The sequence below is a fragment of the Camellia sinensis genome, chromosome 13 (genome assembly GCF_055761805.1).
Source record: "Camellia sinensis isolate YWXY chromosome 13, ASM5576180v1, whole genome shotgun sequence".
NCBI classification, from domain to species: Eukaryota; Viridiplantae; Streptophyta; class Magnoliopsida; order Ericales; family Theaceae; genus Camellia; species Camellia sinensis.
In genome coordinates this window covers 31,401,704-31,473,792 of record NC_138973.1, presented here as the reverse complement: position 1 = coordinate 31,473,792, position 72,089 = coordinate 31,401,704, and the positions used below count along the sequence as shown (strand labels likewise).

The following is a 72,089-nucleotide window of genomic DNA, read 5'->3' as shown; positions in this document are numbered from 1 at the left end:
CAGAAAACCGCGCAGATAGTGTCGAGCCTTCCGGTTAATACCTGTAAAAATGACAGTTTGGTAGTACTCGTAGAGGTCGACTTGCAGACACCAGCCTAGGAATTACCAGTGTCATTTTTACCGCCCCTATTGATTTAAATATTGAAAGTTTGAAATTGATGAGATTGTTAAATATTATTGAGAACACGGTGAATTTAAAGTTGTGCATTGAATATTATTGAGAACATGACGATTTTGAAATAGTGCATCAAAATAAAATTTTTCTTCATTATTGGCACTTGCATGGCATTACATATGCATTTTGAACGTTGATGGAATTGGCATAACTGTATATACTTTGTGAGGAATCCTTACTGGGCTTTATGCTCACCTCTATGGGAATTGGTGCAGGTAAAGATGTGGTGACCCCGCCAAGCTAAGGGCATGGAAATGTTTGAAGAAGAGTAGTTTAACTCTTATTTTGTTGTGATATTTTTGTAAGCCAAGGGCTAATGTGTTTGGGTCCGAGAGACCAACATGTGTAACCGGGCTATTGCCTTGGAACTTGTAAGCCCTTGAGGGCCTTATTCGTAGTGATTTAATGATGCCTTTTACATGCTATAGATTCATGTACTAGTGTATAAATAAAGGTATAACAGCATGTGAGAATACCTTGGTAAACATTTGGAATTTGGTAAATGAAATTGGTTAATATCTCATTTTTGAAGTGAGTTGATATAATAGTTATGTGGAATTTATTTTCGAGACGTGACAACTTGGTATCAGAGCTACTGGGTTTGAATACTTGGGGCTCACGGGGAGTGGTTATTGTACCACAATGGGTTCATTTCTGAAAAATCTACAAATTCCCTAGATATTGATTTGTGATTATGTATCAATTTTCAACAGTATATAATAATCTCAATCAAACAATCAAGACAAATCAACACAACGATTTTAACGTGGAAAAACCACAATTGGAGCACCTCCAATTGTGATAAAAAACCATGGGCAACAGCCACAAAACAATCCACTAAGAAGATATAAAGGAATTACACAGGTATACTCTCAATTACCTAGCGAATCCACGCCTGAATTGAACCAACCCCTATGTGTCTCTTCCAACCCCGTCTTCACCTCGGAATTGTCTTGACGTTGAGCCACTCCAGAATCCACCAAAGCATCAGGCTCAAATTCTTCAGAATCCACTGAAGAACAACTCTCTCTTTTGTATAGAATGAACAAACAATCCTTTGATGTATTCTCTTTAAACCATGAGTTGAATACTCAATGAAACATCAAAGAAAACTAGCAAAATAGCCCAAAATATAAACCCTAGAACCCAAGAAGAAGATCTGGAGGTGTAACCCTAGATTTGGAGCAACATACGAATTTATAGAATCTGAAATCGTGAGGTCCGCTCGAGCGTGGGAATAGAAGCTCGAGCGGGGACACTATATGCCGTGTTCCGCACTAGGGTGTACACTCGAGCAGGGAAATGGATGCTCGAGCGTGAAAACACGGATCATAGTATATTTGCAGACTCACCAAACTTCTGGAACTCTGCATTCTCTGCTCGAGCGGACAAGCAACTTTGAATGCACTTTTGCAAGGCTCGATTTGGTGAAGTGGCAATCTTGAAAGCATTAACATCACAAACTTCTCTGCAAGGCTCGATTCAGGTTGGATTCGCATCTAATAAACTCATAACCTCACTGAAATAAAAGTGCGAAAAAAAATACAACTAAAAGGAGTTTTGTCAAACGGGATTGCCAAGAATAAAAACCTAACAATCTCCCCCTTTGGCAATGCCGTGACAAAACACACCTAACAAATAAAATCCTAATTACCCCAGCCCATTACAGCCAACAAACACAAACTTCTTTCTCAAGGTTAAGATCTGCAAAACAGCTATTAGTGCCACAATCTCCAAAACAACTATTAGTCCCACAAGAGTATATGAAAAAGCAATAAACATATGGCTAGATTATCTTGAAGCATGAGATGGAAAACATGAATAGATGCGACTTGGAGTTTTTAAGAACATGTAGCATGAATAGATGAATACTAAGACACATGCACTCGATGAAACAATCTCCCCCTTTTTGTCACCAATTGACAAAGGAAGCTCAATCAACTAAAGCAAGATCAGAAACCACACAAGCAATGATATGATGATGTAAATATCAGGAGCATGCAAGAAGGAAATAATAAGCAAACAGTGCATAGCAATATGCAAAACAACTATAGCCAATCTCCCTTACCAAACAAAACAAAGTGTTCATTCTAACAAACTCTTGTAATGATAAACCAAACTCCCCCTCACTAAAAACAATGAACAAGAAGAAAACGACAAAAATAATATGGTGGAGCAAGCAGGGAATTTCATATTTGTACCTTGAAACACACAAGATTATCCAAGAAGCACAATTACTTGAAAACACAATGTGCACGGTCTGTAGGAGATTCCTCATAAAAGAAAGTGATGCATTATGTGAAAAGCATAAATCCCATGAAAAAAGTGTGTGTGTGACTCTTGGAGTTCGACAAACACTAGATTCAAATCCTAGTAGTGATATGAAAGTTGGACCTCCGACAAGAGAATCTAAGCACAACTAAGGAAAGTCAAACCACTAGGAATCAAGGGGTATTTGTTGAGTAAAAGCGGAGGCTCCCCCTCAATCAATGAATTTTTTTTTCTTTCTTTTTCACATTTTTTTCTTTTTCTTTCTTTTGTACATTTTTTCTTTCTTTTTCACACTCATTGGCGGCTGACACGCTCAAGAGTATGGAAACCGAACCAGAGAAGCATGGATATACTAAGGATAGCCTGGTTGGTGACTCTGAGGTAGCCTTTTCCTTATGGCTGGACTCCAAAGAACATAAGGGAAAGTCGTGGAGATGCAAAAAGATGGAAGGTGGTTAAGAGACTTAACATCACCCAAGATATGCCAATATTGGTCAATTCCTCTAGAAAAACAAAAGATACCATGACAGAAGTCCATAGAGAAAAAAGATCACTGAGGCGGAAGACTCCAATATTTGCTAATCCAAGAGTGTGTACAGAATGAGACATACTAATCAAAGAACACACACTCCGAAATGAGTAATGACCACAGAAAGCACACACATTAACATGTACTGGATATTCTCATCAATTCCAATATGCACCAAGGACCACTCAAAAATTTCAAGCTTGCAAAATCATACTAAGAAAATCTTTTTGGGATTTTTTTATATTTTATTTTTTTTCTTAACCAAAGCAAGACAAAAAACGAACAAGCACACTTTTTTTTTTCTCATTAAAAACAAACACACAGAAACCCAAAAGCTAAAACAAATAAACAAATTAACACAAGTCAAGTTTTCTCACCCAAACCGCTTTAGTATAAACAAAGTTGTGAGCATTGCGGTTCTTAGGTGGTGTCTTGACGTTGTGGTTCCCTTTGCTTTCAATGAGAACCCGTCTCGACTTGGTTTCTAACTTCCTATTTCTAGGTCTAGGCAAATACAAACTCGCTCCATGTTTGGTCTCAAGCACATCAAAATCACGAGGTCTATTATGACCCTTAACCTCCTTACGACCAATGAAGTGTCTTCTACCCCATGAGATGTTAGAATTTCTTCCATCTCTATGAGACACTCTCCTATGCAATTCATAACAATAAGGGCAAATATGACCATGCATACCACAATGATGACAAATAAAAACAGAGTGTACCTTCTTTTATTTGGCCTTACCAACTCTATGAAGTTTGAGAAGTCTATCCTCATGTTGAATTTTTTGTTCTCTTTTTCCTTGAGTTTTTGTATCATGAGATGTGGAAGCACTCTGTTTTTGCTCTTTCTTACCACCAAAGCCAATGCCACTCTTGTCAGAACAAATTTGTTGAGACCCAATGATATTGTCCAAAGTCTTTGATCCTCTGTTCCAAAGACCAATGGTAGCCATAGCACACTTGAGTTCTTCCTTTTTCTTGATCATTAGTTCTTCCAAAGCAACTTGAGACATTTCGAGATTTTCAATCTTTTCTTCATATGTTGCATAGATTTGCTATAGATCATTCCTCTCTGTCTCACAAGTCAAGAGTTTTGCACAAAGAGCATGTCGATCATTAGAAATCTTAAGGGCATCATTCCTTGCCTCGGAAATCTCTTTCTTTAATTTGATATTCTCACTTTCACATGCTTTGAGTTTCGTAGTGAGTTTGTAATTCAATTTGGATAAGTTAAGAGATTCCTTATACAACTTTTTATATGCTTACTGAAGTTCTTCATCTTCACTCCCTGAGGATTCATCATCAGTGGCATTCTCAATCGGGCTCTTCGGATACTCTAGTCGTCCATCAGTTTCAGAAGCTGCCATAAAGGCAAGGAATTGTGTGTCCCTCTTCGCCTTGATCTTCATTGTCACTTTCATCTTCATCAGATTCTGATTCATCATCCCAAGTGATAGCGAGGGCTTTCTTCTTCTTCAAACGAGTGGGGCATTCTGAAGCAAAGTGGCCAAATCCTTGGCATTCATAGCATTGGACTCTTTCAGAGTTCCCTTGTATCTTTTCTTTCTCCTTCTTGGCTATAGAATTAATTTTTGAGTTTATCTTTGCCTTTAGATTTATGAGTATGAGTAGATTCCAAATGATTAGGATTCTTTTACAAAAAAGACTTTTTAAATTGTTTAACAAAAGCAGCCGAAATCTTGGAATTTATCCCACAATCCTCATCAGAATCCTCTCCAACTCTACGAGCACTACTAAAAGCAATAGAATTTTTTGTTTCTTTTTGAAATTCCTACGTGCCTTATAAGTTTGGAGATTTCCAACCAAGTGATCCAGCTTGAGGTTGTCAACATCTTGAGCCTCCTCAATAACCGTAACTTTTGGTTGGAACCGATCGGGAAAGGATCTCAAAATGTTTCCCACAACTTTGGATTCTGGTATTTTTTCACCTAAATTGAAGCTGGAATTTACAATGTCACTCAACTTCGCATAAAATTCATCAAAGGTCTCACTATCTTTCATTGAAAGGTTTTCGAAACTAGATGTGAGCCTTTGAAGTTTTGAGTGTTTCACTAAAGGAGTGCCCTCATGAATAGTTTGTAAGATACCCCAAGCCTCTTTTGCGACTTCATAATTACAAATACGACTAAACTCTTCAGGTGTGACAGCGCAAAAGAGAGAATTGATAGCTTTACTATTCCAGCTACTATTTTGGTAATCAATTGTGTCCCACTTATCAATTGGTTTGGGGAAAGTTACTCCATCAACGGTAATCGTCAGTTCAGTCCACCCATACATGACAAATTGCCAAACTTTTTCATCAATAGATTTTAAAAACAATCTCATCCGAGCTTTCCAAAACGAATAATTGGATCCGTCAAGTAGGGGTGGTCGAACCATAGAATTTCCCTCACGAATTGAATCTATTATCACAAATCAAACAAGATCTCGTTCTAAATGATTATTTTTTAAAAAATAAAATAAAACGACCTGCTCTGATACCAATTGAAAAATCTAGAAATCCCCTAGATATTGATTTGTGATTATGTATCAATTTTCAGCAGTATATAACAATCCCAATCAAACAATCAAGACAAATCAACAAAACGATTTTAACGTGGAAAAACCATAATTGGAACACCTCCAATTGTGATAAAAAACCATGGGCAACAGCCACAAAACAATTCACTAAGAAGATATAAAGGAATTACACAGGTATACTCTCAATTACCTAGCGAATCCACGCCCGAATTGAACCAACCCCTATGTGTCTCTTCCAACCCTGTCTTCACCTCGGAATTGTCTTGACGTTGAGCCACTCCAGAATCCACCAAAGTTTCAGGCTCAAATTCTTCAGAATCCACCGAAGAACAACTCTCTCTTTTGTATATAATGAACAAACAATCCTTTGATGTATTCTCTTTAAACCATGAGTTGAATACTCAATGAAACATCAAAGAAAACTAGCAAAATAGCCCCAGATATAAACCCTAGAACCTAAGAAGAAGATCTGGAGGCGTAACCCTAGATTTGGAGCAACATGCGAATTTATGGAATTTGAAATCGTGAGGTCCGCTCAAGCATGGGAATGGACGCTCAAGCGGGGACACTATATGGCGTGTTCCACACTAGGGTGTATGCTCGAGCGAGGAAATGGATGCTCGAGCGTGAAAACACGGATCACAGTATATTTGCAGACTCACTGAACTTCTAGAACTCAGCATTCTCTGCTCGAGCGGGAGAATGGACGCTCAAGCGGGCAAGCAACTTTGAATGCACTTTTGCATTTTGCTTCGGGGGCGCTGCCCCTCGACCCCGTGAGCTGACCGGACAGCTCGACCCCCGTCAAAATCAGCGAAGTGGCAATCTTGAAAGCATTAACATCACAAACTTCTCTGCAAGGCTCAATTTGGGTTGGATTTGCATCTAATAAACTCATAGCCTCACTGAAATAAAAGTGCAAAAAAAAATACAACTGAAAGGAGTTTTGTCAAACGGGATTGCCAAGAATAAAAACCTAACAATTTCGCATGATTAGGAAATGTTTTGTCTATGTGATTATGTGATAGCATGCTTATGTGACCATGTGGGTATGAGATTGGACTTTTGGGATGTTATTTGCACCTATTAGATTCCTTGAGGTCTTATTAGAAGGGTACCTGATCAATACTCATTCTACTAAGAATTCTTGGTTTCTCATGGGATGAATCGCATCGCTAAAGGATAATTCATATGTGCTTATGTGACTACGTGCTTATATGGAGTGAACTGAATTGTTTGTGTGTTAGAATGTATATAATTGTTATAGTTTAACGTGTGAGGCAAGTTGCGAGCACATTTGGAATTATGTGCTAATTTATCTATCATGTTCCTAAATTAGGATGTCGGGAAGGGTTCAAAGTCGTGATGGTGAGAGTGTGTGCCTTGGGGAGGCCGTTGCGTTGTGCACTTAGTTGATTGTGTTTTTGAATTTTTTAGGATGTCTATATGAGGAGATAGAGGACGGTTGAGTGATAGGAGTGTCGGTAGGGGCATGGCGGTTCCCCTAGCACCTATCGTTACAGCATCGACTGCCGGCAAGGAAGTTGCACGCGAGGTTGCGAAAGCGGTATAGGAGGCTCTAGCTCGCAATGAGGGGGACAACGGGCGTACCCTCAAGCTTACTAAGGAGTTTCTTTGCTCCAATCCACCAGAGTTTTTGGGAGAGGCAATACCGCTGGAGGCGGAGAGTTGGTTGGAACAGATTACCAAGACTCTTGACATGCTCAGAGTCGAGGACGAGGGGTTGAGGGTTTCTTTGGCGACCTTCCAATTGAAGGAGGGATGCAAATTATTGGTGGAAGTATGTGAAGGATACTGTAGGTGCCACGTGGGTTGCATTTACCGAGGCCTTCTTGGCCAAGTATTTCCTTTCTTCTGCGCGGGAAAGTTAAGGGAACAGTTTGTTGAGTTGCGTCAGGATGTTACTCCTTTGGCTCAGTTTGAGATGAGGTTCACTAGTTTGCCGAGATTTGCTCCAAAATTGGTGGCAACAGAGGAGCGCCGTTGTTATGAGTTTAAGAGGTGGTTGCATGATGATATCTGGGAGAAGGTGGTTGAATCTATGTGGAAGAATTATTTTGATCTAGTTGAGGCGGTGGCCTATGTTGAGGCCGTGGTTGGCAGTGTTGGTCTATTTAGGGAGGAGGCCACTTCGGTAACTCCTACAATTCATAAGCATACTAGACTTAGCAAGAGGTGGAGGTGGGCGCATGCTCACTCCCAGAATCGGTCCTTGTTTTCATTAGGGATTTCAAGCTCATCCGTCAAGGGATCCAGTGAGGTTCAGGCTCCAAATCAAGTTCAGAGTTGGGAGACTGTTGTTTGTCTTGATTGTGGTCAGCAGGGCCATGCTAGACGTTTTTACCCTTTACGTGTAGATCATTCCAGTGTTTCAAAATCTAGTCAAACCTTGTCCCATTAGTCCAATCGGGGACGTTATCGGTATCAGACCCGAAAAGGCCAGGCTTCGAAAGCTTTGCAAGGGTCGACTTTTAAACCAACGCGGTAGTATCACCCTTGAGAGGGACTTTTGTTTTAGAGATCTATGTTATAAACTGTGAAACTTTTGTGATTGATCGGTATGTTATAGGATGCTAAGGTGCCGTAGTTATGTGTTGTGTAAACATTGTTGTTGGCTACCCTCACGTGTTGGGGCTTGCTAATGAAACCTAAACTCGTTGTTATGTATGTGTAAATGGAGTTGGTGATCCTAGTAATATTGTGTATCAACTGTTGAATTTTGTGATGGTCTTGTGATGGCCTTTGATTTTTGTTTAGTTTAGAAATTGTGGATGGGGATTGGGAAGTTTGCGGAATTTTTGTGACAAACGTAGTGTTAGGATGAGGGCCAAGATTTTAAAGGCTTTAATGTGTTAAGTTTGAGGAAGTGTGAGACCTTAGAGTCTTGTGAAGATTGGTGGAAGTGATGTGGGAATGTCTAGGGAGTGTGAGATTCGTATCTCGGGGGAGTAATGAATGGTTAGTGTTTTTAGGTAACGAGTGTACCGTTGGTAAGAATTGTCATAGGTCACCCGGATCGCATGATCGTCAGTGACCTACTCGGTCTTGTGTTGGGTATAAGAGTGTGTTGGCCATCTAGGCATGTGAATAGAGTTCCTTTGGGAATGGTATGTATGTGTTTGAAGACCGGGAGCAGAAACTCTCAGGCGATTAGTTAAGTTGGGTGGTATCAAGGTGGGTGACAAATAGTCACTTTAGAACAGTTTAGATGTGGGTTGTAAAGTTGAGCTTTTGGAAAATTAGTACAATTTGGCTATAAGGCGGTGTGGTGTCGTGGGTTGTGCCTTGGGCGTTGGGCCTTGCGTTTGTGTGTGGTTATCGGTGCATGTGTCTCTGTGTAAGTTTTTGAAGTAGTGCATCGAGGTAGAGTGTTAGCTTCTGGGTTGGGAATACTCATAGGCTTTTGGGTACCGTTGCTCTTTTTAGTTAATGTTTGTGTCGGTACGGAACTTTCGGAGTTTGGAAAGTTATGTGTGTTGCATCGTTTCATTTAACACCGTGATTACTTCTAATTGTTGTGGTATTGGAAGATGTGGTTGTCTCATTGTGAAAACACTGTAAGTGTGATGGGAGTGATTGGGTGATGGTGGGAATTCACCGGGTGTTGTTGAGCAGATAAATGGATAAGTGATTCATGGTTTTTGAAAACTTTCATGGCGCTTTTATTTCAACTAAGACCCTTGAGGAGGGATTTTAAGGCTTGTTTTGAAAAAAAAATATATATATATATACGAATAAGAAAAAGATTTTCAAGATGACAAGAACAATTCCTATTTTAACTAGTTTATGTGATCGTGTCTATATCTTGTGCGAATTATTACTTGTGTGGTAATAATAATGTTATTGGCTGAGTGGAATGGTATAATTGTTGTATTCTATTAATTAATATTGTGGAAATGCTACGTTATGTTGTTGCGGTTATGGCACCACCATGTGGGTGATGGGTGTTGCTGGTTAACGGCAGAGATCCGCCGGTTGTTACAGTGGAGTGGAAATTGAAATGATCAAATTTTGGATTTTTACTTGAAAAGAAGAAAATGCATTTTTGACTTGTGACCGGTGTGAGTTTAGAACACCTTTGAGAAGGTGTTTTGCATGTAAAGAGATGCCTTTTACCAATAATTGAGAAAAGATGAAAACCGTCTTTTGGAATTGAGTTGTTAATTAATGCACCTTATAGTTGTGATGGTGTAACCACTTTAATTGTATTTCTAAATCTCGAGTTTTGTTGTAACCTTTTCCTTAAATGAGGTAACCAAGGATCTTGTGGTGAAAATCTAGTTTCCATCTTGTTGGAGTGTTGTGCGTGAGGAGTGTTTGGGTTAGTGGTGGTGGATACCCGGGGTGTGCGTGTAGTTGTCGTGGTTGTTTGTTGTTCTTGTCTCATAGACCCAGTGAGTGGTGTGAATCGAGGGGAATTCTGTGACCCTTTCCTTGTGTTCTCGATTAATTCGGTATCCTTGGCATTCCTAGGGTCGGGGTAGTATTCCAAATTCGTTGTGGTCGGAAGTTGGTGTTGTGTTTCCTTGGTTGGTTGGGAGGTCTTCCTTGGCACCGCTTGAGGCCTTGTATGGCCAACCTTGTAGGTCACCAGTTTGTTGGGCCGAGGTAGGGGATGCACCATTGTTAGGTCCGGAGTTTGTTAGGGAGACAACCGAGAAAGTTGCTCTCATCCAAAAGAGGCTAGTTACGGCCCAAGGCCGACAGAAAAGTTACGCCGATAAGAGGAGGCGACCTTTGTCCTTTGAAGTAGGTGATCATGTGTTTCTTAAGATCACACCTAGGCAAGGTTTGATGAAGTTTGGCAAGAGTGGGAAGTTGTCTCCGGGGTTCATTAGGCCTTTCGAGATATTGGAAGGAATCGGGGAAGTGGCGTACCGGTTAGCTTTACCGCCACAACTTTCGGGGGCTCATAATGTGTTTCATGTGTCTATGCTTAGAAAGTACGAGCCCGACCCTTCTCACGTGTTACATTGGGTTGATTTGGAGGTAGATGAGGATACCTCCTACGAGGAACGACAGGTTCAAATCCTAGATACCTGAGAACAAATGCTACGGGGTAAGACTATACCCTTAGTGAAGGTGTTGTGGAGACACCATGGAGTGGAGGAAGTGACTTGGGAGAGGGAGGCGGAAGTCCGCTCCAGGTATCCAGGTTTATTTGTCAATGCTTAATTGTTTTGCTTTAATAGTAAGAGTCCCCGGTGTTGAAGGGAATAATGTTGAGAAAATTGATTACATGTTGTTGTATGTACTGTTGAATGGAGCACGATGTTATGGAAAGATGACGCTTTGTTATAAATGTCACATTCATTCCTAGCTTGGTGATTGTGTTTCGATATAATGATAGTGAGAATGTTGTTAGAATCATAGTAGTTGCTAGGACATCCAGTGTTGGTAAGTCTGTTTAAAATTCGGGGACAAAATTTCCTATGGTGGGGAGGTTGTGATGACCGGGACTTTTTTTCCTCTCTTTCTTTTCCTCCTTTTGGTTCGCTCTCTTTTGTTCTCGTTGGCTTGGCACCCTCAGAAATCATTTTCGAGTTAAGACTACTGTCCTTGCATGTGGATCGGCATTGAAGTTTCTTGTTCCGGAAGGTGCGGGGTCAGGTCCGAAGTGCCCGGGGGCGAAGCGGAGAAATTTATGGGCTGCTGGGCAGGGCTGCACGTGCGGGGGCCTAGGGCCGCACGTGCGGGAGGCCAAGCCGCATGTGCCTGAAGAGGGGATTTTGGGTGGCTTGCATTTTGCCTAAAAGGCACGTGTGGGAGGAGGTGCGGGAAGAGCCCCGCACGTGCGGGAAGAGCCCCGCACATGCGGGGATGAAGGCCGTACGTACGGGAGGGGGCTCCGCACGTGCGGGAATGGGTGCCGCACGTGCGGCGATCTGGGCAGATTCGGGGCTCTATTTTCTCTCCTCTTTTAGGGCTTATTCTATTTCATTCTTTTTACACTTCTCTCTCTCTAAAAACACATTTACTCTCCCTTCTCTCTAGAAACCCTCACCAAGGCTCTAAAACACTTTGATCTTTGTAAATCTTGGGTCTAAACCACCAACATTTCTTACCAATCTTGAAGATCCGAGTTGGGGTTCCTTTTGGGGTTGTGGAACATTAAAGAATCCTCCATTGAAGCTAGGGTTTCATCATCTCCTTTATCAAAACTGTAACGCCCTCAAAAAAATAACATTAAACCCAACAAATAAGACATGCATTGATATGTAAGAGTTCCACATTCTTCCATAATCAGAATTCCATTACATAAGTATTACATGTTAACAACAAAAGCAAATGCCCTAAGGGCTTACAGCTTTCCAAGTTAACACTTGGTTACAACAAAAGAGTACTAACTCATACACATTAAGCCCTTGGCCTGAATTTACATGCAATACATCAAAAAGTAAAACGACAAAAGTATGTCCGCCTCTAGCCTCCCAAGCTATGTCTTTGGAGGTGGCATGCTACCTGTACCTGAAAATGATATTCCCATAAAGGGTGAGCCACAGCCCAGTAGAAATATACTAAACCAACCATGAACAATGACTAAAAGATTAGCAATTGATAGATGGCCAACACTGATACATTCACATAAATCACATATTTATGTCATACGACTTATGAGTCCAAGTTACCTTTCATTTTCCCTTTTTCAACAGATAGGCATATAAACTCTATCCACATACTCAACAGATATGTATAACAACAATATCCACATTCACAGATAAGCATATAAGCTATATCCACATTCTACAACAGATATGTATAACCACAATATCCACAGATAAGCATATAAGCTATATCCACACTTCACAAAGATAAGCATATGAGCTCTATCTTCACTTCTCTAGACAAGCATATGAGCTGTATCTACGGAGTTCATCCCCTATCTTCTCCCAACACTATCCGGTTTAGAGGTACATCCCCCATCTTCCCCTAAACCGCGGAGTACATCCCCCATCTCCTCCTCTACACATAACGTATACAAACACATTGGTTCTATATACAATCACTCAATACATACAGTTAATGTATTTTATCAACCGTCAAATTCCATGACACTTTCCATTGATTAGTTTCCGTTTGCCTAATCATCATGCATTGTCTACAACAATCACGACTATCCTCCACCGATAGCCCAAAGCAGTTATTTCTATACAGAAAATAAATGCACAATGGATATACAATCAACATTTCATTTCCTCATTCCTCACAATTAATTATCCCAATTAATTAAGCAATGTAATTAGGTCAATTCCCATAATTAACATTTCAACCCTTAGGTCCCATTTTCATCAATGATTTAACATTTATTCCATTTCTCTATGCCAAACATGCATCTAGGTTTATTATAATTAAAACCCCAACTTTTGTAAAATAACACAAAAGCCCAAACTTTCACAAAATTTCCCAACCAACCCCCACATCTCAAAATACTAAAATTTAAAGACAAAATCCATAGAGAGGAGTAGGATATCCCTACCTCGAAGTTTAAGCCAAAAAGGAGATGAAGACTCGAAGATCAACGTGCTCCAAATCCAAACTTTTTCAGATTAGAACGAAGCTCTCAACGCCCTCTATCTTTTTAACAAAGGCTCTAGGCTAGATTCACACTCTAGGGAGATCAATTCTTAGAGAGAGTGTAAGTTTAGAGAGAGAGAGTCTCGGATCTAGGGTTTGAAAGAAAAAGAAAGTGAAAAAGTGATGTTCAAAATCGCTACTGCCCGCTGATATAAAACACGCTCGCTCGAGCGAAGCCTTTTTCGCTCGAGCGACCAGACACAGAAAACTCTCACTCGAGCCAAGAAGTTCTCGCTCAAGCCAAAAACTCAAAAGTACGCTCGAGTGAAAGAATGCTCGCTCGAGCCAACAACTCAAACCCTCAGGTCTGCAACCAGAAGCACGCTCGAGCGACAGACCTCTCGCTCGAGCGAAGAACAAACCAGACTGCTCGAGCCAAGAAAAGCTCGCTCGAGCCAAGAAATACAACTCTCAGGTCCAGAACCAGACGCCATCGCTCGCTCGAGCGAAGCCACTCTGGCTCGACCCACCAGACACGAACTCAACTCTCGCTCGAGCGACCAACTCCTAGCTCGAGCGAAGGTCCAAAAATCTGGGCAGCAACACTAGGCTCCCAAACACAACCAACCTGAAACAAACCTGCCCAACACATCCTATAACTCAATATACCAGTAAAGAGGATGCAAACAAGATAATAAACCACTACCAACATCCACGGACACATGTCCGGATCACTGTACAACAAGGGTAAACCTGGGATCGCTATAAAAACCTTGAGGTAGGGATTTCTTGAGTCATATACACAAGTTTTGCTATATTGTTGTTGATTTAAAAGTGTTCTTGAGTTTTGTGTTGATTTTGTTGTTTTTGACTCAGAATGTAGAGAGAGTTTTGAATAAGGTTTCATATCAAAATCTTTTACTACTTCTTGAGGGTTCCCCTCTACTCAACTCAAAGAAAACTTCTAGATGGAGCTTCTCTTAGAAAAATGATGAAGGTTTGTTTCCTATGAAAACCCTAGAAATTGGGGCTTTTGAAAAATAATGAATGTGCCTTTGAAATTGTTTATTTTCCTGTATCAAGAGAATGTATGAGAGTAAGTCTTACCAAATGTTTAACAAAATAGCAACTTCTTGATGTGTATATATATATATATAATGGAGGTCCCCTATTATAATCCTTTGATAAATGCATTTTTGTGTAGAGTGGTAGGATAGTGAGTTGTTGAGTGCCATAAGTGATGTAAAAATGCTCAACCGTAATGTACTGGGAAATGAAATGAAGGATGGTATGCTAGACATATTGAAAGTTTGGTGATGATGAATTATTGTTGAGGAATTGTTGTGGTGTGTCGAAGACACATGACTATTGTGCGAAATGAGAAATTTTAACTATGTGTTGGAGACGTATGGGTACCTTATGGAAGAACATGGTAAGGAGGAAATGAAAATGTGATGTTGAATATTGTTGTGGACATGTTTTTTAATATAAAGGAATGCTATGAATTAGTAGTTATTGCATCATATTCTCATTTGTTTTATTGTCATTATTGCACATCTTGACATGAGTTGGAAACGCATTTATTTTGAGAAAGATCATTGTAATGAGAACTAATGGAAATGTTGATGGGGTAAATACGGTGGTAAGTCCGGATAGGGGGTGTAGTTGAACTTGTTAAGTTGGCCTGAGTGTTCTTGGTGAAAGACCAGAAAACCGCGCGGATAGGTGTCAAGCCTTCCGGTTAATACCTATAAAAATGACAGTTTGGTAGTACTCGTAGAGGTCTACTTGCAGACACCAGCCTAGGAATTACCAGTGTCGTATTTACCGCTTCTGTTGATTTAAATATTGAAAGTTTGAAATTGATGAGATTGCTAAATATCATTGAGAACACGGTGAATTTAAAGTTGTGTATTGAATATTATTGAGAATATGATGATTTTAAAATAGTGCATCAAAATAAAATTTTCCTTCATTATTGGCACTTGCATGGCATTACATATGCATTTTTAACGTTGATGGAATTGGCATAACTGTATATACTTTGTGAGGAATCCCTACTGGGCTTTATGCTCACCCCTATGGGAATTGGTGCAGGTAAAGATGTGGTGACCCCGCCAAGCTAAGGGCGTGGAAATGTTTGAAGAAGAGTAGTTTAACTCTTATTTTGTTGTGATATTTTTGTAAGCCAAGGGCTAATGTGTTTGGGTCCGAGAGACCAATATGTGTAACCGGGCTATTGCCTTGGAACTTGTAAGCCCTTGAGGGCCTTATTCGTAGTGATTTAATGATGTCTTTTACATGCTATAGATTCATGTAATAGTGTGTAAATAAAGGTATAACGGCATGTGAGAATACTTTGGTAAACATTTGGAATTTGGTAAATGAAATTGGTTAATATCTCATTTTGGAAGTGAGTTGATATAATAGTTATGTGGGATTTATTTTCGGGGCGTGATAGGACATACTTGGGACACTAGGTTACTCTTCTTCTTCTTCTTCTTCTTCTTCTTCTTCTTCTTCTTCTTTTCCAGATTTATGTTGGATCTTCATTGATGTACATAATTCTAGTTTCATGACAAAATTGGTGTATGTTTGTTGACGGTGATGCTGAGATATAAAATAAAGGGGATTTGCCAATAGTGAAATTTTAATCTTAGTGGAAAATTCAGCAGTAAATTTGGTTTGATTTTTCTTTTGTTAAAATCTGCAAGTTCTTGCTTACTTAAGTATACTGACACATTTATCTTGTAGGGAAAAAGTGCAGATTCATTGTTTCAGTATCTTGGGGAGGATCCAGTTGGGAGCCCTTTTGAACAAGGTTTGGTTTTATTTTAGACATTTATGTACTTAATTTTCTATTGCTGTCAGGTAGGGAAGTTCACTACATTTCTTTTCTATTTGATCTGCCACATGGATTATGTTAGAGATGTATCTGTATGTAGGTTAGATCAAATGATGGAAGTGAAAATGCTAACATATTTCATTGCATAAGTCTAGCTAACTTGGTTAAGAGCCAAATTTCATTGAAATATTTCTAACAGTGTTACCAAAAAATGCTAATACCTTAGAGATTTAGGTTTTGGAACGTATGTTTTGAAACATGGTATATTTTCTTTCCGAAACGGTGAATCCAAAGTGATAACAATTTTTTTTTTAATATATTTCCTAAATAGTTTCCTTGGGAGGGAAAAAAATCTAATGTAGTGAGCTAAAATCCAAGGAGAGGAAAGTTTTGCCAGGAAAAACCATGAGTAGTTGGTTATAATGCTCATATAAATGTGTTATAACATGATTAATTTGAAGGAAAAAAAAGAAGAAGAAAGAATTCAATATAGAAACACCTTAAATTCTAATAAAGTATTTTATATAAGTCTCCATATCTTAGAGAACATGTGACATACATTGTTTCCGTTCCACGTACCAAAACAATCCACATTATAGGTAACTTAGATTTCTAAATATGAGTATCGTATGTGAATTTAATACAAAGAATTGGGTGTACACTATCATATTGTTGGTTACGACAATATCTTAAATTGTAATTTTGAGTGCATACAACTTGTGGACACAGAATAAGCAATGAGTTCTGAGACCATGATGGTTTTTTTGGATTATTTCGTCTAGTCATGATCCTTAAATTCTATGTTAACCATCATATACAAATAAACTTTACCTTGAGCATTAGACCAAAGTGGCCAAATGCAATTGCTTTATCTTAAACAATTAGAATCCTCGACCGAAAAAAAAAATAAAAAATAAAATAAAAAATAAAAAATAAAATAAAAATTGCATGAAAAATAACTAGGCATGTCAATGCGGCCATAGAACCTCCAGAAGAAAGAGCTATTTAATTTTTTTTGTTTGTTTGTCTTGTCTTGTCTTCTATTAAATGTTTAAGTTTCCCACTTAATTTAATTAAGTCAATAATAGTTAGAAAAATTTTTGTTAAATTTTTTGGTTTCTGCCCGTAGTTACACAAATCTTGGCTGTCTTTGTTAAGATGTTCAATAAAGCACATGATGAGAATGAGCAGTAGGCAGATGCTAAAAAGAAGAAATTAGAAAAGGAAGCCATGAAAGAGCTCGCAGCAGCCCAATCTGCGAATGATCGCTCAAAACCTAATTTCCGAATTCAAAAACATGCTCCTTGATCAGTTTGTACTAAAGCAGCAGGAAGCCTTACTGGCGGTGATGTGGAGGATAATATGTCAGTTGCATCTCCCTCGATATTCATAATCATGAATTGTGCCAGTTATTCCAAGTTACATGTGGTGCTGCTGCAGCTAACACTGCCTTCACTGCTGCTAGAATTTGTTTATGAAAATGAGTGTATCCTCCTATTTGTATATTTACATGGTTGGTCCATCAGCATTTTCAGGGCCAGTTAGCAGCTAGCTTCAAATATGCCTTCCCACCTCCATTTTATCAAGTTTTGTAGAACTATCTAATATGCAGAGGACACTCTAAATGTGATACAGAATGCCCAAATTATCTATATTCAAGTTTCAAAATATACATGACAACGTGGAAAAGAAATCTCTCTCTCTATATATATGTGTGTATGTATGTATATGTGTGTATACTAGAAATGTAACGCCCTCAAAATGAACCCATTATATGTATATCATCAACATGCATTACTTAAAGAAAACAATTTATTCATCAGAGTGTTACTAAATAAACATTACATGAACATCAAATTAAATGCCCTATGGGCTTACATCTTTCCAAGCCAACACTTGGATACAAAATAAGAGTTCTAACTCAAATGCAAACAAAGCCCTAGGCTTGATTATTTATCAAATAAAAACAAACAATTAAAAATAGTCTTCAAAATCCAAATCCTTCCAAGCTAAGTTCTGGGAGGTAGCTTATCACCTGGACCTGAAAATGATGTTCCCATAAAGGGTGAGCCACAGCCCAGTAGAAATATACTAAACCACATATAGGCAATGAATAAAGCAATAGCATTCAACAGATGGTTAACCAAGATAATCAATTACTTCATTTTACAGTCTCATGACACTATTGTCTAAGACATGTTTTACTTTCCAACTTTATCAACACGGCTCAGAACCTGGCCAAACTTACAACAGTGAATTATATATATCATATTCACATTCTTCCAATATCAACAATCAAATGAGACTCAAGCTCAAATCAAAACACTTCATACTTCTAGATTGATACACATTTTAGTGCTGTATCAATAAAACACTTCTATATAAATAAGCACACATAAAAGTGATGCTAATGGAGTCCATCCCCTATCTCCTCCCAAACAAAATCCGGTTTAGAGGTCCATCCCCTATCTTCCCCTAAACCGTGGAGTACATCCCCTATCTCCTCCCACACAAAACAATGTATGCAAATGCAATGCTCAATCAATACACGTATTTTCTGTATCAATGCAATAGTCAAAATTAATGACTTAACCAATGTGATTAGTTTCAGTTATTCCTAATCCACATGCAATGTCTACAACAATCACGACTATCCTCCACCGATAGCCCAAAACAGTTATTTCTAGACAGGAAATAAATATATCAACAATTCAATGGGCGAGTGATTTACATTATCCAATTACACCACTTAATCAATAAATTTCCCAATTTCATGAATTTAACCAAAATCCCCAATTCCCTTAAATTAATTATACAAATTAATTGATTTAAACAACTAGGGTTTTTCCCAAAATTATCAAAGTAAACCCAACTTATCAAAATACCAAAACTTAGAACAAAACTTATAAAATGGAGTAGGAAATCCCTACCTCGAAGAAAACAACCCAAATGGAGAAGACAGAGATGAACACCCAAATACCAATGCGCTCCAAATCGCCAAATGTTCAGATTAAATGAAAGCCCTCAACTCCCTCTATCTTTTTAATAAAGCAACTATGGTAGAAACACACTCTAAATAGATCAAACCTAAGAGAGAAGGTGAGTAGGGAGAGAGAGAAGTCGGACCTAGGGTTTGGAATCAAAAAGAAGATGAAAAAGACTGATCAAAACCCGCTGCTATGTATATAAACTGGACAGGCTCGCTCGAGCGAAGACTTGGTCGCTCGAGCGACCAGACACAAAAAATTACGCTCGAGCCAAGGAGGCCTTGCTCGAGCCAACAACCCAAAAGCTCGCTCGAGCGAAATAAATCTCGCTCGAGCGAGGAACTCAAACCCTCAGGTCTGTAACCAGACACACGCTCGAGCGAAGGAACTCCCGCTCGAGCGAAGAATGAACTAACTCGCTCGAGCGAAGAAAATCTCGCTCGAGCCAAAAACCTCTGCTCTCAGGTCTTACCACAAAATGCAATCCTCGCTCGATCGAAGAAACCCTGGCTCGAGCGACGAACCAAAACAAAGATCTCGCTCGAGCGAAGAACTTCTCGCTCGAGCGAAGGATCAAAATTCTGGGCAGCAACCCTTTGCTCCCAAGCCCAACCAACCTGCTACAAACTTGCCCATTGCATCCCCCAACTCAAAAATAGGAAAATAAAGGACGGTAACAATCTTAATACAATGGCAGGGGCTACGGAACCTAAGTCAGGATACAATAAACAAATGGAAAAGACCGGGGTCGCTATAAGAAAGGTGGCACTTTTGTGTGTGAGCTTCACTAAATTTTGTTGGAGAATTATTTTGAAAATTATGTGTGTTTTATTAAGTAGAAGAAATGTAAATAAGAAAAAATATTTTAGCCCCTTTAGTCTAGTGGACGGAAGTCATATTGTAACTTGATTTAAAACATAAGAGGTTGATTGTCTTTAAATAAAAGTGAAGGGATTAAAGTAAAATTGTTTATAAAACCAGATAAAACAATCCGAAATTGAGAGAATTTTAGACAGAGAGTGTAGATTTAAACTTGTTGTAGGATCACTCCATGAATACATTTTGGTCTTAGATTTTAAATTGTAGATAATTGTGTTTTGGGAATGTAGAGCTACTGTTTCATGAGAATGTAAGAGTGCTAAACGTAATTTAGACTACGCTAAGTGAGAATGTAAGAGTGCTAAATGTAATTTAGACTACACTGAATTCTAATGACTAGAATAAAATTTAGTCATTTGCAAATGTCACTTCAGTTGTATTTGAATATTGAATTTTTAACTTTTGTTTCTTTTACTTTTTCTTTTTTCCCAAATTTAAGATTAAAACAATACCATGCCCTAAGATTAAGAATTTTTTACAATCTAACTGACAAATTTGAATCATATTATACAATCAATTAATTAAACAACAAGCAGTACATAAAATTCATACAAACTTGTAACAAGCATACAAGATACAAACCTCGAATTGTCTTTTAAATGTAAACTAGAGAATTCCACATGCAGCTAAAATGATAGATGGATATTAAGTACGGATTTAAGATGGGCAATTAGTAATTGGCTGAATCAACATTTTGAATTTATTCCTCCCTTGTGATATTGAATTGCAAATGTAATTTTGCAAGTCCTCATCGCAAGCTATTAAAATCCAATCATTGTCCTCATCTTGATACTTGACACGATAAGTTCCACCCTGTAGGTTTAGCCTTTTTGCCACTTGTTGTTGAAACTCTACCATTCCTGATGACACATGGAGCTGAAATTTAATAAAATCTCCATATTTTGCCTTTACGGTCGCAATACTTGTGTCTTGCGCTGCTGTAAAATGTGGCTTTGTGTGAGAAGCAGTAGCCATGTCTTGCATATGAGGTGGATCAAAAATTGGAGGCTGACCAGATTCTAGGATTTGTTCCTGAACACCACCTTGGACAAGTTTATTGGAAAGCAATTGGTTATCCTTACTTCTCTTGCAAGGTGACCACCGGGTGATATTATATTCTCTGCAAGCACGCTTCACTATGGATCGGCTAACTGCAAACCGAAAAATCCAAATTCAAATAAGAACAATACAGTGTTTACCACTACCAAAAGTATATGACATTTCCCAAAGATGTAGATAGGAATGGTTTTTCCCAAGTATGTAAGCTTACCACCAAGGCTTTCTGCAACATCTTTAAGTTTCATTCCAAAATGTTGCTGGAGATCGTCCAAGCTAATTGGAATTCCAGCTTTTCTTTGTAGCCTCTAGGGCGAGTTAATTATAAGTTTTTGCTGTGAGGAAATAACAACAATGCTGTTTACTTGTGTGTTACTAACAACATTGTTTCCAATGTCTATAGCATCCACTTCTAGTAATTGTTGATTGAATAAATCTAGCCACACCATCTCTTCTCCATTCTCCATCCTATTTGGAGTTCTTACAGTTTGGGGTATTTGATTAGAATAAAGTTTATCATCCCCTGAAAAATCAAGAACTTCAATAGATAACCCTTCTCCTAGTTCTTCTCCAGAAGCAGCCTTAAAACTTTTACAATGCTGCTTCATTGTTGTCAATAACGGAACCAAAGCAATCCTCGGATCTCTACCTTCAGTGTAGTCTGGGGGCAATAAATATTATAGCATGTAAACATTGTCTTCAATATAACTACTCCACAAGCAAATTGCAAAAGAACCCGTAAATCCATACTTGCATGCAAAGTGTGCCAAAGGGTACTCAGTTATGCTAAATTGAGTAACATCTTTGCAAAAGACCAAATTTTGGGACAAAACTGCTCTCCCAACAACCCCTGCCCTTTTTGTAGGCAATGTTCAGCACATGAATCTAAAAAGTCAAGCTTCTATCTCCCTCCACAATAGGTTCTATCATTTGTGAACACAGCATTGTAAAGCCTACACAAGGCCCAAGTCTGAGCCAAAGGTAGACAATGAGTGCTACACACCACTTTCACCATCTTTTTGATTTCTTGAAGAGTTTCACCCTTGTCCTGATAATAGTTCACAAATACATATTTGTTAGCCCAGAATCCTTACAATATCTAATGAACAAAACAATACAAGATTGGTGTCACACCCCAATTTTAATTACTCGGAAACATTACCAAAGCCTTAAAATTAGGTCCATTTTTTTTTTTAAACATCCATTACCCTTGAGTAATAGAAATACAATGATACATGTTTTCTCTCTCTCAATGAACATTACAATGATAACAATACATGCCAATCTCCTACTGTGAAGCTACAAATGAATAAAATACAAATACATGATCCATCACATCTACAATGAAATTACATATAAAAGACACATGGACTTCTTAACTCTTCAATCAAAGAATCCAAACTTTCTTCCTGTAAAAAGGTAAAACAACAAGGGGTGAGCACCAATGCCCAGTAGGAATCTCGTAGTTCTAAATCAATAACTAACACACAGATAGAAATAATCATGCATGCAGGGTGATACCATATAGTAGGGTGACATTTCATAATTTCAAAATATCATAAGGTACCTTTTTCTCAAAAACTATTTAAACACTTTTAAGAAAAACCTTCAGCCATTAAAAATCATCCCTTAACTTTAGAAAACCATAGATCCTTGTGAGACAACCATATTTAAGAAACAACATCATTTAAAGGTTATTAACCAATTCCCAAAATATTTCTCATTTAATTTCCATTTTTAATGTTCCTCTTTTTCTTTCATTTTTCCTTTCTACTCATTATATTTATTTAGAACTCTATAACTTCAAGTTCAAGTTCCCTTTTTGATTCACTAACAATTCTCCTATACTCAATTCACACCGTTATTTACACTCAAATTTCATTTCAAGGTAACACAAGATCAACAAACCCCTTTCAATTCAGTCTCTTATTTATCAACAGAACAATACTCATAATTTACCTTTATTGTCACAACTAATTCATTAAGTTCATCATCACCAATCCATTATCCAATTACCACTTCAATTTCCATTCTCTCAATTAATTTCATATCAAATACCAGATCCAATCACAACTCATCTCCATGAGTCACATGCTTTACCGGTTACAAATCGGAAGGAATGCGGAACCTCACGCTTTTCCAGTCACAAGTCAGAAGGAATGCAGAACCTCACGCTTTACTGGCCACAAGCCGGAAGGAACGCGGAACCTCACGCTTTACCGGTCACCAGCTGGAAGGAACGCGGAACCTCAACATACCACACGCTTTACCGAGCGCTACTCCAGAAGGAAGACGGAACCTATCTCAAGCGCCACACTTTGCCGGCTCAAATACGGCGGGAAACGGACCCCAAGATAACATCACAATCCATCATTACAATTAGTGGACAATGCCAACACATCTTCCATTATTTCCGTAACACATTAATTCAATATACATCCACCATATATTAAAATTGCATTCACAAAACAAGTACAAATATGTTCCACGACCTTCTTCATTATCCATTAAATCATTCATTGTTTTGTCAGACAAAAATATAACAACACATCCATAGGGGCAAAGACTCATCTTTAAAGTGTTCACAATTCTTAGGTTCAAACTATTTTTTTACTTTTCCATATTATCATCAAGTCTTCAAATTCAATTTTTTAAACACATTGATTATCAATTACTACCCACGGTTATAAATTAAATCTCCAACATTTAATTTTCTTTGATACAACTCCTTCATAAGTAGAGTTATATTTCATCGTCATATTTCAACTCCTTCATATAACATCGTCATATTTCACAATCTCCCATTTATCATTATTCGCACTCATCTTAACCCAACATAGACTTAATTTCATAAATTTAATGTTGATTGAAGTATCCTCATTTTCCAAAATAAAACTTCATAACTAGAGTTAAATATAAAGTTGGACTTTTAGTTTTGAGGTATAAAATCACTTTCTAATTATACAATAAAATTCTTAAATCTTCACTTCATCATCTTATCACAAATTCCATATCATCTTTCAACTCCCCCCCGCGGGTACCAACACAACACCACCCAACACAACTCATCTCAAACTCAACATGACCCAACACAACACAACTCAAACTCAACACACCCAACACAACTCAACTCAATACAATTCAACATGATCCAAACACAATTCATCATAGTCCAACACAATTCGGTTCAACATTATTCAACGCAACTCAACACAATCAACACTATTCAACATAATTCAAGGGGAACTCTTAAACCTTTATTTCATCATTTCACCCCAAGGCTCATGTCATCCATATCATTAATAAATCATTTCCTCAATCTTCATTTCACATTATAGCACAATTTACAATATCCATAACAAAGATTCAATCGCTAATTTTTAACATAATTTTCAAACACCTCCAAAATCCAATTAAACTTGTATATATATTATTCGACCTACCAATTTCATGATTCTACTTTCAATTTGGGCAAAATCATTGTTTATCATCATGAATCAACTTAGGGTTTTCAAGAAAATCAAGAATTTCAAGAAAAATTCAAACTTCTTAAACCACTACTCTTTATTCCAATCTTCCCATTGATTAAACACCTAAGGTTCATAATCCACCTTATTAACCCAATAATTGAACCCCCAACACTTCAAACCCTAAACCCCCAAAAATCATGATGTACACTATATGCTCAAAAATGTGGGTTTTATATGTATATACTCAAAATACCACAAATCTATCTATTTATGGAAGTATTGAAGGAGAACTAGGACCCCTACCTCAAGAATCAAGCAAAGGAGCAAAGCTTTGATGAGATTCTTCCACAAATCCGAACTTCAATCGGTTGAAAAGTATGATCTTCAAGCCTTCTTCATTTCTTTGTAAGAGATCTTAGCCAATCTTTAGGGAAATGGAAGGTATTTGTGGTCAAAACCCTAGGGTTTTCGGGCCTAGGGTGAGAGGGATGAAGAAGGAAAAGGAAAATGCAAAGAATGAGCTAAAAATCACATTTTTAAGCTGCTGAATTCGCGCAGTCCGCTCGAGCGACTCTTTTACCGCTCGAGCGAACATGCTTCCAGCACAGATTCCAAAACTTCAAACGGGCATAACTCTCTCATCCGGACTCTGTTCTAGGTCGTTCTTGTGTCCAAATTGAAGCCTTAGAAATAAGCTTTCCAATGGTTCTAGCCTCACATCCAAATTCAAAGTGTGGAAAAACTGGTCAAAAATTCAAACTCAAATTTGGGGCTTTTTATCTAATCTTATCTAAATACCTTGTTAAGGCTTCAATCAAGGTTCCAAACATTACCCAAGGGTCCTCAATTATAATATTTAAAGTTCACTAGCCAACCCATCAATATCAAGAGTCCGACAACCATACAAGTTTTAAGGTAACGAGCACCACTATACATCAATCCAATGTGAATTAAAATCTGAGTCATTACAATTGGACATTTCAATTACAGTTTGTCACTTACTTTCCTATCATCCGAATGCATACATTTTGAAACTGTCAGACCATGATCCTGCAGGTCCCTGAAATGATATAATTGAAGAATGTTGATAGATTTAAACTAAAAGATATTTCCAAGAATCAAATATTATCACTTATAAGTAGTCTTTTATGACAATTGCCTTTTACATTATTAGCTAAAAATAATTAAAATGAATTATAAATTTATTTGGTACAACTTTTGATAATTTGTGAAAAAAATTTGAATCTGTTTGATTAAATAAATTGTCACATAACTTTTTTTCTAGTAATTAGGACAAAAGAAATGAGACTCTTTTTGCCAAACTTATTCAAGGTTCCCCCCCCCCCTTTCTTTCTTGGGGCCAAATAAACTGTATAAATCAAATAAGTTATAATTTAAAAGTATAACCAAACATTATTAGTCAAGCTTTTTTAAGTAAATAAGTTGATTTATAAATAATAATACGAACACATTGTCTACAGTAAATGAAAAAATCAGCACAGTTGAGGCTATTAAACCGACCAACTTAGGTTGCTCCAAGGTATTATATAATTGTCCAAAATCAGCTTCGTTGTTTTGGATAGGTGCACCTTACCCTGGCATGGAGTATTTCAATTGGTCCAACACTTTGAGTAGAAATCTTTATTGCCTAGTAAATGGGGCTACTATAAACAACTAGATAAATTCTACTCACCTCCCTTGAGAGGTGAAAAAATAAAATAGTAATTCTTATATTTTTGTTATAATTACATTAATTTTCCTTACATTAATGATAAGGTTAACTGAGCTAACAATAACACATATTTTTTGTTGGCCCTTGTGCATCATAATGAAATTATCAATTTTCTTCACGAGAGATCAATATAATTTACTCAAATGATTAATGTCAATGATATGATATCAGAATAAAAAGCTCACTACGTGCATAAGAATTGTTGTCAAACTCCATGTTAAATGGTTTACACAATGAAATTAATGAAAGGGTAAGATTAACAAACCATTAAAAAGATTGGCCAGCAAAATGGAACCAACTAGTAAAATAATTTGAGCTCCAGTAACTAAAGAAATAAGAAAAAGAAAAAAAAAAACCCATCATTGAAAATTAAAATTAACAATCATTGGATAGGCATAAAAAATAAATAAACAAATAAACAAAAGAAAAGAAGAGAACGTAAAAATGAGACTGATTATTCCAATTAGGGAGTTAGGGGACAAACCTCAATATACGTTTATAATGGCAAATCTCCAAATATCTGGTTGTTATTTCAGTTGTCGACACCATCTCAATTACACCAATACAGCACCGTGTAGAAGATTCAAACAATGGTACAGCCAGAGATGGCTTAATATTGAAACTGACAGCACGATCGTGTTGTGGATACTCATTGCAAGAGTAATACTGCACATTTGGAGTAGACTCCAGCTGTTGATGGCGGAACACACAGCCAAGGAGGCCAAGATGTTCCTCACTCACTCCATCCACATCAAATTCATAATCCAAAGACATCAACCTATACGAACAAAGTCCATCACGAATCTCGTTAAAACCAAAAGGTTGGTGTCGAGTTGTAAGAAAACGCTTGCCCTCAATTTCTATGACTTTCCAAAAGTGCAAAAGAAATTGGTAACTCCGCCAGAAAGTTAATATACGTTTACAGCAGGATTTTGTCTTCTCCATAAACTCTGGAATAGGAGGAGCAATCAAGGTTCCATTGATTATCTTTGTATGATTTTGCAAATTTCCAAGCCAAAAAAAGGAAAAAAAGAAAAAATACAAGTCAAAGTAAGAATAAGGTAAGCAACAAGAAAAGAAAGTGAGAATCTACTAAATCTAAACATATAAAAAATTTGTTAACATAGCTACTACCACTTAAGCACAGGTTAGAAAGGCTATATATTACCGTTTTGTTTTGTGTCACCTATTTGATATTTTCCCTATATTTTAACACTGACAACGGGAGTTGGGATTTTCTCAGAGATAAAACTAACCAAAATTAAATTAAATTTTTTAATAAAAAAAAAGAAAACGAAAATTAATAGTAAGTGTTTCAATAAGACACTAGTTAAATAAAGAATAACTGGAGTGAAAGCCAACCAGTAAGCAATATGAGATGAGAGACAAACTAACCGGATAAGGGAGGCAGAGGAGGATGTTCGCAACTCCAAAAAACCCAGCCGATGTCATAGTCTCCGCGCTGGTAGAGCAGCTGGTGGTTCTTCACATATGATTTGAAATTGTCAGGAAAATCACGAATCATATCATCATCCGTAAGATTTGCTGTCCGGAGGGAATGTTCATTCTCGACCATCGATTATCTACAGCGCTCTCTCTCTCTCTCTCTCTCTCTCTCTCTCTCTCTCTGTGTGTGCTGTGTACTTCCTAACACCAGCAGCAACAAAAGTGTTCCTTTTATATATGCCTAGTTGCCTCATTAAAATATATATATATATATAATATAATATAATAATAATAGTAGTAGTAAAATAATAAAATTAAAAGTGTAGGTGGAAGGAAACTGAACAGAAAAAAGTCAAGTGATAAAAAAGAAGAAAAAAAAAGCTACGTAAATAGAAAAAACAAATGAAAGGAAAATTATATTTGAGATGTATACCATGTGTACTTTTAATTATGATTTTTATATTTTTTTTTTGTTATAATTTATTATTTTATTAATTATGACATATTATGATTTTGATTGTGATATTATTTTTTGATTATGATTCTAAAATTATTTAGTTATATCTCATGTGATATTTAATTATAACTCAATTTTTTTTTAGTTATGATTCTCACGGTATTGAGTTATGTCATTTTTAATTTACAAATAACATAATTTACACATGATACCATAGCAATACCCCCTTTTTTTTATATAGTAAAGGTGTATATATCACAACCTTTCCCAAATTGGACATATTCTTTTTAAAATTACACAAACTAAATAGAGAGTAGTATTAGACAAACTAAGGTTAATTTGGGAATTAAACATTTTAATTAAAAATTTATTAAAAAAGTAAAAAAAAATTATATACAAAAATCAAAAATGCATTTCCATTCTTTGTACTTATTAAATTTTTTTGTAAAAAATTAAAAAATTATTCGCAGTCACTTTAAACTTTTTCAAGTCATGTTTTAGCAAAAAACAAGTCGCTAAAAAGACACTTTCTCAACAAATCTTAAAATTTTTTATTGCTGACACTTATCACATTATTAAAATAAGTTATGCTTGAGGTAGCTCAAGCTCTTCGCAGCTTTCGCTCATGGTTTTTTATTGCTCATGGTTTGGCTAGACTAGCTATTCTTTTCTCATCGCCATGAGTTTGGATAGAGGATATTCCTCCCTCTCTTCATCCGTTGGTGTTGCAAGATATTGCTGGAATTTTATAATTTGACTTTCAAGCTTTCTCCACACTACAACAAAATTGAATTTTTACAGCTTGCAATGCATGCCGTAAAAACTCTTTCACAGCATGCACACAAATGTCGTTACATGACATGCTGTGGAAAGTTCAGCGTCATTTACGACATGCAGGTAAAGTTGTAAAAAGTAATAAATTAAACATTAATGACATACTTGGTATGTCGTATATAATTTTTTACGACATTTTTTACATGCCATAAATCATTATATTTTTCATGGCATAATTATGCAGGCCGTAGAAGATTATTTTTAATATATTTATAACATACTTTGTATGCCGTATAGAATCTTTTACGACATTTTTTTGCATGCCATAAATCATTACACTTTCACAGCATAATTTTACATGCCGTAAAAAGTTTTTTTTAATATATTTATGGCATACTTTGTATGCCGTATATAATCTTTTACGACATTTTCTTACATGCCATAAATTATTACACTTTTCACGGCATAATTTTGCATGTCGTAGAAAGTTATTTTTAATATATATACACACACACAACAACATAACCTTGCCTAGTCGTATGCACATCCAAACAAAGATAGTAGCTTATAAAGTGCGGCAACTTGTGAACAAACCAAGCAGAAGCTTATAAACTTAAAGCCCTAAATCTCCAAGGCATTATCATTTTTTCGTAACACTGTTAGAAATATTTCAATAAATTTGGCTCTTAACCAAGTTAGCTAGACTCATGCAATGAAAAATGTAAGCATTTTCACTTCCATCATCTAATCTAACCTACATACAGAAACATCTCTAACATAATCCATGTGGCAGATCAAATAGAAAAGAAATGTAGTGAACTTCCCTACTTGACAGCAACAGAAAATTAAGTACATAAATGTGGAAAATAAAACCAAACCTTGCTCAAAAGGGCACCTAGCTAGATCCCCAAAATACTGAGACAGAGATCAGATTGTTTTCTTGTTCATTTGGATCATATTTTCTCAAAAGCAACCCTTTAAATAAGGAAATTTGAAAGAAACAAACACATAACCCTATTTATATGTGCCAAAGAAGTATAGAGATAGTATCAGAGAGGGAAAAGTACAGAGGACACAAGATCAAGTACAGCTAAAAGCTATAGCACAGTTCTCAATGCTCAAAAAGTAATAACAATAATAAGATCAGAAGAACAGTTGAAACTGCATTTGGCTCTAGATGGGGGCTGAACTTCCATATAGCTCTGCATTTTGACGATTTGTAATTCTTTTCCTCATATTTATTGTCATTTACTATTACCACTACTAGTTATGTTTATTTAATTTTCAATGAATAGAGTACTAAAATTGGTTAAAGGATTGTTCTACCAAACCATGCTATTTTAATAACAGATCTTTCAAACTCAAACTCAAGCAATTTGGAATTTGTTTTCCAAACTCAAAAGGCACACAGAAATCTTGGTGCATATTAGGTTAATGCTATCTGGCATTACATACCCCATCATATACATAGATGAAGCATGCTTTATGGCATGACATATCACATTAATTTCTGTACATAAAAAAGGTTCCCATCGTATACATTCTGCTCACTGAAAGTCTATTAATTGTTTTCACCCAAATCTCATCCTAGGCCTAGCCCATAGGAAAGACTTAACTTCTTTGATATTGAGTGATAAGTATGTAGGAGTTGAATTGGAGTGCAACTACTCTACATTTATAGTTCCCGGGTAGAACTTTGTACCCATTATCTTTGATCTTTGATCTTTGAAAATGGAACACATACAGTAAACATATTTTAACAAAGTCCTCCAGTGAGAACCCATCATAAGCATCAGCACTTCAAATATTGCATTATTATTACACATCAACATAGAACTCAAAAATGTTAATATTCATACATATATGTGTGTGTATAGGCACAAAAGAGGGGAACAAATGAGAATTAAGTTACCAACACTAAACAAATAGTCGATTTAATCAAACTTCTATAAAATCTCTAACTTCTATATAAACAAATAAATAATCACCTACAAAAATCAAGGAGGTCTCAAATGCATGCTATATGAAAGCAAGTAAAACCAGTTTGGGAACTTGAATAAACATTGAGCAATGGTGGTACAAATAAAAAGCTTGATGTTATAATTATCTCTCTCTGTAATTTGCTGCAGGAGCTACTAGTTTTGAGCTTGCATATCATCACATGCCTGACCAATAGTCTGAAGAGAGACAACTGATAATCTCAGGCCTTATTTAAAATTACATGAAGAGAAACAATACCAATAACCTTAGGCCTACTTCACAAACACATTGATGACAAAATGCTCTCCCGTGTAACAGAGCAGGAACCTAACCTCTAATTCAAATATGTAGGCTTCATTTTCCTCATGTTTGGATTTCAGGGTATCTGAAAGCCCAAACTTTTCCCTGAAATAGCATAGATAAAAAAATGTCTTCAAGTTTCTTATATATATATATATATATATATATATATCATGCTGGAGAGAACAAAACAAAACCAAAATAAAAATAAAGGATTGCAATCATGTGCAGCACCCATATAAAATGAACTAAACAATGCCAATGCTCAGCATCCATATGAACTTAAGTTAGTACCAAAAGGGTAATATAGATGAAACAATTGACATATCAAACTGTACCATAAAATAACTGAACATGAGAGATGGCCTCAACGCCAATTGATATTTTAACCTGCAATTCCAGAGTTTGCTCATCAAGAGAGGATTTCAAGGTCTGAACATGAGCCCACGCCTTGTATTCAGAATCCCTAGCTTCAATGACATCCCTACAGTTGCAAAATTGAAATATAAGCAACCTACGTACATGTATTGAATTCAGAAAACCAACATTGAAAACCTAAGCAAGAATACACCAGGTATGGTGGAGCTAGGATCCCACTTCACTTGTATTAACAACAACCAGCTTTCATAGATATATAAAACAAACAATCAATCAGGTAAAGAAAAGGAGATTTATTCAATCCCCCTATATTTATATCCTACATTCCCAAAAAAAATATTTAAAAAAATGCTCATAATTTGAAATGTTAAAATTCTGAGTTTTTTTTTTTTAAACACAAAAAATTAAATTGAGAAAAAGGAAAAAGGAAAAATGGCAGAGAGAAAAGAAAAGGATCAAAAGGCAACAGCACTTGTCTTTGTGACAGCATAACTTCTGCTTCTAGGATACACCAACAACTCCTTCCTAACATTAACACCGTTGTAATTATTATCCCCAAACTCACAAGCCCTCTCTTCATCAATCCTCTCCATCCCAACACTACAGCTCCTTGGCACCACTCCCGTCGTCGTGGACCGCCTCATCTATGTAATTATAAGATTTCATGTGCTCATAGAAAATTCTTACAAGCAAAGGGTGACATGAGCAGACTCTTTTTGGTTCATAATAATTTAATAAAATTGAGTAGGATTGGATTATTAGCTGCATAAAAAATTTATCACATGATGCATTGATGCTTGTTGAGACAGACTTGTTTGTGTTTGACCTTCTTATTAACTAATAGATAGCAATTATAAGAGTAACTAGTACTTCAAGCACACACTTCATCCCCTAATTTGCAAACTTATATTAATGAATTTTTTATAGTCAGTCCAATAATTTTCAAGAAATTACATTAATTTTCTTTACAATAAATCTGTGTACAATGATTCTTCACAACAAAGTCAAGACATATACAAGTCCCTACGGATTGATTCTATCCCATTCCCACCTAGTTCTTCAACATATTGTTTCCATCATCCTCACCATGAACTCTTCAACAACTTCTATCAAGTTCTGCAGATTTTCATCAGATAATTTTTCTGTGAACCTCTGCAAAATTCTTGGAATTTCAGGACTGTTAGGTTTTATTCTTGGCAATCCTGTTTAACAAAACTCCTTTCAGTTGTATTTATTTTCGCACTTTTTATTTCAGTGAGACTATGAGTGTTTAGATGCGAATCCAACCCGAATTGTGCTTTTCAGAGAAGTTTGTGATGCTAATGTTTTCAAGATTGCCACTTCGCTGATTATGACGGGGATCGAGCTGCCCGGTCAGCTCACGGGGGTCCAGGGGGCAGCGCCCCTTGGTGGGTTCGGGGCAGCGCCACGGCGGGGTCGAGGGGCAGCACCCCCAAAGCAAAATGCAAAAATGCATTCAAAATTTCCTGTCCGCTCGAGCGGACATACCAGCGCTAGAGCGAAGAATCCCTGGTTCTAGCAGTTTTGGTCGCCTGCAAAAGTACTGAGATGTGTGATTTCGTGCTCGAGCGGGTTCTCTAGCGATCGAGCGGACCTCTGTTATATCACGCGCATATTTTGCTGAAGATGCTCGAGCGGGCTGTTGGGCGCTCGAGCGGAGATCGCGGGACAGATTCTATAAATTCGCGTGTTGGGTCAGATTTTAGGATTACTACTCCAGATCTTCTTTTTGGGTTCTAGGGTTTATATCTGGGGATACTTTGTGAGTTTTCTTTGATGTTTTATTGAGTATTCAACTCATGGTTTAAAGAGAGTACATCAAAGGTTTTGTATGCTATACAAAAGAGAGAGTTGTTCTTCGGTGGATTCTGAAGAATTCGAGCCTGAAGCTTTGGTGGATTCCGAGGTGGCTCATCGTAAAGACAATTCCGAGGTGAAGACGGGTTGGAAGAGGCACATAGAAGTTGGTTCAATTAGGCGTGGATTCGCTAGGTAATTGAGAGTATACCTGTGTAATTCCTTTAAATCTTCTTAGTGGATTGCTTTGTGGCTGTTGCCCGTGGTTTTTTTATCACTGTTGGAGGTGTCCAATTGTGGTTTTTTCCACGTTAAATCGTTGTGTCTCTTTGTCTTGATTGTTTGATTGAGATTGTTATATTCTGCTTAAAATTGATACATAATCACAAATCAACATCTAGGGGATTTCTAGATTTTTCACTCTACTTAGCAGAATTTCAGGAATTTCATCAGATAATTAACTAACCAGACCGAAAGGCAAATCAAGAGGTTGCTGTGACTTGGACGCAATAGACAACACCAAATGGGTACACATAGAGAGAGAGCAACAAATTGAAGCTTTAAATTACAATCACATTGAAGTGAACGCCAAACAGAATTGATGAATATCATTTTCCTAATATCTAGTCACAAATAGTAATCCTCTACACACAAAATACTACTAATTGAGATTCCATCAAGAAGCATGAACATGAAATAGGAAAACTGGAGTGGAATTTAATTGAGATTCCATCAACAAATTATTATACAGGAAATTGCTCAAACAACGAAATTCTTAAATAAAATGCACTAGTTTTGTTATTTGACCAAACTCGACGGGAAGGAAGAGCTTAAGAGAGAGAGAGAGAGAGAGAGAATACGAAACTAAGAGAGAGAGAGAGAGAGAGACGGTAGTTCTCACCTTAGTAGACGATGGTGCTCGCTCCCATCGCCGATGCAGATGGTGGAGGCGGTGGAGCTTCAAAATCTCAAAATCAAAATTGCCAATCGCTCTGAGATTGGATCTGAGATGAATCACCAATCGCTCTGAGATTAGATCAAACGGGGCTGAAGAAGATTGATTCGATCGGTTGAGAGAGATTAGGGTTTAGAGAGGGTTGAGAGAGAGAGAGAGATAGAGACCCAGAGAGCGAGTGAGAGAGTAACGGGGCAATGGTTTTCAATTTAATTGAGTAAGTTTTTAAATATTTTAAATAATTTTTTGGGGGGGGGGATTTTTTTTAGGGTCCTTGATATTAAGATTTCATAGCATAAAGGACATTCAATATTTTCATAATGTCTAAGGTCCCTCAAATTGATCCAGAGAAATTTCCATCCAGAGAAATTTCAAACTAGAGAAATTTGAAATTTCCCTGGTTTGTTCAATTTTTTTGATTTTCTATGTTTTGAAATTTCTCTAGGGTTGAATTTTCTCTAATTTGCTCACAAATAACTCTGTGATTTGTTCACAATTTTCTCTGTGTATTTGACTAATATTCTCTTATTTACTCATAATTTTCTCTATGTTTTAACCAAACTAGAGAAAATTGTGTCTGTTACTTTTCTGTGTTAATTTTCTCTGTGTGATGGCCAGAGAAATTTGTTGATTTTCTCTGGCCAAATCACATTCTCCCACTATGATCAAATCACACATTCAATTTCAATCCACAATTTCAAGTAACCAAATCCATAATCTAAAAACTCAAAATGAATTCAAACCTTATCAAAATTTCTAACATCAAATGTCTTCAAACAAGACACCTTAAACTCCATCAACAAATCTCTCTCTATCAATACCAACTTCACCAATGCCTCTACTGCAGTCAACCCAGAGAAATTTCTCTGACTTCACAAATTTCTTTGTGTAATATGTAAGCCAACAATTCAATCTTTACTAACAAACCCACAAATTTCTCTGGTCCAAAACCAAAGAAATTCTCTCCAAACCAGACAGATCAGATAAATTCTCTGGATTGAAACCAAAGAAATTCCCTCTATTTGTAGCAGAGTTACATTTTTATGAACAAACCTTAGTGATTGTACATTGATCCAGGAAATTTCTTTGACTTCAAATAAACTAGCTTCACTTTGAGGATGATGATTCTATTGTCTACATCTGTCTTGAATGCAAGTTTTTGCTTATTTTGCCACCACCAACACACACTCACCCTGCTCCAATATTCATTTGGTCAGTTGTACGAGAATATTGGCAATTTAATATTCAGCGGTAAATTTAAGTGCCATGCGTGTCAAGTATATGCTTCAAGCTTTGCCTATGTATATACCAAGTGCGCAATCTTCTTTGACATTAGATGCCCAATTTCAAAACCCTTCCTCATCAGCTCTCAACTTCACCACAAGCACCCTCTTGCTTTCTTTACTGCTATCCGAATCTGAAGTAGCATTGATCGTCACGGAGCACCGGTGAGCACTGGTATAGTTTGAGGTCGACAGGGATGACCGCGACTGAGCTGAAATCGATGAAGCAATGCAAACTAAGAGGCACACGTGAGCTAAACCGCAGCACAACAACAGCTAGAGTAGGTCAATAGCGCAATGTACTGACGGACATGAGCGAATTGATGAGGTTAGAAGGATGCTCCGCTGAATTGTCACGACGTCGGCGAGTAGGTCGGCGAAGACGGTGCTGATTGGCGAGCTGGTATGGTGTCGGTGTGAGCCAACAACGACTTGGGTCGCGGTATCGGTGTGTTCGGAGTTGCTGCGATGGGCGGTGTGCAAACGATGGTGATCCTCAGCAGCGGTGGGAGATAGACGAAGCACTGGTTTGATGTAGGAGAGAGAGAGAGAGAGCAGAGAGAGACCAAACTTAGTTTTTGAAGCCCTTTCGTTTCTTCTTAAATTTCTCTGTGATATATGAGTTTGGGGTTGAAGAACCTTAGACATCATAAAATAACATTGTGGATCTCTTCCATTATTAAAAGTGGGAGAGGGACCTTAGACTAATTTTTCTTTTCCTTTTTTACTTTTTAAATTCAAATAATTTACACATACTTAAAAGAAAAATATTTTTTAATATTTTTAAAAAATCACTAAATTCAAAACAAAATATAAAATTTAATACATTTCATATATATTATATTTTTTTACAAATATTTTATTTTTTAGTTGTATTCAGATTAGGTACATCTAAAAAGTAAAAAATAAATAAATTATTAAAAGAAGGAAAAATATCAAATCAAGGTAATTTAAAAAAAATAATTGCAAATTAATAAGAAGCCATGTAAATATTAATTATTAAAATTGTAAACTTTTTTATGAATATGTAATTTTTTTTTCTCAAAATCCCATTGGGTGCAATTATCCCTTAAAAGAGACACTAAATTATAAAATAACGTATAAATTATTTTTTATGATGTCCTCAACTAGGAAAATGTAAGGTGAGAAGCTTGGTTTGAAATTGTTAGCTTTTTTAAATAAAAAAAAAATCGAATTGAATTTTTTTTTAATAAAGGTTTTCACGACATACTAATGCATGCCGTGTAAAGTTATAATATTTTGCCTGTTTTAGAGTACTTGCAACACTAGCATTATGGCTGGAAAACTTAACTTGACTTCCTTCAGATCTGAGGGAATGGGGTGAGAAGATGGAAGAGGTTGTGTCGACACAGGCAGAGTGGACGAATCCACTCAAAGAGTGAGAGAGACGAGCAATAAGTGAGAGAAACGTCAGATATCTACTGTGATGAGGCAGAAAGCGGTAGCGTTGCAAAAATGGCTGTCGGAGTCGGGTCCTCCGCCACAGAAAATGGCAATAAAGAGAGTAGAAGTAGGAGAGAGAGGGCTTGTTGTCCTAAAGAATATTAGGAAGGGAGAGAAGTTGCTCTTTGTACATCCCTCGCTATTTATCACCACCAATTCGATATGATTCAGATTTTTACTCTTCATTTTTGTTTGTGTTTGTATCACATGGAGTGTTAATTCTCATGCTATTGAGTTGATTTGAAATAAAGAACAGTGAATTTGTGAAGTCTAGTTTTAAAAATTAACAATTTTGTTCAAGTTGGAGTTTCAAAAATTAACAATTTTGTTCAAGTTCAGAGATTATGAGAGTGGTGATTGTTCACTCAAAGACTATGGGGTTTATGCAGATTATATGTGAATTTTCTCTAGATTTAGTCACTGTGTGAATTTTCTTTAGATTTTGGCCACTGTGTGAATTTTTACTAGTTGTTCACTGTGAATTTTTTTCTAGAAAAGAGAGAGGGTTTGGAGATGATGAGAGTGGTGATTAGTCACTCAAAGACTCTAGGGTTTATGCAGATTATATGTGAATTTTCTCTGGATTTAGTTACTGTGTAAATTTTCTCTGGATTTTAGTCACAGTGTGAATTTTCTCTAGATTTAGCCACTGCGTAAATTTTCTCTGGATTTTGGCCACTATGTGAATTTTCTCTAGTTGTTCACTGTAAATTTTTTCTGGAAAACTCAGGGATGTGTTGGTTCCTTTTTGATATTTGGTTGCTTTAGTTTCTCTATTAATTTGTTTACTTGCTCAAATATTGGAAGGGGGAAAAAAATGAAAAATGTGATTTTGAATGGATTTTCTCTGGTTTGATAATGATTGGGTATATATTGATCTTGAGGTTGTCACGACCCGCTCCCCGTACCCAAGGGTTAAGCATCGTGATGGCCAATAACTAAGGTTACCTTCGGCCAATTCTTAAACAAATTAATAAGCGCAAGCGGAAATAATATTTAAGTGAGGGTACCAAAATAATCATTTGAGCTTCTATTTTTATTACAAAATTTATTAACCAAAAAGGCTAATATTTGCATATAAAAAATATCATAAAAATGTTGTGTGTGTCTATTCCGCAGTCCCGCATCTAAGACTTTCCAAAAGCTATTTCTGAATTGCATTATTTCCTAAAAATTGGTAAACAGCTATAAACACATGGCAGAGTGAGAAATATTATACCAAGAGTATAAAGGAGACAAAATAACCATGGATAGTTATGTAACTAAAATATTTAAGATAACTTAGTCTGAACAAACAATCATTTAAGTTGCAAAACTGAGATTATGTAAATAAATAACCATAACCACGGTACCGAACAGAACAGAACATAAGTCACAGGAGCAACAGTCAGAACAGAGGTACGGATTCAAGAGGTGGCTCGTACGGATTATAGAGGTGGCTCCCACAATAGTGTAGCACTTATCTCAGCACAGAATAAAAGTTAATAGATCCATGACAATAGAGGGCCACAAAGTGACCAAACAGAGGCCAATGGTTATTTAAGTCCCCCAAGGCATGGGGCTCCCGTGGTGGTACTTACAAAACATAATTATTTATAAAGTTATAGTCAAATATTTATTTAAAAGTTAAACAAACATATCCATGGGTTTCATTTTAACAAATAGAGTTCAAAAATTAATCTACGTAATTGAAATATTAATATAGTTTATAATAATTTATAAAACATTACTTGTATAAAATAAATATGGTAAGTCAAAACATACATAAAATATATTATGGTAACTCAAGGTATAACATAACTCACCTTAACTTTAATACCTCACTCTTTCTTCCCACTACTAAAGACTCTTCTGACTTCCATTATTTTCTTTCCCTTTTCTTCGCTTCCTTTTCTCTCCTTTCTCTCCTTTTTCTTTCTTTCTCCCTTCTTTTCCTTTTCTTTCCCCTGAGTTGATCAACTCCTCCCTATAAATAGGGAGGTAAAAGCTTCATTCGGCCAACACGTGGCCAGGCGCGAATCTTCTCACAGATTCGATTAGATTTATACTTATCTTTAATAAATATTTAAGATAATTATACTTCGACCCAGTTTTTTAATATAATTATATAAATAAATTAATTCCTAATTAAATTACATTCTATCGTGTACCAACAGAAAATTAATTATTTATTTTACTACCACACCCATTATTATTATTATTATTATTATTTATTTATTTATTTATTTACTCTTTCCTTTATATTTATTTATTCACTATCTTTAACTTTAATTTGGCCCAGCTAGTATTATAATTCCATATTTCTATTAATTTGGCCTCAAATAATAATTCCTAATTAATCCCATATTTGATAATACAATGCCAAATTAGATTTTGTATTTATTATTATTTATTTAATTAATTATCACATACAACCATAATACTAATACAAAATTGAAAGGATAACTTAAATTTTCGAGTTGTTACAGAGGTTCCTTTTTTTTTTTTATCAATTTTCTCTTGTTGAGTCAAAACACAATTTTCTCTGATTTGATCAAAACACAGAGAAAATCTCTAGGAGGTCCACAGAAATTCTCTAGGAAGTGTAAAGAAATTTCTAGAATTTCTCTGGAGAGAAAATCTCTAGGAGGTCCAAAGAAATTCCCAAAATTTCTCTAGAGAGAAAATCTCTAGGAAGTGTAGAGAAATTCTCTGGGTCGAATTTTCTCCGGATCGATGTTGAGGGACCTTAGACATTATGAAAATATTGGGTGTCCTTTATGCTATAAAATCTTAATACTATGGACTTTTAAAAAAAATCCCCTATTTTTTTACTAGAATGGAATAATCGAATGGTGATATTACATGCCAATAATCATATGGTATCACCGTTAAACTTTGATTTGGTTTCATTTGAAACAAAATATTTTTGGACCCGTGTAAGACGCAGGCTATTCTTGTGATAAATTTATATTTCCAAAATGAAAATCTTATAACAAATTATTCTGTTTGTTTTGATTTTTTAAAAATTATTTTTAGATGAATTTTCATTTGTTTTAATATATTTTTTCATATTTTATTCAAAATTATTTTTTGTTACAGTTTTTTTTTCTATTTATTATGTTAAATTAAAAATTCTAATAAGGAATAGTTGTAATTTATAGTATTGTAGGGGATTTCATATTTTAAACAAACCTCAGTAGTTTATTCGTAATTCACCCAAAATTAAAAAAAATTATGTGTCATAATTAACCAAGAATCTTTTGCATTATTACAAAAAATCCTTCCTCAAACTAGTACAACCAACATTGGTAAATATTATCAAAGAAAAGGTTAAAATGGGAAAGTTAAATTATAGGTTACCATTAATACATTATACAAAATAAAAGGGCAAAATAAGGAGGAAAAAAAAAAACCTCAACGGTGTATTTATAATTTATGAGTGGTGCTATTAGCATCTCATCTATTATTTTGGACCTCCTATTTCTTTGGACCCTCACTTATAAATTTTGAAACCCTTAAAATTTCTTTTCTCCCCCCAAACAATACCAAAATTATCCTTGTGAAAACATTCCACATATTCAATTGAATGCACACCCCTCACACCCCAAAAAAAAACTCTCTTCCAAAAACCCTAACAAAACCCACAAAGAAGAAGAAGAGCCAAGTGTGATTACTATCTATGCTCTTTCTCTGTGTGTGTGTGTGTGTGTGTGGCCTCATCCTTTTCTTTGGTGATTAATGTTCGATTCCTGAACAAATAAACAATGTTTAGTTACTAGTTCCCGAACAAATAAACAATGTTCAAGGCTGTGTTCTTGAATTTTGGTCATATGTTCGGGAGTTCAGTCCCGAAAACATGACGAACAAATTTTATTAATTTTGCTATTTTTTTTTAAGAAACTTACCCTTACAAGGCTAATCTCCTCTGAGCTAAGAACACTATCAAAGTTATGAACTTCCTCTAAACTTTTATTGTTGTACTCCTCTCATCTCATGGAGTTGTGGTTGCCGAAAAAACTTTCACTCATTATCATTGTCGGAGAAGTGTGGGTAATCAAATAGTTGCTACTGTTATTGCTAAAATATTGCCGCCAAAGGGTTTTCAAGGTTTTGAGGGTGGATAAGTTTTGAAGGTGAGATTTGGGGAAAATGGATGGGTGGTGATGGATGTGAGTGCTCTCATAAACCTTAATTCATGATGTAATGGTGCGTGAGTTTAATTGTGAGATGAAGTGTCCCAAAATTAATGATGTCCTTTTTAGTAATTTTATTTGAGGTTGTTATTATAATAAAAAAAGAGTTAAAAATTGAGGGGTCCAAAATAACTCATGGGGTGCTAATAGCAGCACTCTAATTTATCCAAAACCAAAATATTTATGTTTCATAATTGACTAAGAATCTTTGCATAATTACGGAAAAACTTTCATCCAAATTAGTACCACCAATATTGGTAAATAATACAAAATAAAAGGGCAAAATGGAAAAATTAAATTGCAACCCTCTAATGGTAAATAATTCTAAACGAAAGGGTAAAATCGAAAAAATATATATACAAGCCTCAAGCAGGTAAGCAAAAGCTTCTATTTGCACCCCAAAAAATAGGTTGTGCAACCCAATTTAATGATTTTTTTTTTAAATATTTAGTCCCTATTTAAAATAACAAAAAAGTACTTGACTTTGGAAAAAATGTACATAAAAGTATTTTGGACACTGCATTCATCATCAATCCTAATATTTTTTTTCTCTCTTCTCTTTCTACTTTCATCACTTTGCATTTTCATACCCAACCCTATTTGCTTTAATCCATCATTATTGCATTCTTCCATCATTATTGCATTCTATTTCATATTGAAATCAACAATGGACGATAAAGAAGACGTTTCCAAACAATTTTCTATAGAGAAAGTAAGTTTTTAATTATTGTTCATCGTTTTTCATAGGTTGGTTTTTTGAATTGATTCGGAACTGAGTATCCGAACAAATTTCATAACTTCGGAATTAAGTATCCGGACAAATATATTTTGCTCAACACTGAATATCCATATAAAATAATTAGAATCAATCTTCTTGTGTTTGGCATTGAGTATTTGAACAAACTTCATATGTTCGGAATTGAGTATCTGGACAAATATATTTTGTTCGACACAAATTATCTATATGAAACAACTGGAATCAATTTTTTTGTGTTCAATACTGAATATCCGAACAAACTTTATAGGTTCGGAATTAAGTATCCGGACAAATATATTTTGATTCACTAAGTGAGAAACATTTGTTTTGGAATACCTCTTCATCTTGGCTAAACTCAGAATCTCTATTCGTCGCTTAAAGTTCCAGAGACCCAAAATGTGATTTTATTTTGTTCCTCTGTTTATGGAAAATGGGGTGTACAAAGTACATTTGTATGGACTTTTAAAATTTTTAGGATTATGATAAATATTACTTGGATCTAAACAAATAAATAAAATTTTAAATTATTAAGATGCTCAAAATAATAAGATGTCCAATCAATTTTTTGAAATGCAAATAAAAACTTCCTAGGTAAACGCGTCTTATATATATAGTAGCACTTTCAAAGAGACCTTCCCCGGTTGGGTTGAAGGTGTAAGGTAAAAGTACAAAATTGTCCTTTTAACTAAGATTGTTTGGGACAATTTATGAAAGTCTTTTTTTAAAAAACCAATTTTCGGTTCAATATTCAATCGACCAGCCAATTCCGACTGATTCCTAAAACATTATTTAATAGTGGGTTAGGTGGTGTAGAGCTCAAGTTTTTTTCTCATTTAAAGTGAGTGAAAGAGAAAGGGGCATGTAGTCTATAAATTGACTTTTTATTTTTTATTTTTTATACAAAATGATTGATAGCTTAGGTATTATATGGCATAACTAAATAAGTGTATTTATTTTATTTTTTTATAAAAAGACAAAAAAAATATACTTATTTAGATTATTCCAAACAATCCCTTAGCAATTTGATATGGCAAAGGAAAATTGACATGCTTCTTTGCTGATCCAGACTCTACCATTGATGTGGTAAATCTCTCATTTTACTCTTTTTTTTTTAATAGTTAAAATAGCTCACTAAAAAATAAAATAGATTAAAATAGTACAAAATGCTACAACCAACTCATAATTATGTTACTTTTTCTCTTACAACCATCAAATCAACTACAAAAAAAAAAAAAATCTAACTAACTTTCCAAATATAATTTTTTTAGTCAGACTAAAATAATTAAAAAACTAACTAACTAATTAAAATAGCCAACTTCTCAAACAAGAGTGGTATTGATCAATGTTCATTATATAATTTTACACGAACACACCCAAAAAAAAATATTATATGCAAGCTCACTCAAGCAACTGGGCCTTCCTTGGCTTTGTTTGGGAAGTTGACTATTTTAATAGGCTATTTTAATTTTTAATTATTTTAATAGGCTAAAATATTTGTGTTTAGAAAGATTATTAGATTTTTCTTTTAATAATTAAATATGATGTTTGTGAGAGAAAAGTAAAATGATTATGAGTTTAATGTGATATTTTATTTTATTAACTATTTTAACTTATTTTATTTTTTTACAAATTTTAATCAAAAAAAAAAAAAAAAAGCGTTTTTAATTCAGAGACCAAGGAAGTGGCGTTGGTGCCCTTTACTTGAGCCGGTCTTGTGTAATCATGATATAGAAAAATTCTTGAAATATTTAATATATTACTTTTAAAATTCACTTTTAATGATATATTTTATAAGTATCAAATTTTTATTTGTCAAATATTTTATCATGTAGGATCTAACCTCAATATCACATCATTAAAAACAATTTAAGAGAGATAAATTAAGGGATTTATCATTGTTGCCATATATAACCACTGAATATTAGTGAGACTCATTTGACAGCTATTGTAATAAAGGAAATTGATTGAAAAGTCATATTAGAAAAATGGGTGTATCAATAAGTTTTTATTTTTATTTTTTAGTGTATTAAAAAGTCCTATTCACTTTTAATTGTTATCATAAAGTCCTATTGTTTAATGTTTTTAATGGCTTTTTAAAAAACGTGTCACTAATTGTTAGTTTTTAGTAACAATTAAAAAATTTGTTACCGAAAAATATCACTAAATGCCAATTTTTAGTGACAAATTTAAAAAATGTTACTAACACATGTGGGACTTCTAATCTATACAAACACTTGTGGGATGCACAGGTCCTTATAACAAGACCAGTAAATAATTATCCCTTGTAATAATGGTTATGCATATGCCAAATCATGTTATAAATAAAAAGTGGTATAAAAAAATTACTTATTTGGTTTAGTCTTCAATCAATTTTTGGGAGTTCAAAATCTAAAATTTATTTGGTTTATAATTTTTTCAAAGGGTTTGGCTTCCCTCCAGTCTATGATCGGACTGGAGAGTGCTATTGGGGCCATGGGGGCTTACTACGGGTCTCGTTTTGATAATATGAACCGTTCAATGTATATAACTATACACTTATAAAAAATCACGTTAATCGGATATCGATAACTATATGATCAAATCAATTTTGTATAATAAAAAAAAATGAACAGTGAAAAAATAAACGATTGACAGAAATTTGATCCGATGAAATAGCTATCGTTTTGATTTAGCCATATTCTTTTTAATATTACACAAACTATGGGTCTATTTGGGAATTGAACATTTTAGTTAAAAAAAGTTATTAAGAAAGTCAAAAAAAGATTATATAAAAAAATTCAAAGATTCAATTTTATTTTTTTTCGTAAAATGTCAAAAAATTATTCCCAAACATTTTAATTATTTTTTAGGTCATATTTTAACAAAAAAATTACTAAAAATACACTTTCCCAACAAATCTTAAAATTTTTATTTACTAACAATTATCTCATTATTAAAGAGAGTCATGTTATAAATTACAAAGTTTCTTTATTATATAATATATCAATTACTAAGAAACCTATCACATTTATGAAAGTGAATCTTGTTTCAAATTGTAAATTTTAGGGTAATGCTATGATACCATAGGTAAGTTATGTTATTTGTGAATTTAATTATCACAAATAGCATAACTCAATATTATGAAAGTCATAACTATAAATAAATAAACAAATGAATTATAATGTATAACTAAATAAAATCATAACCAAAATAATGTTATAACCAATAATATCACAATGTGTCATAACTAACAACAAAATGCAGAATTTATTAATTTGTCTAGTATTTATTAATAAATTTTACATTCTATTAATAAAATTTATTAATTTATTAATGTAAAATTCATTTAGGAAAAATACTAGACAAATTAATGTCTAGAATGTAAATTTTATTAATTTGGCTATTTTTTCTAAATGAATTGTCTATTTGGCATATGTATATACTTTTTCAATGTGGAAAAACAACCATTAACTAGTTGAGGGACAGTTCTTCAAACTGGTAACACCAAAATGTAAACGACAAACTTTACAAGATATATAAAAATTAGAAGCAAGGCTCAACAACAAATTAATTTTTTTTATTTTTTTATTTTTAAAACTGAACCAAAATCCAAAAAAACACACTGCTACCAATCCTAACGTAGAAACCAATTGCTGTAACAATACTCATTTGCATCACCAATTTTTATCCCTTTTTTATTTCATCACTTCAAAATCCAAGCAGAATTTTGTGCCACTCATTCATGATGAGCTGAGTGAGAAATGTTTTAGGCAGGGACAATGTGAGCATCTGGCTCTGATGCTTCATTTTTCTTGGCCTTCCCTTTCTCAAGCAAGTAAATTCTTTCTGCTTCAGGTATCGCCAACATGATCGTGTTCAGCTTCAAATTCAACTCTTCGACCTTTTCCATGAGCCTGTCATTTGTAAACATGCCAAGAATGACGCTTTGGATCGTTTGCCAGCTTTCTGTCAGTGGCAAAACTATAATTACAGCTGATCCAATTGTACCCCATGCTATTGCTATGATTGCCCAGAATGTGAAGTACCCTTCGCTGAATCGCCCTGCAATAACCCAACAACAAAACAAAACAATAAAAAAGGAAGAAGAGTTTAATCAAATCACATCTTGCATTTTCCAATTTCCATTTATGTAGTGAAAATTTAAATTTTGTTACTTGTTCAGCAACAAAAACAAAAGAACAAAAAAAAAAAAAAAATGTTGCTTATCAAACTGATGTAACATATTATTGGCACAAAATCACACTTCTTCAATTGATTTAATCTCAAAAAGTTTGTATGTAGAAGTTGGGAATGAGGTTATAGTCAGTTCAAGTCTTGGTGATGAATTTTTCATTTTAATTTTTGGTAGTGGCTTCAAAATAGAAGGATTAAGCACTCATGTGCTATTATGGAAATTGAAGCAAAAAGTGAATATCAAAATTTTGAATTTACCTGTGAGATTGGATTACAAGGAATCAGAAAGAACAGAATGAGTTGCCAGCTAATTGCTGAAAGTCCTTGGCCCCATTCTGTCCATTCTTAAGGCCTTTGGTCTGACTCCTGGTAATCCAATCTCACAAAAATGTGAATATAAAAAATGTAAATTCAAACACTGGTTATTGAATTTACCTACAGGAAGAGAAAGAAGGGGCCACAACAAAACAATCACAACAGTAAAACCAACACCCCATTTCACAATCCACGCTTTCGCTCTTATCAGCTTTTCCTCCTTGAACTCCTCAGGTGGCAATGCACTCTTTTCCTTCTCAACCATAGTTATCTGCTTTGTTGTATCCCAATCATAGTTTTGAGGCCACAAAAAACTACACACAGCATGAATTGCTCCACCAGTAATTATAGACACGAGGTTTCCAGCAAGCATCGGTGCATTCCTTCCAGTCGTGTCAAGATTAACCCTTCCATACTCAACACTCGCAACTAACAACCAAGTGATAATCCCAAGAATGCAACCAATAGTCGTCCCAAGGATGGCACCGATTGCATTTGCTTTTCGCCATAGAAGCATGAAAGCTATGGGAAGAACAGCAGAGCCAATTAAGACTCCCATGGCGAGGTACATCCATCCTAATGAAACTCCGGCCTTGTTTAGTATTACTGCTAAAAATCCCATGAAACATCCGAAGCCTAGGACGACTCCCCTTGACACTCTGAGGATTTGCTTTCCAGTTGCATCCGGGTTTATGTAAGTGCGGTAGATGTCATAAGTGCATAAGGAGACTGCTATTAGTTCTGATGAACCGGCAGATGTCACAGCCCTGTTTTTCATGTGCCAGAAAATTCAGTGTTTATAACAGAATACTGAAATATTGAAGTTTCAAGATTTAGTACATATTTGAACAAAGAAAGAATGAATTGGCCAAAATGTGGAGATTTGAAAATTAAACTGTCAAAACTTCGCTAAACAAAATTTCAACTTCAACTGATATTTGAATAAGATGAAAGTTTAGTATTGCACATTTTAGAAGCCACAAAAGTCCAAAATCTTGAAATTATGGGACTCAATTAAATTTGAGTAGTAAAATTGTCCAAAGTAGTAAATGTAAATGTCAAAAATTCTGAAACTGCTAAGAATAAAAATTGAAAAAAAAAAGGAATGCTAGAACTCAAATGGTGATTGTAAATATAAGATCACCAATTGGCTCAACTCATTCGGTTTTGAGGGCCTTCAACTGATATTGGGGATGACACTTCGACATAAAACTTACAAAAGCTCTACCAAGCTTCATAAGAGTATTGATGTACTTTTTCATCTAAAAATGTAGTCTTACTACACTGATATTAGCAAGATCATGGTCTATATATATAATGCTCAATTCATGTTATCTATTGTTTTGAAAATGTTAATGTAGCATTGCTTGAAACTCACATAAAAAGCATAGTAAGTAGAAGAATAGATCCTCCTTTTCCCATCAAAGTAATAGCCGTTGCAGGGGGAACAAGTCCATGACTGGCCTCACTTGCCGTTATAGGTAGATCAAGGGCTAGTGCTCCTAGACCTAGTGATGTTGCCAGAGAGAATGGCACAGCAAACCAGACCAACCTGCCCAACAAATAGCCCTTATGAGTTGATGAAGGCCTTGCAGCAATTGCACTTACCCAATATCCCTACACATTCAAATATTCTTTGTTACTTAGCAATTGAAGAATGTAGACACAGGGCCAACGCTCACTTACATTGTCAACAAACACGGTACCAAAGTTGCCAACAATGTTAATTATCCCAAAGACGAGCCCTCCAGAACTCAACATTGTAAGGTAAGAGCCCTTGTAATTCCCACTCACTGGCCCACATGACTGCCCATTATGGGTGAGTGGCTCTTGGCAGACTCTTGATTTGCTTGCAACCTCAAGCAGACGATGGTATGCGATACTTGGGCTGCCAAGCTTACTGCTTGATGTGTAAACTAAGTACACAAACACGACTAAAACAACGTGCACTGAAACCAAAGACAAAAATAATAGAGCTCATATAAGCACCAAACGTAACTGGAAAACAAGATTACAATATAAAGAGCAAAAATACCTATTACTGAATGTATGTAGCTTGCCAAGAAGGTGGCTTTTAGCCCCCCTGCAAGCGTGTAGACAATTACGCCAAGTGGGATCAAAAAACTTGCAGCGTAGATGTTCACTCCAGTGAGTGCATTCACGACAGCAGAGCCACCAAGAAGAAGCATGGCCGTGACAATGATGTTTGTCAAGAAGCAAAAAGTGAGAAACACAAGATGAGCAGCGGTTCCCCATCTAAAGTAATGGAAAGACAGCCATCAAATTCAAGGAAATGAAATTTTTCAACGAATAAAATGATTAAAGTAGCTATGGCACATTCTGTGTTTTGATTGGAATCATGACAACTATGTGACATACCGAGCTTTCACAATTTCACATATGGTATGAGCATAGGGGGCCTTTCTTTTGATCTCTATCGCCATTACGCCAAACAAGAGTACCTGTTCAATTTAGAATTACCAAAATTATTTATTGAAAAGTATCTGATTTCCTTCTTGTGGAGACAAAGAACTTAAGAACAAAAACAATGGAGGAAAAAGAAGAGTTGCCATGCCTGGATGATAGCCCCACTGGCATACCAGAAAGGGCCGCTAACTCCATATTCCCACGCAACATTTGAGCTTTGTAAAATTGTAGCAGCCCAAGTCCACTTTAGAAATCAATATTTTGAAGCCATTTGTTAGGTGAACATAAAGGTATTCCAGATTTGCAGAAGTGGGTGAACTGAGCACATTACCTGAGATACAATCACACTAGCAATGAGTCCTGTTTTAACATTCCTACCTGCAGTGTTGAACCATTCTGATGTGTGGTGCGATCCAACATATCACTTCTCTAGCCAAACCTGGCAAATTAATTCATAGTTTGTTGTTTCAATTTAAACAAGCAGCACTAATGGTAAAGAAACAAAAAGATAATTCACACTAGTTTGGAGTTTCAAATAGTTGTTACTTGTTAATGATCATACTTGTTTGGGAATTCAAATTGAAAAATCTAGAAACCTCGTAGATGTTGATTTGTGATTATGTATCAATTTCAAGCAGAATATAACAATCCCAATCAAACAATCAAGACAAAGAGACACAACGATTTTACGTGGAAAAAACCACAATTGGACACCTCCAACTGTGATAAAAAAACCACGGACAACAGCCACAAAACAATCCACTAAGAAGATTTAAAGGAATTACACAGGTATACTCTTAATTACCTAGCGAATCCATGCTTAATTGAACCAACCTCTATGTGCCTCTTCCAACCCGTCTTCACTTCGGAATTGTCTTTACTATGAGCCACCCCGGAATCCACCAAAGCTTCAGGCTCGAATTCTTCAGAATCCACCGAAGAACAACTCTCTCTTTCGTATAACAAACAAAACCTTTGATGTACTCTTTTTAAACCATGAGTTGAATACTCAATAAAACATCAAAGAAAAACTAACAAAATATCCCCAGATATAAACCTTAAGAACCAAAAAGAAGATCTGGAGGAATTGTGGAGTAGTCTAGTTTTGGGAGAAAACCAACTACTTATACAAAACCAAAAGTAATCCTAGATTTGGAAGAAAACCCAATCCTAATTGAAATCCGGAAAACTGTGTTCGCGCAGTCCGCTCGAGCGTGGGACTTCCCGCTCGATCGGAGACTTTATATTATGTGATTTCATATAGGCTCCACGCTCGAGCGTCAGTTTCCACGCTCGAGCATCGAATCACACCATCCAGTATATTTGCAGGCTTGACAAAAATGCTGAGAGGGTCCAATTCCCGCTCAAGCGTCACTTTCCCCGCTCTAGCGGGGAGGCCAAAACTGGAAAATTGAAAAAGGCAACTTCGGCAATTTTGAATGCATGTTTTGCATTTTGCTTCGGCAATTTTGAATGCATTTTTGCATTTTGCTTTGGCCGCGAGCTGACCAGGCAGCTCGACCCCCGTCATAATCAGCGAAGTGGCAATCTTGAAAGCTTTAACATCACAAATTTCTCTGCAAGGCTCGATTCGGGTTGGATTCACATCTAATAAACTCATAACCTTACGGAAATAAAAATACGAATAAAATTACAGCTCAAAGGAGTTTTGTCAAACGGGATTGCCAAGAAATAAAACCTAACACAAATAATTGTTAATGATTCTATGTGGAAGGGGCACTCTCAAATTATTATTCATGTAAAAGGTCATGTAATGGTCTTGGTCATTACCATCTACACTTCCACTAAGCTTATCCTTCAGTGAAAAATAAGTGCAACTCTAGGAGGCAGGAGAAGATTTTATGATTTTATGAGGGGATTTTTTAGGATTCCAATGGCTAGAACTTTTCAACAAGATTCTGGATAATTCTAAATACACCCACAAAATTTCTCAATACACCCATTTTATGAGACAATTCCCCAAGTAGTGGGTTTATTCGATACTGCCACTAATTACAAGTGTGAACCCTATGAACAATAATAGAGTGTAGAGAGATAGAAAGGGGGTAATACCAGGAAGAAGGTGAAGACAGCAAAGAAGGCCCCAAATCCAAGAATAACAGAGTACCCAACACCTTGATTTAAGACTGCCTTCCCTCCAAAGAAACTGCTCTGTCACACACAACTGTCCCCCGTGCTGGAGTAATACTTGGCGGCGAACTCAAACGGCGGACAATTTGGCAGAGAAGAAGCCATGAAGCCACTGCTCTTCTCCAACTTCAACTGTCAGAGTCTGGCACTCTGTTTGTGTGGGAATTTATATACACAGAGGAACTGAACTGCTTTATTGTGATGGTATACACACAGAATGTGGTTCAAGTCAAACTATGAAAGTTTTTGTCTTATTGCTTGCCATGAGAGCCACGTCTTGGATGGCACTGATGCTTTCAGTGGTCACTCTCATGTCTTTAAATTATATATATATATATATATATATATATATATATATATATATATATATGTATGTATATGTGGCATGTCAATTATATATGTTTTGTCACACTGGAAAAATAGAATTTTTTATTGTCCAAATTAGGTTCTTTTACTTCTTAACATGAGACAAATATATAAAGTACAAGATTGTTTATCTTCTTGTTTTAATTCATTCTTAGCTGCTCGGTAAAATCTTACAATTCTTGTATTTCAAAATTTTCATGAAATTGAATTCCATTGAAATACCTATAAATTTATTGGCATTAATTTGGAATTGAGGGTGTGATTTCTTTCGTCTCCTATCTCATCAGATAAGCAATCTATGGAATTACCCCAGCCAACCATTGGTGTGAGGAAGAATAGTCAGGAAATCGGTTGGCGTATTCTTTTGACTTTTATGCTGTGTTTGGTTGGAGTTTTTGAGGTGGGATTTGGAAAAGGAATGAGAAATGTAATCCTATTTATGTTTGGTTATAATAAAAAATATATGGGAAAAGAAAGGGGGTGAGAAATAAATAAAGAAATAGGATACCTTTTAGGACATCAATTCTATTTTATAACCAACACAACCAAACATAGTTGGGATTTGAAATTCTATTAATTCTTTCTCCTTTTCCTTTCATTTCCATTTCCCTTTCCATTTCCCTTCCCAAATCCCCAACCAAACACAGCGTTAGTGATCTTCCAAGTCAATGCATGCCTTGTCCCTATTGGTGCAAAGTTCAATTATTGACAGTTGTGATATATTCAATCAAATTCAACTTTTCAATGCCTTACAAGGACGAAATTGGTATAGGTGGTGGTGCAATGGTGGTGGTTGTGAAGCGGCAGTGCCAGTGATATCCAATGCTGTGTTTGCTATTTTTGAAATAGAAGTCAAAACCTCTGTGCTATTCTGTGCTATCTAAGAGCCAATGGCGTCCTGGTCAAACCAAGTGTGTCCTGAAACTATAAGGAGAAAGAAAATTGATGGTTATGAATTTGTAAAAGTAGTCATGGCAATTGAGTAGGATCAAGTGGTTTTAGACATGACATAATTTTATTTTTTCCGATTCAGGTGGATTGGAGCTGAATATGTTTTGGTCACAATGTCTTATGAACATGGTTAATAAAAAGGGTAGTGCCATAATCAATGGGGTTAACCTGATGACCATTTCATTAGGATGTCAAGAGTCAATTTTCTCTAAGTGCGTGTGAGATTTTGGTTTTATTTGGAGTCTTGGAGTTTATATATAATTGTATCTTGTATTGTTCAATTTGTGAGGTTTGAAGAGGGTGTGGTGTGGGGATTTTCTTGAAAAACCCAACTTTTCGAGTTTTGCATCATCGCCATGGCTGAGAAATTGTTAAAACACCTTTTAATGTTCAAAAAAAATTGTTGTCTGAGGTGACAGCGTTCAGTTGCAATTTCGCCACTAAACTTATGTGAACCAAGGCTAGGAATCTAATCCAGCAATAATTGGATCAATTGGGTTTTGGATTCAAATTAAATTCAATCTATTGATAAACTATTTCGGACGCAACCCGTTCCAACAAATCAAGGGACAAAATTGAAATTTCTTTTTTAACTTAGACTTTAGGAAGAGTTCCATTCAATTGATTACCAACCAATTCTAATGATCTAAGGATGACAATCTTCTAATGCCCATGAAAGATGAGGATGATCAAATTCTTAAATAGCTCAAACTTGACCATTGAAATAATCAAATATGTATTTGAAATGTGACCCATAGGAGTAATAATATGACAACTCAATTGGCACATCTCTAAATATGATATTTTTGTAAAATATTTAGCCTTTCGTTTGGGATGTGAGTTGACTTTTCGGTTTTTTTTGGCTATTTTAGCCTGGTACTAAAAAGCCTCGTTTGTGATGGTCTTTTTTTTAACTTTTTTGACTTATGCGAAAGAAAAAATGAAATGATTATGGTTTAGATGTAACATTTTGTCTTATTGGTTTTTTAGCTTATTTTGTCTTTTTGTGGCTATTTTAGCCAAACCATTTATGTCAAAATGGAAAAGACTATGATACGCAGCTTTAAAGGGAGTATACCATATGTACCTCATAATTATAGAAAAAATGTCATAATTTCATATCTTTTGAGTCATAACTATAAAATAAAAATATATATATTATAACCAAATACAAAAAAGTCATAACTGAAATTTCAAAATAATTTTATAACTAAAGAAGAAATTTGATCATAATTAAAGAAGAAAATGATATAACTAAAAGTGCATATGGTATAAGATGTGTATAATAGAATTCTCCTTATAAAATACACAATCTTCATATCATGTCTCCTGATTATTTTGTAATCGTCTTTTGATTAATTCTTAATAAGACAATAAATGAAGTATGGGTAAAAAAGAGAAAAATTTAGTCAAAATCCCTTCATTGGATTCTTGTTTTGTGAAAATGACAATCCAAATTATTTTCTTTATAAACTCCCTAAGGAGAAAACACATAGTTGAGTGAGAACAAAGTAAAATGCCTTTTCTTTTCTTTTTTCTTTCTTGGACAATATTGCCAGAGTAACATATTACTGTCACATAGAGCAACATGTTACTGTGAGGCGGAAGAACATGTTATTATCAAACAGAGTAACATGTCACTGTCAAACATAGTAACATGTTATGTTACTGTTTACATCAATTTTAACGGTAATCATTTTTTATAAAAAAAAAAAAAATTTCATATTCAACATAGATCTTATTTAATAGATCTTGCTGAGAGTGTTAGCCCCAAGATTATTCATTTTAAATTCATATTAATTTTGATTATCAACAAATATTTTAAACTCATTTTAAATATTCAAAATTTTCAATATAAAATTTTATTATTGCTCTTCATTGTTTCTAATAGTTGAATGCTTCAAATTTGTCATTTTCTCATGAATATTGGCACCTCAAAACATGGAATTAGCACATGTATGCAAAATACTATATGTGCTTAAAACAAGTCCAATGGTCGACACCAAGACAGCAAGGGTCGACACCAAGACAGCAAAGGTCGACACCATAATGAAGTACACAATGCCTAAGTGTTGCAGCAACTAAGGGTTGACACCAAGCCTTTCCAGGGTCAACACCAAATTTCAGTATACAAGGCTCAGTCAAAGTAACAGCAAAGGGTCGACACCACAACATGAAAGGGTCAACACTAAATTTCAGTGAGCTAAGGGTCGACACAAGCACATGACAAGGTCGACACCAAAAGATAGAGAAAAGTGTTCCAGCAAACAAAGTGTCGACACCTAATCACGGGAGGGTCGACACCAGGAACACCTGGCAATCAAAGCAGAGAAGAAAAGAGAACAAAGGGTCGACACCCTTAAGTCTGGGTTTCAAAACCTAGCCGCTATTTTTCTGATCTATAAGCAGACTTTGCAGTCATCATAATGAGCAGACTTTGCTATTATCATTATGGAAACATATCTTATCTTCACCTACCAAGATTTGTAGTAATGGTCATTGCATCTTTTGAGAAGGCTCCATCTCCAAAGGCTTGTTGACAGTCTATACACATGCTCTGCTTTGATAGCTTGAAAACATCACCCATGCTCTACTCCAATAGCTAGAAGACAACCCATGCTTCTCTCCAACGGCTAGAAAACATTAAAGTCTATAAAGGCAACACTTCTCCAGATCTAAAGGATTGAAGAACTTCGAGCATTCAAATCATTCCTGATCAATCTTTGCTGAATATTACTCTTGAACTTTCACTTTCATATCTGAGTTTTTTTTTTCTTGAATGCATCTCAAAAATACTCTCTGCTCTTACACTTTCATATACATTTTTTAAGAGATAAATCTTGTAAAAGAGGACAGTTGTACCTCTTGTTCTTATTTCCATTATTCGGAGTGAAATCTTGTAAAGTGAGGCATTTAGTTGAGAGGTCCTCAACGGATAAAGTAAGCCCTGTAAAAATCCACAGGCTTGGTGAGATTATGGTGGTGTATCGATTTGATTCATAGTGAAAGAATTCTCGAGGAGAAACCTTGAGGAGTGGACATAGGCCGATGAGCCGAACCACTATAAATCTTTGTGTTTAAGCTCTTCTTCCCTTCTTATTTATTTTCGGTATTATTAATTGCTTGCTGAATTTATTTACTTGATTTATTCCCTTCTCCTTATCCTTAATGCATTAAAATTTTATTATGAGGGGGTTTTGACCAAATCTTCCTTCAAAAAAAAGATTGAGAATAGCATTTACTCTTTAAAAGAAGAGTATTTATTCAAGACAAAAAATAAAATAAAATTTTCAAGCTCAATAATGTGATAATGAATTAACATATTAAAGATAATACTCTTCCTCATATATTCTCTAATCATCAATTAATTATATCACTTATACATTATTTGGTTTAAAAAATAGATCTAAAAAGTGAGCTGGCATATTAATTTCCTTAAAAGAATGTGTAGAATTATAAAAGATGGCTAAGGTCTTACTTAGAAGATGATTTTTGAACTTTTTTTAAGATTAAACTAAAATATTTTTTATACATTAACTATTGATAAACAAATTGAAACAAGACTTCATATTTGGCAGATGAATATGAAATTATCCCTTATATTAATAAATTAAAACCCATTTGACAATTCCAAATTTAACCAATCAATACCACAAGTAAGAAAAAATTAGGGAAAAAAAAGAAAAAATCCAGTCTCAAATTGAATTGGAGTTCACGGTTAGATCTATGGGTTCCATCACGAGTCTAATTTTGATAATTTGAGCTATTCAATGTGTAGAGTTCGTCGAGTACTTCATCCATACAAAAAATCATGTTGATCGAATATCGATAGTCACTTGATCAGATCATATTTTTATTAATGACAAATATGAGTTTAAAAATAAATTGATGACAAAAAAATATTATGATCAAGGCACTATTGATATCTGATCAACGCTATTTTTTTACTGAGATAAAATATTTGATAAGGTCTACACATTAAAAAGTTTAGATTATTAAAACAAAAATGTTTTGAAACGCTTATTTGTGAGCTTTAATAGTTTTAATGTGTGAGTGAGACTCATCTAATGTGATGTTTTGGTTTTTTTTTTTTTTTTTCACCTCACTAGAGTTCAATTAAAGTTTTAATTTAAAAAAAATATATCATTGTTGTTATTAAAATTAGACTTGTAATGAATTTCACACACTCAAACAGTACTATTTAGGGAAATTTGGCTATAAACCTCATTTACCTTCCTTTCATTGTTAAAAGGACTAAGAAAAAAATTATACTTTCTAAACCCCCTCATAATTATAAAGTCTTGCATAAAGGACAAAATTTATTATTTAAATATTTTATTAGACTATTATACCCTTAACTAAATTGTCTCACCTTCTCCACCCACTCTCTCCCCACCTTCTCTGTCTCTCTCCTTCCTCTTTCCCTTCTCTAACTCCTTTAAGCTTCAGATCTAGAAGCTCAGCTATTGCCTCTGGAACTCCTACGTCGACCTCGCCAATGCCGCCGGCGTCCGATCCTCTTCCGCCGCTCCCTCCAACGAACATGCCAAGCTCCGCCACGTCTCCGCTGATTTGCTCTTCCTATGTATATGTGTATGTATGTATTTATATATATGTGTGTGCGGCGGAGGAGTTTGGAGTGGAGGCGATGCCGACGTTCGTATTGCTGAAGCAAGGGAAGGAGGTCGATAGATTCGTCGATATAATTTCACACACTCAAACAGTACTATTTAATTTACAAATTGGACGGGAGACCAATCTAAAAACAAAATTTGTTTGCGCACCGTTTTCACTGAGGCCATCCTGCACTTGACTTCAACACGCTATATGGAATTGAATATTCACCCTCCGAGTGACGTGGCTTGTGTAGCAGCAGTCAATTTGTTCTTGCTGACTTGGCATCTGTTACTTCTGTTACTTGCCAGACATAACATACCGAACGGGACACAAACAGCTGTGCTATGTGGACTAATAAGTTTCCCCCCAAAATATACCCATAATTATAAAAAGAAATAATAAATCAATATCAATTTTGAAAAATAATTATAGATTTATAATAAATTTTATACACTTAAATTATTAAAGTTATAAATTTTTCTATAATTTTATAATAGTACCATTAATTTGTAAATTTTCTTAATACTAGAGGGAAAAAAAATATAAATAAAAGACACAGTTTTGTGGATCCACCTTATTGCCTACATTTTGGTCATATCTATTACAAATTTAAGTGAACAGCACTCGACATATTCATAATTTTTATTTAGTTTTTTTATTTAAAAAAAAATCAATGCGCTTGGTTCCCATTTTTTAAAAACAGTTTTCAGAAAATTCTACACTCTTATTTTCCGTATTTTTTTGTTTCTATTGAATTTTTTAAATATTTTATGCAAATTTTTTACTTTTTAGACACACCTAACATAAATACACCTAAAAAGTAAAAAAATTGTAAAAAAAATCTTTTAAAAATTCACTAAATACGAAAAATACAAAAAAAAAATACAAGAATTTAATATATTTTTTGTATTTTTATGTATTTCTTAATTTTTTAAAATATTTTTTTACAATTTTTTTTACTTTTTAGACACATCTAAGTAAGGTGCATCTAAAAAAGTAAAAAAAAGGTTTAAATTTTAAAAATATTTACTAAAAACAAAAAAACACGAAAATCAAAAAACTCAGTTTTCAAAAAACTTAATCCCAAAAACTCAAATCAAACACACATGATTTTTAGTGAGAAGCCATATAATCAATGCTATTTTTTTTTTTTTTGATTTTCTTAATTTTAAACAATTAAGAAAATCTCCATTGGTTAACTTCCATTTAACTTTTATTGTATAATACCATATAGACGTTTTGATTTTAAAAATAATTTTGTATGAGATTTTGAGACTCCCATAATATTTAACTTAAAAATAATTACAATCGCACATCGAGAAAATAAATAAAAAGTGAGTTGTTTCACTTATATAAAGTGAATCTTATACTCTCATTTAATATTATAGTATTGTGCATGTTTTAATTCAAGATGGTTTAAATTTTGAAATAAAATTTAAAGGTTTTAATTAATTAATTTTGTTATAAATTGGTTGGTCTTTTGACTTAACCGATTAAGTTGAATTGTTTTCGGTTTGATTGATTCACTGGTTTAACTACGGTTTTAGCTGTTTTATTAAAATATATTGCTTAGATTTGTTTAATTTGAAATAAACTAAAATTGAACTTATTAAAAATTGAACGACTAAGATTGCTTGATTAGAAATGAATTTCCCGTCCAAATAACTATTAACTTTTATTTTACAATCCCACATTAGGAAAAGAAGAAAAAAATGAGTTGTTTCACTATATAAACCTTATGCTCCCATTTAATATTGTAGTGTTGTATATGTTTTAGTTCAAGATGGTTTAATTAATTAATTTTTGTATAAGTTGGTTGGTCCTTTGACCTAACCGATAGGGCGAACTGTTTTTGGTTTGACTAATTTGCTGGTTTAACTATGATTTTAGCGATTTTATCAAAATATATTGGTTAAATTTGTTTGATTTGAAATAAATTAAAGATTGACCTAATTAAATATTAAACGGTTAAGATTGCTTGATTCAAAATAAACTTCTCGCTCAAACAATTGTTAACTTTTAAACAATTAAGAAAATCTCCATTGGTTAGCTTTCATTTAACTTTTATTTTATAATCTCACATCGAAAAAAAGAAAGAAAAAGTGAATTGTTTCATTTACATAAAGTGAATCTTATATTCCCATTCATATAAGCAAAATGAAATTTTTAGTGAAAAACCTTTTGATCAATATCTTATACTAATTTTTTTGATTTTCTTAATTTTAAACAATTAAGAAAACCTCGATTGGCTACCTTTCATTTAACTTTTATTTTAGGGAAATTTATTTATAAGTCCTTTTTCAGACACTTATGGTAGGCTAAGTCCTGTGTAATTTCTTCTAGCGTCTCAAGTCTTATTTAGATAGGAATGTATTCCACAAGATCCTACATAAACGTAACGTAATGTGACACCTGCATAAACATAATGTAACGTGACACCTACATAAACGTAACGTAACGTGACACCTACATAAACGTAACGTAACGTGTCACGTTATGTTTCACAAACTTAATGAGTTTTTATTTTTTTAAATTGAATGTGAAAATGTTGCTGGTTTATGTTGGTGTCACGTTACGTTTTATATAAATATGATCTATGGCAACGTTCAATTTCCTATTGAATGTTGCCATAGATCATAGGTGTCACGTTACGTTTATGTAGGTGTCACGTTACGTTACGTTTATGTAGAAATGATCTATGGTAACATTCAATTTCCATAGATTATAGGTGTCACGTTACGTTTATGTAGGTGTCACGCTACGTTACGTTTATATAGATTGCATGTTACCATAGATCATATGTGTCATGTTACATTTATATAGGTGTCACGTTACGTTACGTTTATATAGATATGATCTATGGTAACATTTAATTTCCTATATATGATTTTACTATTATTTATGATATTAACAACTAATATTGATGGTGTGTCAACAAACTTCCCACAGGGCTTATGGGAACATAAGTTTTTTAACAAAACCATATGTAGCATAACTCTCTCTAATAGGACTTATAAATAATTTTCCCTTTATTTTACATAATATAAAAAATTTAAATATAATTATCATATTTTTATTAAATAATATATTATTTTATCCCTGCATAGCACGGGTGATATGTTAATAATTATTGAAGGAAATAATAAATCAGTATTAATTTTGAAAAATAATTATAGATTTATAATAAGTTTTATACATTTTAATGATTAAAGTCATAAATTTTTCTATAATTTTAGAATAATATCATTAATTTGTAAATTTTCTTAATAATAGCACAAAAAAATAAAAATAAAAGACACAGTTTTGTAGGTCCACCTCATTGCCCACGTTTTGTTCATATCTTTTACAAATTTAAGTGAACAGCACTCCACAGACTCATACTTTTTATTTAGTTTTTTTATTTAGAAAAATTAATCAATTGTTTAAATCATTATATATGTAGAGTGCATACTGCAATATTATTGAGTATATATAAATTTTTTGAAATGTCTTATTAATGAATAAAATTTAAATTGATTATATATATTTATGATAGATTTTTTTTTTTTTAAATTATAAAAATTTTGAATTTCTTAATAAGTATCTTTAAACACTCAATAATAAAATTCCAAATAACAAAAGGAAAGAATTTTTGGGCACCTTCCCTGGAACATTCGACATTAAATTGTCTGCTTAGTGCAAAAAATTAAATATAGAAAAACAAATGAGAAAGGTAATGGAGGAAAGTGCTTTAATGAACATATAGACCAAGTCGTGGACCTCACGCAAAGTTCCTAAACTTGGCCCCCCAAGAAAATGGAATTTATTACTTTAATTACTTTCACACTAGTACTCTTTTATCTAGATGGATGCTGCTAATAATGTATTTGCCTCTCTAACAACTCTGCAGTTTCAATTATCAAACTGCCCCTTCTTTCGTAAAAAATGACACACACTTCTAATTTATTTAGTTGCTCTTAAGGTATATTATTACATTGATTAACAAAATTTATTTATTTTTTTTTTTAATCGCAAGTTAGGATTGAGAAATTTGAGCTTAAAGATGAGCAACAATATAATATACTCATAAGAAAATACCTAAAAAATTATACATAATTTAAAATGTGAAAATCAGATTTATTCTAAATGTGGCAATATATTTCCATCTCACCATCCATACCCTTCCTTAGCAATTTTGATGATAAAAACTATGAGTTCCAGACTTTTCTCAAAGATGATAAGGGACTGAGTTGGATTTAAACTCCCAACTAATCTTTTAATTTCTTTTTAGCTACTAAACATTATAATTAATTTACAAATTTTAAAAAAAAGGAATATCTAAAAAATCACTTGATTTGTGGTTTGAGTTTCATATTTTGCTAATTGATTGTTGATCTTAGAGCAACTCCAACCATACTCTCTACTTTTCATTAGTTAAAGTACGAAAATGTACACTCTTTATTTTACCTAATTCCTTTAGTTATTGTGTTTTCCAACTACACTCTTTATTTTAGCTAATCATTCAAACTAACTTAATTAATTTTTAAAACAAAAAATACCAATTGCTGATATTTTACTAATATAAATTTGCAATAATAATAAATTTGCCTATACAAACATACAAAACCTGTAGAATGAGGAGAAAAAAAATACAAAATACAAAATAAATTATTCTATAATTCATCAAACAGAATTGAAAGAACATATAAAATTGCTACATACACATATACATATATATAATATATAAAATTCCAAATTCAAGACATAAATATACAAAAATCCAATATATATACATACATATTTGTTTGGAGAGCCACAGGGGCTCTTCAATTGTAGCCACCAAAAAAGTAGGATGGTAAAGTAGCTAGTCTAATAGCCAGCCCATTGGAGCTCAAAATTAGAGTTATATTGACTAAAATTGTAGCAATCCCGGTTTTGATCCCTCTTTCATGTTTTGCCACTTCGACTGGTCCGATTGGGGGTCCAGGGGGCAACGCCCTAGCGGGGGTCGAGCTGCCCGGTCAGCTCGCGGGGGTCCAGGGGGCAGCGCCCCTTGGCGGGGTTGAGGGGCAGTGCCCCTCAAAACAAAAATGCAAAACGCATTCGAAGTTGCTTATCTGCTCGGTCGGTCTGGAGTGCGGGAGAGGGCCGTACGTGTAGGGAATGAGGCTGCACGTGCGGAAAACAGGGCAGGGGGCTGAAGCACACTACTAAAAAGGCAGATGCGGCTGGAGGTGAGGGAAGTTAGGTAGATCTATAATTTTTCCTTTTCTTCTCTCTTTGGGCTAATTGAATGTCACTTTTTGTATATATATCTCTCTCTAAAAATATTTCCTCTCCCTTCTCTCTACATTTCCTACCAAAAACTTTACAAGATCTTTGATTTCTCCAAATCCATTAGCATTTAGATCCAAGTCTTTCATCATAGTTGGTTATCGAGGCGAGGGCTACGTTGTGTGCGGTGGAGATCGAGTTCAGGCATCGTTGATTTTGGAGTTTCAACTCGTTTCTTGTTCAAACTTGAGGTAGGGATTTTCTACACTCTAATATGGCTTTTAGCTTGGTTATTTGCTATTGTGTATAGATGATGAGATTTGGTTGTGGTTTGGACAAATCTAAGATTTGGGTGTGAAATGAAAAGAAGGATTTTTTATGAATATGAGGTAAATGAGTATGGGGTTTGAATATAAGATCTTGGTGTACCAAAATAGTTAATTTTGGGTGTTTGAGTCAATATTGGAAAAAGGGGAATTTTTGCCATAATTTGATAAAATGATTATTTTGTATAAATAATTGGAATTAACATTGAATATGTTAAATTGGATGGTTATTTATATAGGTGGTGAAATTGGATATGTATTATCTCACACCTTTGGAAGTTTTAAATAATTATTTATCTTGAAATTTAATATATGTCTAGAGATAAATGTATTGGGCTATCGGTGGAGGATAGTCATGATTGTTGTAGAAATTGTATAAGGATTAGGCGATTTAATGCTAATCTATTGATTGGTTGTCATTGAATATGACCATGCTATAAATACATTATATGTGTATGTTTTATTGGGAGGAGATAGGGGATGTACTCCATATATGATTATGTTTATAAATACATTGCATATTTATATTTGTTTGGGAGGAGAAAGGGGATGGACTCCATTTAAAGCAAGTTGGCTGGAGTGTCCTAGGTGAAAGAGCCGAAATTTTATATAAAAATGGGTGCCAAGTCCTTCAAACGAAATATCTGTAAAATGACATATTTAAGAAAATATACATGGGTGCCGATTCCCGCGGACGAAATATTCGTAAAATGGCAAGTTTGAAGTGTTTATGTGTGTTTTGCATAGTTGGAAAATCATTGAGTTTTAGTCTCATTTTGGTTGTTGAAAGATAATGAATTTAACTCATGAATTGGATAGCATATATGAATTGGAAATGAATTGAAGAAAAAATCGAAAGAGGTTAGGTCTTAATGGCATATGAATATGCAGGCCTTGTGGATACTTCTGTATCGGTATTGAGAGGGTAATTTATATGAATAAATTGGGCCAAGATTGGGTAATGGGCCACTTTGGGCCATAGTAAGAAAGGCGGAGTAAAATGGCTTTTTTCATTAGCTCGGTCCAAGAAGGCCTTGTTGTTATCTCGGTCGCCACGGCCAAATTGGTTGGCCCGGTCGTAATCTTTAACCGAGGTATACCTAGCCTTCTTCGGGACTTTTGTTCTTGGTTAGCTCGGTTCAACTCTTCTACGGATAGCTCGGTCTTGGTATGCAAAGCCGAGGTAGAAGTGAGGAAGTAAAAAGCCGATCTAACAGTTATCTCGGTCGTATGGTTATCCTGCCGGGGTAAAACTATCTCACTTGGTTTAAACAGTGAGGGGGGTGTTGAAGGATAAGCATTATCTTTCAGGAGTGTGAATCCTAGGAGGACTCTACATGGAGGAGTAAGAGTCCTATTAGGATTGTGCCACACGAAACCTATAAAAGCTCATAACATCACCTATGGAGAGGTAACACAACTTTGATTCCTGAATACACAGAGCTTTTGTCTACTTGTCTATATTGCTGACTTAGGCATCGGAGGGGTTTCCGGCACACACCCGCCGATTAGCTCATGTTTGTGTTCTCAGAGAGTAAAACGACAACGTTTGGAGGAATGCGGACTTGATCAACAGGATTATACGAGAAGGTTTATTTCTTTTCCGTACAATTGGCGCCGTCTGTGGGAATTCATACAAGAACAAAACCTCTTGATCAAGCTTTTCCTCTTTAGAAGCAATGGTGCACAACGAAGATTTGCCGCAGTCCGCCATCGACGGACAAACACCAGAAGGGGGGCAAGACACGAAGGCCTACCTTCTATCCCTCCCATGGTGGACTTAGAGCCACAGCGACAAAATCCCAAGAGGGAGACAAGGGGGAGGAGGCGGACTAACAGCCCCCGTCACTCTCGTTCACGAAGTCCTGACAGACAAAGGCGAAGGATTGACCCTCAAGTTCTGGAGGACCGCGTTAAGGAGCAAGATGAATTAATAAGGAAGATGGCGGTGGACATGGAGGCCATAAAGCGCCAGATGAAGGGAAAAGGAGTGGCGACAGGAGAGGGGCGCAAAAGCAAGACGCCCCCTCGCCGCTCAGAAGACCGTAGAAGGCATTCCACACCATCACAAGCAGAGAGTAGAAGCCTCAGGATAGGCGATACGCAATCCAGAACCTCCAAAAGTCGTTTGAGAAAACGAGATCATTGAGGTCTTACACAGAGGGAAGTACCCATCGACCCTCGCGCTCGCACCAGACATCATCCAGGCAGACAGAGTTACCAAGATCATCCGATTTGCAGAACATGTTGGAAGAAAAGGCACGATGGAAGGAGGATACTAGGGCACGTAACCCTCGCAGGGTATCTACCCTTCAGCGGTTGGCTCCTCGAACGCATGGAAGCGTCGAGGTCAGAATGCCGTTGCCTCGCCCTGCCTACGAACCAACGGACAAAGCATTAGTAAGGCTGCAGACATCGCCGTTTGTTCCAGCAATTGAAAACGCGCCCCTTCCTTCAGGTTTCCTTCAACCCAAATTCACCATGTACGAGGGGAAGCCTGACCCTTACATACACCTAAGCCACTTCTGCCAGGTTATGGCGGTATATCGGCGAAACGAGGCTTTGATGTGCATCCTCTTCCCATCAAGCCTTGGAGACCTTGGCTTGACTTGGTTCGAAAAACTTTCAGAAGGCAGCATAACCTCCTGGGCACAATTGGCGGAGACGTTCGTCACAAGGTTCAGAACGAACACCAAAACCCCGGTGGAGATTGACCAATTACTCTCTATCGACATGGGCGAAAAGGAAACACTAAGATCCTATAATAGTCGCTACTGGGAGACATTCAACCAGATTGGGGACTGCCCCATCAATCTCGCCATTGCACAGTACAAAAGAGGCCTTCCAGTCGGAAACAGACTAAGGGACTCAATCACCATGACATCGCCCCTCACCATGGAAACCTTGATGGAAAGAGTGCATTAGCACATCAGGGTGGAAGAGGATGGCGCCCGTGCCAAAACAAAATCTGGCACGACCGCAGTACCAGATAAGAAGACCACAGCAAAGATCAACGCGGTAGAACGTCCGAACAAAAACGGACGAGGCAGGCGAGACAACGGAGAGGACCAGGATAAAAGATGGTTGAGAGTCCGCACTGCCATAACCACGGTATTCAAGAAACCAATCTACCGGATTCTGAGTGAAATACGCGATGAACCTTTCGTCAGATGGCCAGCTAAGCTTGGAGAAGCACAGAAAGACTACGACGAAAGGTCACGATGCACCTTCCACAAAGAAAGGGGCACCGCCCTGAAAATTGTATGCCATTGAGACAGCATCTGGAGGAGTTGGCAGTCGGTCACTTGGATAAATACATTGAAGGAGGGATCAACCAGCCCCCCAGGACCACAATAACCCCAATGGAATGCCAATTGACGCCCCGCCTCAAGGTGTGATCAATGTGATACATGGGGTATTCGAACTTGAGTGTGTATGCGAGCTCAGAGGATCGATCAAGAAGGCTGAGCACTTAAGGGAGGTATTAAGTGCCCAACCTACCTTCAAAAAGGGAAGAACAGAAGCCACGAACGTCATGTATTTTTCAGATAAGGACTTGGAAAGAATATATTGCCCCCACAACGATGCACTGGTCGTCACCTTCCGCATCAAGGACTATGACGTCTAGCGAATTCTGATAGACCAAGGTAGCTCGTGTGAGATAATGTACTACGATACCTTCAAACAACTGAAATTGGAGGACAAAGACCTGGCACCGGCTGTATCCCCCCTGATCGGATTCAACTCAATGCCAGAATGGCCAGTCGGCAAAATCATTCTTCCAGTCAAGGCAGGAAGCATGACAAAACAAGTGGAGTTTTGGGTTTTAAAGGTCCCTTCCACTTACAACATAATCTTGGAAAGCACATGGCTGCATGCCATGTGATCTGTAGCGTCATCCTACCACCAAGTAATGCGGTTCCCCAACGAAGTCGGTGTAATTGAAGAGGTTTTTGGAGACCAAATTATGTCCAAACAATGCTTCGTCAAGGTTAATGACACCCGCGCTGCCAAGGGATATGCTCATTCAGTGGAAGAACCTGAGAGCAATGAACTATTCGCAGATGTCGGCAAAGCAGCTGACCAAAAAGCGGTGGAAGACTTGGTAAAGGTAGAGATAGATGATAAGAACCTGGATAAGTTCTTTTTGCTCGGTTTGTCGTTGTCCAGCACTGAGAGATTAGAGGTCTTGAAATTCCTGACCTCTAACATCGAAGTGTTCGCCTGGACACCATACGACATGCCAGGCATCGACCCAAACTTCATCTGTCACCAACTCAATGTCCACCCATCCGCCATGCCAATCATTCAGCGCACTCGCAGGTCAGCACTTCACCACGCTGAAATAGTGGCAGAAGAAGTGGGAAACCTGCTGGAGGTAGGAGCAATCAGAGAGGTACATTACCCCAGATGAATTTCCAACACAGTCGTGGTACCAAAAAAGAATGGCAATTGGCGTGTCTGCGTCGACTACAAGACAGTCAACAAAGCATGCCCAAAGGACGGCTTTCCCCTACCACAGATAGATCAATTGGTAGACCTAACGGCGGGGCACAACCGACTTAGCTTTCTTGATGCGTACAGAGGTTACCATCAGATCGCCATGTACGAACCAGACCAGGAGGTCACGTCCTTTACAACTCCAAGAGGACTGTATTGCTACAAGGTCATGCCCTTTGGCCAAAAAAATGCAGGGGCAACATTCCAACGGATGGTCACCAAGATGTTTGAACCATTGTTAGGCAAAACCATGGAAGCTTACATTGACGACATGGTGGTCAAGAGCAAGGATAAAAATGACCATCTAAGGGACCTAGGTGAGATGTTCCAGATTTTGAAAAAGCACAAGTTGCGCCTTAATGCATCCAAGTGCGCATTTGGTGTAGGATCTGGCAAATTCCTGGGCTTCCTAGTGACCAATCGAGGTATTGAGGCAGACCCCTCCCAGATCAAGGCTATTCAGGATCTGAAGAGACCTAACTTAGTAAAAGAAGTACAACATCTCACCAGCATGGCTGCTGCACTCAACCGATTCATTAGCCGATCGTCAGACAGACTACGACCCTTTTTTCAAGCGTTAAAAGCCAAGTTTGAGTGGGATGAAGAATGCAACCGCGCTCTGGAAAGCTTGAAAGAATACATGTCTTCTCCACCACTGCTGGTCACCCCAATACCTGGAGAAGAATTCTTCCTGTACCTAGCGGTCTCTCAGCACGCGATTAGCGCAGTGTTGGTCCGTGCGGAAGGAATCCAACATCTGCCCATCTATTATGTCAGCAAGACATTACTGGGTGCCGAAACAAGGTACTTGCCACTGGAAAAACTGGCATTGGCCTTGATGATGGCCTCAAGAAAGTTATCACACTACTTTCACGCCTACACCATAGTCGTCCTCACAGCTTTTCCATTAAAAGCTTTGTTTGAGAGGGCAAACTTTTCTGGGCGAATCTTGAAGTGGGCAGTAGAATTGGGACAATTTGACATCAAGTTCCAACCTAGAACCGCGATAAAGGCCCAAGCTTTAGCAGACTTCGTCGCAAAATTTACCCCGGAAAGTCATCATATCTGCCCAGTCGACCTGATTGACACAACCAAACTGGGGACAGAAGTTGACGCCGGAATAGCGCAACCCCTGATGCAGTATACTTAGTCAGACCCCATGGCAGACCAGAGTAAAGACAGCAAGGAAGAAGCAAACCATGTTACACCAAGCCAAGACTCACCAACAAATAAAAACTTGGTACAATCAGATAGCGAGGGGCAGATAGCAAGCATAGACCTTGAAGAAAACACTACCAACATTCTTGACCCCACGACTTCATCTGACCCCTCCACTTGCTGGAAGTTGTTCGTTAGAGAGATGTGGAAGCTCTTTGGGGATGGAGCATCCAACCGGCATGGTGCAGGACTTGGCATAGTCCTCATCTCACCAGACGGCCTGGTTGTGGAGCAAGCAATCAACCTTGGCTTCCCAGCATCAAATAACGAAGCAGAGTATGAAGCGCTTCTTGGAGGACTCAGATCAGCATTCTACATGAAGGCTACCGAACTAATGGTCTACAGCGACTCACAGCTGGTGGTAAACCAAATTTCTGGCGACTATGAAGCAAAGGATGACAGGATGGCCAAGTACCAAGAATTGGTCAGAACAGAGATCAAGAAATTTGAAGTAGTGAGGATAGAACAGATTGGCAAGGAAGAAAACAGTAGAGTAAACGAACTAGCAGGCTTTGCGTCAATGGCAGATACATCCATCCCTCACGCACTACTAATTGACTACCTACCAAGACCAAGCATTGAAGACCCTGAAGTAGAAGAGGTATGTTGCGCCGAATTAGGCCCCTCATAGATGGATCCCATCATATTGTTCTTAAAAGACGGCATCTTACCGGAAGACAAGAAAGAAGCCAACAAAATTAGAGCAAAGTCACAGCGATTTTGGCTCTCCCCATCTATGGCATTATACAAAAAGTCATTCTCAGGACCTTATCTAAAGTGTGTCCACCTCAGTAAAGTCGAAGCATTCTTGTTCGAAATACATGAAGGGGTGTGCGGAAGCCACCAAGGAGGAAGATCGTTAGCTTATAGAGCCATTTCGCAAGGATACTGGTGGCCATACATGCAAGCTGACTCAGAGAAGTATGTGAAGAAGTGTGAGAAATGTCAAAAGTTCGCACATCAAATACATCAGCCGGCCAGAGAACTCCTACCATTGACCAGCCCATGGCCTTTTGCAATGTGGGGCTTGGACATAGTAGGACCACTTCCAACAGCGCCCGGAAACAGGAAGTTCTTTCTCGTAGCAACAGATTACTTCACAAAGTGGGTGGAAGCAGAAGCATTGGCATCAATCAAAGAAAAAGATGTGAAGAAGTTCGTCTGGCAGAATATCATTACTCGATTCGGCATACCTAAAGCCCTAATATCAGACAACGACACCCAGTTTGATGGCAGAATCTTTAGAGGCTTTTGTGAAGAATACAAGATAGAATTCTACAATTCCACACCAGCATATCCTCAAGCAAACGGCCAAGCAGAAGCATCAAACAAGGTTGTCTTGGATGGACTGAAGAAAAGGTTAGAGAAGGCAAAAGGCAAATGGGCGGAGGAACTTCCTCATGTTTTATGGGCTTACCGTACCACACCTCGACAATCGACAGGAGAAACACCATTCTCCTTAGCCTACGGCATGGAAGCAGTAATCCCACTGGAAATTGACCTTCCCACAATTAGAAGCGAAAATTTTGATCCTAACTTAAATGGAGAAGCCATAGCATTAGAACTCGATCTCGCCGAAGAAAGAAGAGAAAGAGCACTAGTTCACATTGTCTCATACCAACAAGAGTTATCCAGGAAATACAACAAAACAGTACATCTAAGACAATTCAAGATCGGAGATTGGGTCCTGCGCAGAGTGATGGGTAACACCTTGGTACCAGGAGATGGCAAGTTAGGGCCTAATTGGGAAGGACCTTACAAAGTGGTCGGATTAGCTGGCAAAGGGGCATACCACCTGGAAGATGAGGACGGCAAAGCCATTCCTAGGCCATGAAATACTGTCAATCTCAAACTATTTTATTTTTAGTTTTTTTTACAAGTATGTGTAATTTTCCTTTTTCTCAATAAAACAAAGTCGGTTCTTTTCAGCATAGAAGTTTTATTCTGTAAAAAAAATTATTTTAGTAAGTTAGGGATATTGAAAACATGGTTGGCTGGAAGAACCAACACTCCTCTTAAGCCCAGGATAAGGATCCAGGCTGCAGGACGTTTGGTCAGAATAAACCAAACACTTTACTTTAGGTTGGCTGGAAAAACCAATCTAAAGGTTGGCTGAAAAAACCAACACCCCTCCTAAGCCCAGGATAAGAATCCAGGCTGCAGGACGTTTGGTCAGAATAAACCAAACACTTTACTTTAGGTTGGCTGGAAAAACCAATCTAAAGGTTGGCTGAAAAAACCAACACCCCTCCTAAGCCCAGGATAAGAATCCAGGCTGCAGGACGTTTGGTCAGAATAAACCAAACACTTTACTTTAGGTTGGCTGGAAAAACCAATCTAAAGGTTGGCTGGAAAAACCAACACCCTTCCTAAGCCCAAGATAAGGATCCAGGCTGCAGGACGTTTGGTCGGAATAACCAAACACTTTACTTTAGGTTGGCTGGAAAAACCAATCTAAGGGTTGGTTGGATTAAACCAACTCTTGTACTCTTTAGTCGAAGTAAAGGACGTCGGCTAAAGAGTGGTTGGCTGGACTAAACCAACTCCTAGTATTCTTTAGCCGAAGTAAGGACATCGGCTAAAGAGTGATTGGCTGGACTAAACCAACTCTTAGTACTCTTTAGCCTAAGAAAGGACATCGGCTAAAGAGTGGTTGACTGGATTAAACCAACTATTGTACTCTTTAGCCGAAGTAAAGGACGTCGTCTAAAGAGTAGTTGGCTGGACTAAACCAACTCCTAGTATTCTTTAGCCGAAGTAAGGACATCGGCTAAAGAGTGGTTGGCTGGACTAAACCAACTCTTAGTACTCTTTAGCCAAAGTAAGGACATCGGCTAAAGAGTAGTTGGCTGGATTAAACCAACTCTTAGTATTCTTTAGCCGAAGAAAGGACATCAGCTAAAGAGTGGTTGGCTGGATTAAACCAACTCTTGTACTCTTTAGCCGAAGTAAAGGACGTCGGCTAAAGAGTGGTTGGCTGGACTAAACCAACTCCTAGTATTCTTTAGCCGAAGTAAGGACATCGGCTAAAGAGTGGTTGGCTGGACTAAACCAACTCTTAGTACTCTTTAGCCAAAGTAAGGACATCAGCTAAAGAGTGGTTGGCTGGATTAAACCAACTCTTAGTACTCTTTAGCCGAAGTAAGAACATCGGCTAAAGAGTGGTTGATTAGAAAAAACCAACTTAGAGGTTGGCTGGATTAAACCCTTATTACTCTTCAACCGAAGTAAGTATATCGGCTAAAGAGTAGTTGGCTAGTAAGCTCAGTCAGATTGCTCAGCTGAGACCGGAATAAAGTATCTCGGTCGAAAAATATTGTGTTTCGTTCAAGTTGCAGTTAGAAAGCAAGCACAAACAGGGAAGTAAACTGAGATAACAGTTGGAGCAAAAGAATTCATCGAAAAACTCATTACAAGTGCAAGCATACAGATCAAAATTGGAGTAAGTGTCGAATACAAAAGATGATTTTCATTGATCAAATTCAAAGCAAAATACAAATGAGGGGTCTCAGCCCGGTTACAAGACCAAAAACAAGAAAAGAAAAATACAAAATCAGTTAAAAAGATCATCTATTTTTGCGTCAAGATCAGCATCAATATCAACACGAAGCCCGGCTTCGGACGGTGGCACGGCCTCAGTTGAGAGCTCGGTGTCAGTTGGAGGTACGGTTTCAGTAGGCAGCTCGCCGGTCAGGTCTTCCACCAATGGCTCCAATCGAACTGATTGTTCGTCAGGGTCACTGACAACCGGAGTATCCTTTGGCGTAGCATCTTCTTCATCATTATCTGAGTCCTCAAGAAACTGTTGCTGAAGAGCAGCAGCATATTCCGTCGTAGAGCCTGAAATGAAGTATGCTGGAGCGTTGAAGACCTCGGTCCCTAGACCGTGACCGAGCTGCTTTACGGTCGCCCTCCAACCGCACTTGAAAAAGAGATCCTTGGCAGCTTCACATTGTTTAATGTAAGTCGCCTCCCCCTCCT

The 72,089-nt window shown here is 36.1% G+C and overlaps 2 protein-coding genes across 6 annotated transcripts; both read right to left on the bottom strand.

The window, feature by feature from the left end:
• Positions 1-20,423: 20,423 nt before the first annotated feature.
• On the bottom strand, positions 20,424-27,600 carry LOC145805280 (protein NLP6-like). The gene is made up of 7 exons (XM_082900392.1): positions 27,420-27,600; positions 26,509-26,974; positions 25,295-25,352; positions 25,198-25,249; positions 21,188-21,483; positions 21,037-21,130; positions 20,424-20,917 (listed from the first exon to the last, which is right to left on the bottom strand). Exons 1-7 carry the CDS (start codon positions 27,598-27,600, stop codon positions 20,424-20,426), a joined length of 1,641 nt encoding a protein of 546 aa, XP_082756518.1.
• A 17,748-nt stretch (positions 27,601-45,348) lies between these two features.
• On the bottom strand, positions 45,349-51,338 carry LOC114287833 (urea-proton symporter DUR3). Of its 5 annotated transcripts, none has more exons than XM_082901843.1 (9): positions 50,800-51,338; positions 49,058-49,165; positions 48,875-48,970; positions 48,679-48,761; positions 48,335-48,555; positions 47,986-48,248; positions 47,678-47,916; positions 46,420-47,066; positions 45,349-45,852 (listed from the first exon to the last, which is right to left on the bottom strand). In XM_082901843.1, exons 4-9 carry the CDS (start codon positions 48,741-48,743, stop codon positions 45,557-45,559), a joined length of 1,731 nt encoding a protein of 576 aa, XP_082757969.1. In that variant the 5' UTR covers positions 48,744-48,761; positions 48,875-48,970; positions 49,058-49,165; positions 50,800-51,338; the 3' UTR covers positions 45,349-45,556. The 5 variants fall into 5 exon arrangements, with proteins under 5 accessions (XP_082757969.1, XP_082757972.1, XP_082757971.1 ...); XM_082901846.1 differs by having other exon boundaries at positions 46,243-47,066; positions 50,800-51,208; XM_082901845.1 differs by having other exon boundaries at positions 48,342-48,555; positions 50,800-51,183.
• Positions 51,339-72,089: the final 20,751 nt, after the last annotated feature.

What these genes read in the sequence shown, in the direction of transcription:
- LOC114287833 (XM_082901843.1), bottom strand. Translation starts at nt 48,743, where the DNA reads ATGGCGATAGAGATCAAAAGAAAGGCCCCCTATGCTCATACCATATGT. An exon ending in CTACATACATTCAGTAATAG is followed by an intron (nt 48,249 to 48,334) that starts GTATTTTTGCTC and finishes CTTTGGTTTCAG; the next exon opens with TGCACGTTGTTTTAGTCGTG. An exon ending in CCTTCTTTCTCTTCCTGTAG is followed by an intron (nt 45,853 to 46,419) that starts GTAAATTCAATA and finishes GGGTTATTGCAG; the next exon opens with GGCGATTCAGCGAAGGGTAC.
- LOC145805280 (XM_082900392.1), bottom strand. Translation starts at nt 27,600, where the DNA reads ATGGTCGAGAATGAACATTCCCTCCGGACAGCAAATCTTACGGATGAT. An exon ending in TGCATTCGGATGATAGGAAA is followed by an intron (nt 25,250 to 25,294) that starts GTAAGTGACAAA and finishes GTAATGACTCAG; the next exon opens with ATTTTAATTCACATTGGATT. An exon ending in TGTTGCAGAAAGCCTTGGTG is followed by an intron (nt 20,918 to 21,036) that starts GTAAGCTTACAT and finishes TTCGGTTTGCAG; the next exon opens with TTAGCCGATCCATAGTGAAG.